The following is a 72,089-nucleotide window of genomic DNA, read 5'->3' as shown; positions in this document are numbered from 1 at the left end:
TCCTTTCACACGCCTGATGTAGAGGTCCTGGATGGCAGGGAGCTCGGCCCCAGTGATGTATTGGGCTGTCCACACCACCCTCTGTAGCGCCATGTGATCGAGGGCAGTGCTGTTGCCATACCAAGCTGTGACGCAACCAGTCAAGATGCTCTCAATGGTGCAGCTGTAGAACTTTTGGGGGATTTGAGGGCCCTTTCCAAACCTTTTCAACTTCCTGAGGGGGAAGAGGAACTGTCAAACCTTCTTTATCACTGTGCGCATGTGAGTGGACCATTTTAAATCCTTAGTGATTTAGAGACCAAGAAACTTGAAGCTCTTGACCTGCTCGACTGCAGCTCTGTTGATGTGGATGGGGGCGTGCTCAGACCCCGTTTCCTGTAGTCCACGATCAGCTCCTTGGTCTTACTGACATTGAGGGAGAGGTTGTTGTCCCGGCACCACACTGCCAGGTCTCTGACCTTCTCCCTATAGTCTGTCTCATCGTTGCCAGTGATCAGGCCTACCACTGTCGTGTCATCAGCAAACTTAATGATGGTGTTGGAGTCGTGCGTGGCAACGCATTCGTGGTTGAACAGGGAACACAGGGGGGACTAAGCACATACCCCTGTGGGGCTCGCGTGTTGAGGGTCAGCGTGGCGGAGGTGATGTTGCCTACCCTCACCAACTGGGGTCGACCCGTTAGGAAGTCCAGGATGCAGTTGCAGAGGGAGGTGTTCAGTCCAAGGGTCCTAAGACTGGTGCAGAGTTTAGAGGGGACAATGGTGTTGAACGCTGAGCTGTAGTCAATGAACAGCATTCTCATATAGGTATTCCTCTTATCTAGGTGGGTGAGGGCAGTGTGGAGTTCAATTGAGATTGCGTCGTCTATGGATTTATTGGGGCGGTATGCAAATTAGAGTGGGTCTAGGGTGTCTCGGATGATGGAGTTGATGTGTGCCATAATCCCGTGGTCCTCTGTAGCTCAATTGGTAGAGCACGGCGCTTGTAATGCCAGGGTAGTGGGTTCGATCCCTGGGACCACCCATACAGTGGGGGAAAAAAGTATTTAGTCAGCCACCAATTGTGCAAATTCTCCCACTTAAAAAGATGAGAGAGGCCTGTAATTTTCATCATAGGTACACGTCAACTATGACAGACAAATTGAGAAGAAAAAAAATCCAGAAAATCACATTGTAGGATTTTTTATGATTTTATTTGCTAATTATGGTGGAAAATAAGTATTTGGTCACCTACAAACAAGCAAGATTTCTGGCTCTCACAGACCTGTAACTTCTTCTTTAAGAGGCTCCTCTGTCCTCCACTCGTTACCTGTATTAATGGCACCTGTTTGAACTTGTTATCAGTATAAAAGACACCTGTCCACAACCTCAAACAGTCACACTCCAAACTCCACTATGGCCAAGACCAAAGAGCTGTCAAAGGACACCAGAAACAAAATTGTAGACCTGCACCAGGCTGGGAAGACTGAATCTGCAATAGGTAAGCAGCTTGGTTTGAAGAAATCAACTGTGGGAGCAATTATTAGGAAATGGAAGACATACAAGACCACTGATAATCTCCCTCGATCTGGGGTTCCACGCAAGATCTCACCCCGTGGGGTCAAAATGATCACAAGAACGGTGAGCAAAAATCCCAGAACCACACGGGGGGACCTAGTGAATGACCTGCAGAGAGCTGGGACCAAAGTAACAAAGCCTACCATCAGTAACACACTACACCGCCAGGGACTCAAATCCTGCAGTGCCAGACGTGTCCCCCTCCTTAAGCCAGTACATGTCCAGGCCCGTCTGAAGTTTGCTAGAGTGCATTTGGATGATCCAGAAGAGGATTGGGAGAATGTCATATGGTCAGATGAAACCAAAATAGAACGTTTTGGTAAAAACTCAACTCGTCGTGTTTGGAGGACAAAGAATGCTGAGTTGCATCCAAAGAACACCATACCTACTGTGAAGCATGGGGGTGGAAACATCATGCTTTGGGGCTGTTTTTCTGCAAAGGGACCAGGACGACTGATCCGTGTAAAGGAAAGAATGAATGGGGCCATGTATTGTGAGATTTTGAGTGAAAACCTCCTTCCATCAGCAAGGGCATTGAAGATGAAACGTGGCTGGGTCTTTCAGCATGACAATGATCCCAAACTCACCGCCCGGGCAACGAAGGAGTGGCTTCGTAAGAAGCATTTCAAGGTCCTGGAGTGGCCTAGCCAGTCTCCAGATCTCAACCCCATAGAAAATCTATGGAGGGAGTTGAAAGTCTGTGTTGCCCAGCGACAGCCCCAAAACATCACTGCTCTAGAGGAGATCTGCATGGAGGAATGGGCCAAAATATCAGCAACAGTGTGTGAAAACCTTGTGAAGACTTACAGAAAACGTTTGACCTGTGTCATTGCCAACAAAGGGTATATAACAAAGTATTGAGAAACCCGCATTTTGTCTGTCATAGTTGACGTGTACCTATGATAAAAATTACAGGCCTCTCTCATCATTTTAAGTGGGAGAACTTGCACAATTGGTGGCTGACTAAATACTTGTTTTCCCCACTGTATGTAAAAATGTATGCGCACATGACTGTAAGTCGCTTTGGATAAAAGCGTCTGCTAAATGGCATATTATTATTAATATTATTATCAGCCTTTCAAAATACTTCATGATTACTGTCACGACTTCCTCCGACGCTGCCTCCTCTCCTTGTTCGGGCAGGCTTCGGCGTTCGTCGTAACCGGCCTTCTAGCCACTGCCGCTCCTCATCTCATCATTCCATTTGTTTTGTCTTGTTTTTACAGGAATTATGGTAGTCATTTTAAAAGGATTACAGAATGGGACAAGGAGAGGTTGAACATTATGTGAATATGCCTGCCAGCTGATCTGCGCATGTTCTGAGAACGCACCCTGGAATATCTCTCAAGGGCACAGGCTAGCAGCTTCTCTCTGAGTGATTCTCCGCATGATCCTAAAGCCAGCCGATCAATACGCTAAACAGCCGTTGCATTTTAATCCGGACTGGAATTATTGTTTTGTTAGACACAAACAATATAGCTTCACGTGATATTTAACAAGTCATGTTTATCTCAAGGAATGTAATTAATTGACCACTAAATATATTATCTTACATTAAAGGGTTATTTGTATATGCAGATCTTATAGACTACACCCTGAAATATTGTTCCATTGTTTTTGAGCCAATTCTGACAAAAAACATTATATTTCATAGTTCATATTTTCAATTAACAATAAAGCTACTGTATGTGCACTGGGTAGATTTTTTAAATCATTGTACATTTAATCTTATTACAGTCATGTTGTATGGCTTAATCTTCAGAAAGATGTTTGTATAGATGGAATCAACAACAAAAAAGGTGTGCCGTTTTGTGGGGTAAATGACTGGCTTGATAAAATGGCTCATGCAATGTTTATTATGCAACAGATCCAACTTCACATTCTTCCAAATGTTGTCACAGGTATGTAGCTATGCCTTCTTGCCTTTTACCAGCTAATCTGATCTGTCAGATGATTGGGTAAGTAGATTTAATCACATATGTGATTATTACCTAATGTAAGGGTATAAAATACCATCCCTTGTCTGAGGAGACAACATTCCCAGCAGAGGGCCAAACATGGAGAATCCCTTCATCATGCTTCACCTCTCTCTGCTTTTCATCCTTATGACAGGTAAGACCAGTCATCTCGATCCAACTGATACCATTTACTGTAGTGTATGGATAACATTGCCAATGGTTACGTTCCGATGTCCATACTAGCATACCACTTAGAATGAACTAATGAATTTGGCATGCATTCTAAGTAGTATGATGGTGTGGATATTGGAACAGAGCTCTGGTGCCAACAAATTGGTCTTTCTCAGCAGGAAATAGAGTTGCAGGGTGGGATAATGACTTTGATGCACCATTTATGTCCTGTCAAATATATGTAGTTATCAAGCTAAGAGGGGTGACTGGTAGGAAATATTTGTCTTTCATGTGTAATGGAAAACATATTATTTTGCACCAATTGTAACTGTTGTGCTGAATTGATGCTTAATCAATATCGGCCATACCTTTTGTTTTATAGGTGAGGCATTCACCTACAAAACCACCGGTGCCAACTATCTCATTATTCCACATTTTGTTGTGTTACAGCCAATTCAAAATTGATTAAATTGAATTTTTTTCTCTCACCAATCTACACACAATATCCCATAATGACAAAGTGGAATTATGTTTTAAAAAGTACAAAAATGTATAAAAAATGAAAAACAGAAATATCTCATTTACATAAGTATTCACATCCCTGAGTCAATACTTTGTAGATTTGAATATACCATTGAGCATGATGAAGTTATTAATTACATTTTGGATGGTGTATCAATACACCAAGTCACTACAAAGATACAGGTGTCCTTCCTAACTCAGTTGCCGGAGAGGAAGGAAACCGCTCAGGGATTTCACCATGAGGCCAATGGTGACTTTAAAGCAGTTACAGAGTTTAGTGGCTGTGATAGGAAAAAATTAAGGATGGATCAACAACATTATAGTTACTCCACAAAACTAACCTAATTGACAGAGTGAAAAGAAGGAAGCCTGTACAGAATACAAATATTCCAAAACATGCATCCTGTTTGCAGCAAGGCACTAAAGTAAAACTGCAATAAATGTGGCAGAGCAATTAACTTTTTGTCCTGAATACAAAGTGTTATGGTTGGGACAAATCTGAGTACAACTGGTACCACTGAGTACCACTGGTGGCTGCATCATGTTATAGGTACAGTGAGGGAAAAAAGTATTTGATCCCCTGCTGATTTTGTACGTTTGCCCACTGACAAAGAAATGATCCGTCTATAATTTTAATGGTAGGTTTATTTGAACAGTGAGAGACAGAATAACAACAAAGAAATCTAGAATGTTATAAATTGATTTGCATTTTAATGAGAGAAATAAGTATTTGACCCCCTCTCAATCAGAAAGATTTCTGGCTCCCAGGTGTCTTTCATACAAGTAACGAGCTGAGATTAGGAGCACACTCTTAAAGGGAGTGCTCCTAATCTCAGCTTGTTACCTGTATAAAAGACACCTGTCCACAGAAGCAGTCAGTCAATCAGATTCCAAACTCTTCACCATGGCCAAGACCAAAGAGCTCTCCAAGGATGTCAGTGACAAGATTGTAAACCTACACAAGGCTGGAATGGGCTACAAGACCATCGGCAAGCAGCTTGGTGAGAAGGTGACAGTTGGTGCGATTATTCGCAAATGGAAGAAACACAAAATAACTGTCAATCTTCCTTGGCCTGGGGCTCTATGCAAGATCTCACCTTGTGGAGTTGCAATGATCATGAGAACGGTGAGGAATCAGCCCAGAACTACATGGGAGGATCTTGTCAATGATCTCAAAGCAGCTGGGACCATAGTCACCAAGAAAACAATTGGTAACACACGACGCTGTGAAGGACTGAAATCCTGCAGCGCCCGCAAGGTCCCCCTGCTCAAGAAAGCACATATACAGGGCCGTCTGAAGTTTGCCAATGAACATCTGAATAATTCAGAGGAGAACTGGGTGAAAGTGTTGTGGTCAGATGAGACCAAAATCGAGCTCTTTGGCATCAACTCAACTCGCCGTGTTTGGAGGAGGAGGAATGCTGCCTATGACCCCAAGAACACCATCCCCACCGTCAAACATGGAGGTGGAAACATTATGCTTTGGGGGTGTTTTTCTGCTAAGGGGACAGGATAAACTTCACCGCATCAAAGGGACGATGGACGGGGCCATGTACCATCAAATCTTGGGTGAGAACCTCCTTCCCTCAGCCAGGGCATTGAAAATGGGTTGTGGATGGGTATTCCAGCATGACAATGACCCAAAACACACGGCCAAGGCAACAAAGGAGTGGCTAAAAAAGAAGCACATTAAGGTCCTGGAGTGGCCTAGCCAGTCTCCAGACCTTAATCCCATAGAAAATCTGTGGAGGGAGCTGAAGGTTCGAGTTGCCAAACGTCAGCCTTGAAACCTTAATGACTTGGAGAAGATCTGCAAAGAGGAGTGGAACAAAATCCCTCCTGAGATGTGTGCAAACCTGGTGGCCAACTACAAGAAACGTCTGACTTCTGTGATTGCCAACAAGGGTTTTGCCACCAAGTACTAAGTAATATTTTGCAGAGGGGTCAAATACTTATTTCCCTCATTAAAATGCAAATGAATTTATAACATTTTTGACATGCGTTTTCTGGATTTTGTTGTTGTTATTCTGTCTCTCACTGTTCAAATAAACCTACCATTAAAATGATAGACTGATCATGTCTTTGTCAGTGGGCAAACGTACAAAATCAGTAGGGGATCAAATACTTTTTTCCTTCACTGTATGCTTGTTAACGTTAAGGACTGGGGAGTTTTTCAGGATAAAAAATAAACGGAATTGACCTAAGCACAGGCAAAATCCTAGAGGAAAATCTGGTTCAGTCTGCTTTCCTAAAGCTAAAGTATAAGCCTGTTTCATACACAACTTTTTAGGTCAAATGTAATTACATTAAAAGAACCAAAGGTATGACATCATTGCATTGTATTTGACTTTCGATAAGAGATTCTGGTAAAAGCCATGCCCTGAAACCACATTCTCGACACTCCTATATTTGTCATACACTCATGTATTACACAAATGGTCTCTAATCTTTCCCTCCAATTGGGTCTGTCTATTAAAAATAGTAAATTAATTGACTTCAGCTCCCCAGGACCAGAGATGGAGAGTTAGAGACCTTCTATTTTATACCTCAGTACACTGCCCTATACATGTTAGTTCACAGTAAAAGCTGCCAGTTCTGTTTCGTCCTATTTAATGGTCACTACAGAAGTAATGTATTTGAAATGCGCAGGTTTAAATGGGCAGGGCAGGTTTGCTCTCAGTCTGTTCCATCTGATAAGCTGTGTTTGTTTACCTTCTCACTCTACTACTTGACTCTGTAACAGTCCCATATTTCCTGGTTTCCATTCACCTCACTCCATCGCTGCGAGACAATGAAGAAAACACACACCCTGCTCAATCTGCTTCTGATGCTCGTGTACCTAGCAGGTAATATGATTTAAAAATATATGACAACATTGTTTTATGATAATATTTTGTGAACATTTATCTTTGAGGATGCCGAAGTCGGTTTGATATCAGTCAGTAGGTCTGGACACTTCCTGTTAAGCTCTATAACTACAGTGGGGAAAAAAAGTATTTAGTCAGCCACCAATTGTGCAAGTTCTCCCACTTAAAAAGATGAGAGAGGCCTGTAATTTTCATCATAGGTACATGTCAACTATGACAGACAAAATGAGAAAAAAAAATCCAGAAAATCACATTGTAGGATTTTTTATGAATTTATTTGCAAATTATGGTGGAAAATAAGTATTTGGTCAATAACTAAAGTTTCTCAATACTTTGTTATATACCCTTTGTTGGCAATGACACAGGCCAAACGTTTTCTGTAAGTCTTCACAAGGTTTTCACACACTGTTGCTGGTATTTTGGCCCATTCCTCAATGCAGATCTCCTCTAGAGCAGTGCTGTTTTGCGGCTGTCGCTGGGCAACACGGACTTTCAACTCCCTCCAAAGATTTTCTATGGGGTTGAGATCTGGAGACTGGCTAGGCCACTCCAGGACCTTGAAATGCTTCTTACGAAGCCACTCCTTCGTTGCCCGGCCGGTGTGTTTGGGATCATTGTCATGCTGAAAGACCCAGCCACGTTTCATCTTCAATGCCCTTGCTGATGGAAGGAGGTTTTCACTCAAAATCTCACAATACATGGCCCCATTCATTCTTTCCTTTACACGGATCAGTCGTCCTGGTCCCTTTGCAGAAAAACAGCCCCAAAGCATGATGTTTCCACCCCCATGCTTCACAGTAGGTATGGTGTTCTTTGGATGCAACTCAGCATTCTTTGTCCTCCAAACACGACGAGTTGAGTTTTTACCAAAAAGTTATATTTTGGTTTCATCTGACCATATGACATTCTCCCAATCCTCTTCTGGATCATCCAAATGCACTCTAGCAAACTTCAGACGGGCCTGGACATGTACTGGCTTAAGCAGGTGGACACGTCTGGCACTGCAGGATTTGAGTCCCTGGCGGCGTAGTGTGTTACTGATGGTAGGCTTTGTTACTTTGGTCCCAGCTCTCTGCAGGTCATTCACTAGGTCCCCCCGTGTGGTTCTGGGATGTTTGCTCACCGTTCTTGTGATCATTTTGACCCCACGGGGTGAGATCTTGCGTGGAGCCCCAGATTGAGGGAGATTATCAGTGGTCTTGTATGTCTTCCATTTCCTAATAATTGCTCCCACAGTTGATTTCTTCAAACCAAGCTGCTTACCTATTGCAGATTCAGTCTTCCCAGCCTGGTGCAGGTCTACAATTTTGTTTCTGGTGTCCTTTGACAGCTCTTTGGTCTTGGCCATAGTGGAGTTTGGAGTGTGACTATTTGAGGTTGTGGACAGGTGTCTTTTATACTGATAACAAGTTCAAACAGGTGCCATTAATACAGGTAACGAGTGGAGGACAGAGGAGCCTCTTAAAGAAGAAGTTACAGGTCTGTGAGAGCCAGAAATCTTGCTTGTTTGTAGGTGACCAAATACTTATTTTCCACCATAATTTGCAAATAAATTCATTAAAATTCCTACAATGTGATTTTCTTGATTTCTTTTTCTCAATTTGTCTGTCATAGTTGACGTGTACCTATGATGAAAATTACAGGCCTCTCTCATCTTTTTAAGTGGGAGAACTTGCACAATTGGTGGCTGACTAAATACTTTTTTTCCCCACTGTATGTATACTTTCAATGTCTACAGAGGTCCAGCTTTTGTTTGGGTGAAAATAGTGTTACATTATAATGTGTTGATGATAGACTGTGGATGTTTTGATGAACTTCCAGGATCGGCTTTGACCACTGATGGGAGGAATGGCAGTACCAGTAAGTAAACCACAGAACATACTAGTCAAGCCAAATGATTACATGATGGACCACATCTCTGCATTGTTGGGCGTGATGGGTACTCTGAATAATGACTGTGGTAGTAGGGTAGTGCTATCAGCTATCAGTTAACTACAGAAGTGAAGGCCTTTTATTGGATTATCGTTGTAGTCATTTATCACTGTTACAAGAATACATTTACACCCTGTATCCAAAGAAATCCTTCATTCTAAAACCAGTAGGCCTACATTGCCTGATTGTGCACTGTAATTTTCAGATGGTCCTTTGGAACTAAACATTGTGGGACCTGACTTTGTTAAAGTGGGCGTGCCACGCAGTTTTGACTGTGCTGCCCAGTGCTCACCCTCCTGTAGCTACAGAATGAGTATCGACGGGCAGATTTGGCAGGGCAACGAGCTGTTGTTCACAGCTCACCAATGGGAGGAGTCCCTAACCCTTACATGCACTGCAAGGAATGATGACTCTGGGAGGTCCTCAACAGTAACAAAGATACTGCAGGTTTTAGGTACGTGGATGGTTTGTTGGTTTTTATGCCAATTCACCTCAAATTAGAGGTGCATGGTCTTTATGATATTAGGAATGGAGTGATAATTCAATGTAATTTACTGACAAGATGTCTGGATTACTGGATTAGTGTTAGATGAAATAATTTTGTTCATGTTTTTCACATTTGTAATAGGATCTAGACCAGGGTTTCCCAAACTCGGTCCTGGGGACCCCAAGGGATGCACGTTTTGTTTTTTTCCCTAGCGCTACACAGCTGATTCAAATAATCAAAGCTTAATGATGAGTTGATTATTTGAATCAGCTGTGTTGTGCTAGGGCAGAAACCAAAACGTGCACCCCTTGGGGTCCCCAGGGCCGAGTTTGGGAAATACTGATCTAGACTATTGTCTAAATGTGTATGTGTTCCTCCTTTTAGCTGGACCAACCAACGTATCGATCACAGGCCCTGCCCTGATGATCCCAGGGGCCCCACAAAGCTTCAAGTGTTACGCCGACTGCCATCCCTCCTGTAACTACACCTGGAGGATAAAGGGCCGATGGCTCGGGGGACAGGGGAACGAGATTACCCTAACTCCCGAAGAGTTGGCCACCTCTGTTACCCTGAACTGCAAGGCCATCAACAGTGTGTCTGGGTTCTATGCCATGGCAACAAGGACAATACCTGTGACATGTAGGTTATTGGGAGATTTAACGCTTCCTCTAACAATTGTAGATTCCCCCTTGCTGTTAGTGTAATGCAATTGTCCATATCCACATCAATAGCTTCATCTATCAATATACATATGCTCCTTTATATAGTATATAGTCTATATTTGATGATTCAAGAGTGATGTTGGGGTTTTGGTTGAAGTGATACTTGAACCAGTTTCTTCCTTTACTTTTTGTCTCCTATCAGCTGGTCCATCAGAGGTCCACATCAAAGGCCCAGACTCTGTTGCAGTCGGTTTCAAGTCCATGTTTAAGTGCTCTGCCAAATGCACTCCCATATGTGACTACCGCTGGACCATTGATGGTCACACTGTCCATGGCAGTGAGATGGAGATGACGGTCGAGCAACATGTGAAGTCAGAGAAGATTATGTGCCACGCTCAGAATACTGTCTCAACTCATTTTGAGGTGGTCACCAAGACCGTATGGGTGGAAGGTACAGCAGAAATCTCATGATTATACATTTTAGCAACTACCTTAATTTGAGGAAAGACTACATCTTTACCTGACGTATATGGTCTTTATGATGCTGTCATAAACATTATCTGACCTAATATCTTGTTTTTCTTGTGTTCCTTTTGGAATGTTTTTGTGCGTGTTACAGACAATGACAAAAAAAAGATCCTCTCAAAAAAAGATGCTTGCCAAGCTGTGTCCAGTTTGTGTTTGTACAAACAAACCATCTCTGGGAGGAAGTGTCAGCATTGCACAGCAGCTGAAACCTGGTCCCGATTGAGTCCAAACACTCCTTGCTGACAACAACACCAGGCTCCAGAGCATTAAAGCTCTAAAACAGGAAAATAAACCGAAAGTAGACAATACATTAAAACCTTGCATACCAGCTACAGTGCCTTCAGAAAGTATTCACACCCCTTTACTTTTTACACATTTTGTTGTGTTACAGTCTGAATTGAAAATTGAATTTTTAAAAAATGTCACTGGCCTACACACAATACCCCATAATGTCAAAGTGGAATTATGTATTTTTTTACTTTTTTAAAAACTTTTTTAAACTAATTAATTAAGAATGAAAAGATGAAATGTCTTGAGTCAATAAGTATTTAAACCCTTTGTTATGGCAAGCCTAAATAAGTTCACGAGTAAAAATGTGCTTAACAAGTCACATAAGTTGCATGGACTCCCTCTGTGTGCAATAACAGTGTTTAACATAATTTTTGAATGACTACCTCATCTCTGTACCCCACAAATACAATTATATGTAAGGTCCATCAGTTGAGCAGTGAATTTCAAACACAGATTCAACCACAAAGACCAGGGAGGTTTTTCAATGCCACGCAAAGAAAGGCACCTATTGTTAGATTGGTAAAAATCAAATAAAAAGCATACATTGAATATCCCTTTGAGCATGGTAAAGTTATTAATTACACTTTGGATGGTGTATCAATACACTCAGTCACTACAAAGATACAGGCGTCCTTCCTAACTCAGTTGCTGGAGAGGAGTGAAACCACACAGAGATTTCAACACGAGGCCAATGGTGACTTTAAAACAATTACAGAGTTGAATGGCTGTGATAGGAGAAAACTGAGGATGGATCAACAACATTGTAATTAACAATACCAACCTAACTGAGAGAGTGAAAAGAAGGAAGCCTGTACAAAATAAAAATATTCCAAAACATGCATCCTGTTTGCAAAAGAAATTGGCAAAGCAATTCACTTTTTTGTCCTGAATACAACACATTACTGAGTAGCACTCTCCACATTTTCAAACATAGTGGTGGCTGCGTCATGTTATGGGTATGCATGTAATTGTTAAGGACTGTGGAGTTTTTCAAGATAAAAAATAAATGGAATGGAGCTAAGCACAGGCAAAATCCTAGAGGAAAACCTAGTTCTGTCTGCTTTCCACCAGACTGGGAGATGAATTCACCTTTCAGCAAGACAATAACCTTAAACACAAAGCCAAATCTAAACAGGAGTTGCTTACCAAGAAGACATTGAATGTTCCTGAGTGGCCAAGTTACAGTTATGACTTAAATCTGCTTGAAAATCAATGGCAAGACCTAAAAATGGTTGTCTAGCAATGATCAACAACAAATTTGACAGAGCTTGAAGAATTTTGAAAAGAATAATGAACTTAATCCCAAAAAAACATTTCCACTGCATTTCAGCCCTGCCACAAAAGGACCAGCTGACATCATGTCAGTGATTCTCTCGTTAACACAGGTGAGTGTTGACGAGGACAAGGCTGGAGATCACTCTGTCATGCTGATTGAGTCAGAATAACAGACTGAAAGCTTTAAAAGGAGGGTGGTGCTTGAAATCTTTGTTCTTCCTCTGTCAACCATGGTTACCTGCAAGGAAACACGTGCCATCATCATTGCTTTGCACAAAAAAGGGCTTCACAGGCAAGGATATTGCTGCTAGTAAGATTGCACCTAAATCAACCATTTATCGGATCATCAAGAACTTCAAGGAGAGAGGTTCAATTGTTGTGAAGAAGGCGTCAGGGCGCCCAAGAAAGTCCAGCAAGTGCCAGTGTCACAAGCTGATGTGGATGCGGTGTTGGAGTCAGGCGCAGGACACAGAAGCTTAGTCAAACGACTTTACTTGTCAACAAAGACAATACAAAATAACGGGCCTCAAACACAGGAGGCGAGCGATTACGCAAACAGTGCGTAAAAACACTAACAACTAGAGAACAATAATAATGCACCAACGGACAGGCGGACAACAACACACAACTGCAAACAAAACCAAAGGAAACTTATAGGTGACATAATCAATACATAAGACGAAACAGGTGCACCAACAAGACAAAACCAAACAAACATAGAGAACATCAAGCGGTAGTAGCTAGTACTCCGGGGACGACGAATGCCGAAGCCTGCCCGAACAAGGAGGAGGAGCAGTCTCGGCGGAATTCGTGACAGCCAGGACCGTCTCCTAAAGTTGATTCAGCTGCAGGATCGGGGCACCACCAGTGCAGAGCTTGCTCAGGAATGGCAGCAGGCAGGTGTGAGTGCATCTGCACGCACAGTGAGGCGAAGACTTTTGGAGGATGGCCTGGTGTCAAGAAGGGCAGCAAAGAAGCCACTTCTCTCCAGGAAAAACATCAGGGACAGACTGATATTCTGCAAAAGGTACAGGGATTGGACTGCTGAGGACTGGGGTAGAGTCATTTTCTCTGATGAATCCCCTTTCCGATTGTTTGGGCCATCCGGAAAACACCTTGTCCGGAGAAGACAAGGTGAGCGCTACCATCAGTCCTGCGTCATGCCAACAGTAAAGCATCCTGAGACCATTCATGTGTGGGGTTGCTTCTCAGCCAAGGGAGTGGGTTCACTCACAATTTTGCCTAAGATCACAGCCATGAATAAAGAATGGTACCAACACATCCTCAGAGAGCAACTTCTCCCAACCATCCAAGAACAGTTTGGTGACGACCAATGCCTTTTCCAGCATGATGGAGCACCTTGCCATAAGGCAAAAGTGATAACTAAGTGGCTCGGGGAACAAAACATCGACATTTTGGGTCCATGGCCAGGAAACTCCCCAGACCTTAATCCCATTGAGAACTTGTGGTCAATCCTCAAGAGGCGGGTGGACAAACAAAATCCCACAACTTCTGACAAACTCCAAGCATTGATTATGCAAGAATGGGCTGCCATCAGTCAGGATGTGGCCCAAAAGTTAATTGACAGCATGCCAGGGCGGATTGCAGAGGTCTTGAAAAAGAAGGGTCAACACTGCAAATATTGACTCTTTGCATAAACTGAATGTCATTGTCAATAAAAGCCTTTGACACTTATGGAATACTTGTAATTATACTTCAGTGTACCATAGTAACTACTGACATAAAGATCTAAGAACACTGAAGCAGCAAACTTTGTGGAGACCAATACTTGTGTCATTCTCAAAACGTTTGACCATGACTGTATATAAACCCTGGATTGCTGATGCTATGTATTGACCACTGACAGGCTATGAAGCCACTGAGAGGCCATATTGGCACTCCCCAGTAAGAGCAGTCCTCCATTTCAATTTATTGTTTCAAGGACAAAATTACATTTATTGAAGTATTTTTTTTGTAGTAGTGGGGACAGTAACATTAGTAGTCTCAAAAAATTATAGTTTAGGGACATTTTTAAAATATATTTTAAAATGTTCCATTTTTTATGTTTAGCTCTGCAATAGAAAAATGTGGCAAAAACGAATGTAGACATTAATAAATACATTTCTATAGCTTCCAAAAAATATTTTTTACAATGGTGAGGGAGTGCCAAGGTGGAGGCACGGTGGCTTCAACACAGCGCCCCCTATCAGTCATCTACTGTATATATAAATCATTAGTTGACCCCTGTCACAGTGCTGTCCTTCACCACACCAGCAATCTCTCACAAAGTGTTCACTCTGGTCTTTCTGCTGAAAGACAAATTCCAGACCAAAAAATCTTAGTAAAATATGAGGCTTACCCAGACACACATGGCTAAGTTGATGGGTCATGTAAACAAGTTAAATAGTATATAATGTAATATACAGTGAGGGAAAAAAGTATTTGATCCCCTGCTGATTTTGTACGTTTGCCCACTGACAAAGACATGATCAGTCTATAGTTTTAATGGTAGGTTTTTTTTGAACAGTGAGAGACAGAATAACAACAACAAAATCCAGAAAAACGCATGTCAAAAATGTTATAAATTCATTTGCATTTTAATGAGGGAAATAAGTATTTGACCCCTCTGCAAAACATGATTTAGTACTTGGTGGCAAAACCCTTGCTGGCAATCACAGAAGTCAGACGTTTCTTGTAGTTGGCCACCAGGTTTGCACACATCTCAGGAGGGATTTTGTTCCACTCCTCTTTGCAGATCTTCTCCAAGTCATTAAGGTTTCAAGGCTGACGTTTGGCAACTTGAACCTTCAGCTCCCTCCACAGATTTTCTATGGGATTAAGGTCTGGAGACTGGCTAGGCCACTCCAGGACCTTAATGTGCTTCTTCTTGAGCCACTCCTTTGTTGCCTTGGCCGTGTGTTTTGGGTCATTGTCATGCTGGAATACCCATCCACAACCCATTTTCAATGCCCTGGCTGAGGGAAGGAGGTTCTCACCCAAGATTTGATGGTACATGGCGCCGTCCATCGTCCCTTTGATGCGATGATGTTGTCCTGTCCCCTTAGCAGAAAAATACCCCCAAAGCATAATGTTTCCACCTCCATGTTTGACAGTGGAGATGGTGTTCTTGGGGTCATAGGCAGCATTCCTCCTCCTCCAAACACGGCGAGTTGAGTTGATGGCAAAGAGCTCGATTTTGGTCTCATCTGACCACAACACTTTCACCCAGTTCTCCTCTGAATCATTCAGATGTTCATTGGCAAACTTCAGACGGCCCTGTATATGTGTTTTCTTGAGCAGGGGGACCTTGCGGGCGCTCCAGGATTTCAGTCCTTCACGTCGTAGTGTGTTACCAATTGATTTCTTGGTGACTATGGTCCCAGCTGCCTTGAGATCATTGACAAGATCCTCCCGTGTAGTTCTGGGCTGATTCCTCACCATTCTCATGATCATTGAGGTGAGATCTTGCATGGAGCCCCAGGCCGAGGGAGATTGACAGGTATTTTGTGTTTCTTCCATTTGCGAATAATCGCACCAACTGTTGTCACCTTCTCACCAAGCTGCTTGGCGATGGTCTTGTAGCCCATTCCAGCCTTGTGTAGGTCTATAATCTTGTCCCTGAAATCCTTGGAGCGCTCTTTGGTCTAGGCCATGGTAGAGAGTTTGGAATCTGATTGATTGATTGCTTCTGTGGACAGGTGTCTTTTATACAGGTAACAAGCTGAGATTAGGAGCACTCCCTTTAAGAGTGTGCTCCTAATCTCAGCTCATTACCTGTATAAAAGACACCTGGGAGCCAGAAATCTTTCTGATTGAGAGGGGGTCAAATACTTATTTCCCTAATTAAAATGCACATCAATTTATAACATTTTTGACATGCATTTTTCTGGATTTTTTTGTTGTTATTCTGTCTCTCACTGTTCAAATAAACCTACCATTAAAATTATAGACTGATCATTTCTTTGTCAGTGGGCAAACGTACAAAATCAGCAGGGGATCAAATACTTTTTTCCCTCACTGTATATGGGGGATACAACCATCCCAGCTCTGCAGATTTTGCTGCGAAGAGACAGAATCATTAGATCATTTGTTTTGGTACTGTCCATCTGTACTGTAGCTTGTTTTTGGTTGCATGTTCAGGAATGGCTGAAGAACTGCAACATTTACCAGGAGATAACTCTGCAAATAGCACTGCTGGGTGATTAAAAAAGTCATAGTCAATCAATCAATAATATAATAATACTCTTATCTTTAATTTACAATCTGTAGAAACTGAGAATAGAAAGGTTCAGAACTTTTGTGAAACATCACAGCACAGTTGGAAAATATATGGCAAATAGAAACCAAACTGACAATGAAAGAAAGTTTAAATAAACCAATAGAACAGGAGAACGCATAATGAGTAAGTCTTTATAAAAAATAATTGCCTCCACGTTTCTATGGTGGGATTTTGGCTATAGGCTGCTTTGAAGCAAGCAAGATAAGACATAATATGAAGTAAAACATCCAGGTTTCAAAGAATTAAGGAACAGGAAAAATATAGCAATGCTAATGATAGGCCTAATCGTTTTCTGGTAGATGGAAAGGCTTTCCCAAAAACCTTCTCTATATAATGTTAATGTAGTGTATTAGGATTATGTCTTTGTTAATGTCTTTGTTAATGTTTTTCATGAAGAAATGGAATGTTGTTTATGTTAGGTCAAAAGTAGCCAGTTGTAGGGTGACGCCCCAGGGGAGACAGGTGATTGGATCGCAGAGGGAGCAACCCATATTTTTACATTGTTTATAAGTATATGCTGGAGGCACAGGAAAGCAGAGCAGCCATTACAATTCGAGGACACTGCTCTCCGGGGGATCTTGACTCCTGTAACTCATGCTGAAAGCTTGTGATATGAATAAAACTTATGATCAAAGGTTCAGTATGAGCGGACTCTTTGTTTGACAGCAATAACCACCAGCATCCCACTTCGGACACGAGAGACGACATTAACTCGCTACAAAGTAGCCTATGCCTACCTGTCAGAATGATATCATATAATTTGCGGTCAATCCAGTGGCCATTTTTTTGCTAACTCCATCTCATGTGCTACAGAAACACTGCTAACCAAACAATAGTGCTAGGTGCCTGCACACTTGAATTAAAGGGTTACTACTCAAAAACAAAGAAAACGTAGATTTTACCCAGACCGCAAGAGTCTCCTGATGTGGTTTAAGCATGGTTATGGACTTAGAACATACAATTTTGTTGTTTTTCAACAAAGAAACTAAAAGTGTGATTGAGAACGAAAACAAAATCTGAAACCTGTGAATTTATGACTCATTTTATTTGTTTCAATAGTAGGCCTACTATTAGCCTACTGCACAGTACTGCTTGGATCGGCCTGACTATGAAAGACCAATATGGGATTTATCCATTTAGATCATTCAGAGTATGTCACTGTTTCTCATAGAAGTTTTCACATAGGGCTCCTTTCCTTCGCCAGGTGGGCCATTTTCATTTTTTTATTGGAGTATACCCACTTCTCCAGGCACCACTACACCACTGATCAGAGGGAACTTACTTGGAGTGAGGAAAACGAATGAGAATAGCCTAGGGGTGGGAGTTAGTCCTGAGGAGAATTAGAGTGTGTGAGGCAGAGACTAACACCAACTTTTGTACATAGGTAGCTATGTTTTAAAATGATCTACAATTGTTTTATTTTCCAACCTTCTCAGCCAGAGTTGGTTAGTTGTGTGCACTGTTTGGAGAGAGCAAGTTGTTACCTATCTCATGGTTTGAGTTGCTAGTTAGCCTGTCAGTGATCTAGCTAGCTAAGTGGATGTCACGATCGTCATACATAGAGGAGGACCAAGGCGCAGCGTGTTGAGCGAACATACTTTAATTAGTTAAAGTGCACACACGATACAAAACAACAAAACGACTCGTAACGTCCTAGGTAACAATGACCAACTGGAACAAAAACCCACAAACACCAAGGGAAAACAGACAGTTTAAATATGGCTCCCAATCAGAGACAACCAGCCACAGCTGACACTCGTTGCCTCTGATTGGGAGTCACTCAGGCCAACAAAGAAACAGAAGAACTAGAACCCCCAACATAGAAATATAACACATAGAATGAACACACCCTGGCTCAACATATAGAGTCCCAGAGCCAGGGTGTGACAGTGGATGGCTAGCTATCACGAGCGGAATGTTTCAATTGAGGACTGCATGCACTAAGCCATCTATCCAGTAGTCTGTGTGTTTCTATATTATCAGGATCAGTAACCCACTGACCCAGGTGGGAATCGTATTCTTCAATCAACTCTAAGTTACCAAAGGAGACTAGATAGCACCTACAGCTCTGCACGCTGCTGGGTTTAGGTGCTTACAGATGGGCCGCAGTAAACAGCAATTGAACTGTGGAAAAATCAGCCTACCATGTGTAGAGACCAGAGGTCCCGGTTTTTGTCAGCTCGAATGTTGTCATTAAAAAAACATTGTTTGATTGGTTGACAAGATTCATTCTGCTCATTGGTCAATCATGTGCTGCGGCCGCTCAAGACTTCAGCTAGTTTAATCTTTTGGCGGCTCGAGCACCACGAACCGAGAGGTTCTTGCCATTCTTACCGGGAGGTCTTGCCAGGTTTAAAGAAAGGTTCTTGGCATTCTTACAGTTTTGGTTATTGGTTGAGTGAATCATTTTATTGCAAGTGACTACATCTTCTTCATTTTATTGGTCAATAAACTTTGTGTCCTTCTATGAAGACCAGCTGGTACAAGAGGTGTTGTTTATCCTATTTATGCATATGATTTATTATTAATACAAATTCTCAACTGAGACATTGCTCAGTGTACATTTTATAGCAGTGGTCAGATAATGTGTCAGGTTATACTAAGGGTATTTGAATAGGGAATGAGAACACACATGGAATAATTTCATGTTACACTGAACAAAAATATAAACTCAAAATGTAAAGTGTTGGTCCCATTTTTCATGAGCTGAAATAAAAGATTCCAGAAATGTTCCATATGCACAAAAAGATTATTTCTCTCAAATTTTGAGCACAAATGTGTTTATATCCCTGTTAGTGAGCATTTCTCATTTTCTAAGATAATCCATCCACCTGACAGGTGTGGCATATCAAGAAGCTGATTAAACAGCATGATCATTACACAGGTGCACCTTGTGCTGGAGACAATGAAAAGGCCACTCTAAAATGTGCAGTTTTGTCACACAATACAATGCCACAGAAGTCTCAAGTTTTGAGGTTGCGTGCAATTGGCATGCTGACTGCAGGAATGTCCAACAGCGCTGTTGCCAGATAATTTAATATTCATTTCTCTACCATAAGCCGCCTCCAACGTCGTTTTAGAGAATTTAGTAGTACATCCAACTGGCCTCACAACCGCAGACCACGTGTAACCACACGCTCTGCTAAATGACTAAAATGTAAAAAAAATAAAAAATGTAGAAGCTGTGTGAATATAAGAATGAACCATGGACGTACATGTTATTTTTACATTTCAAAATGGAGGAAAATCTTTCCTGACGGACCTTATGGATCCTTGAGGTAAATTTGTTCAGCATGAGGAAAGACAAAGTTTCAAGTCTCTAGGACAAATGGAGCAGTGGATTTGAGGGTTTAACCTCTCGATCATACCTACAGCATTATTGCATTTTGGTACACCAGAAGTACATTTATTTCCAATGGAACGCTGCGTTTGCCTTGCAGCATTGCAGAGGCAGTTGCAGTGCGTTCTGTGTGGTCCATATCTAGAATTTTTGTTTAATACATATCCAGATGAAGATGTGTACCATTTTGCGCAATTACAATTTTGCGCAACTGCCTCTGCAATGTAAAAGCTGCCAGTTCTGTTTCGCCCTATTTAATGGTCACTACAGAAGTAATGTATTTTAAATGGCTTGTTGAGGTGGACAGGCTCAATGCAGGGCAGGTTTGCTCAGGCTGTTCTCACTGATAAGGTGTGTACCTTCTCACTCTACTACTTGACTATGTAACAGTCCCATATTTCCTGGTTTCCATTCACCTCACTCCATTGCTGCGAGACAATGAAGGATACACACACCCTGCTCAATCTGCTTCTGCTGCTCGTGTACCTAGCAGGTAATATGATATGGAAAAAACAACAACATTGTTTTGAGATAATATTTTGTCAAAATGTATTTTTGAGGAATGCCGAACTCGGTTTGACATCAGTCAATAGGTGTATATGTTCTGGACACCTGTTAAGCTCTATAACCATGTATATGTTCAGTGTCTGCTGAGGTTAAACTTTTGTTCGGACAATAGGCTAAATATGTGTCTAAGCATAATTATAGTTTTAGTGTTACATATACATTATAATGTGTTGATGATAGACTGTGAGGCTGTTTTTATGAACTTCCAGGATCAGCTGTGACCAGCGATGGGGGGAAGGGCAGTACCAGTAAGTAAACCACAGACACATACTACTCAACGTATTACAGTATGGTAACATCATTATTCGGACTCTGGGTCCTCTGGATTGTACCTGTGGTAGGACGGTAGTGCTAACAGCTAGCAGCTAACTACTGTACAAAAGAGAGGGGTTTATTTAAAATGACTTTTAGTAGTAATTTATCACTGTTACAAGTTAATTTACACACTGTGTGCAGAAAATCCAGTAGGCCTACATTGCCTGATTGTGTACTGTAATTTTCAGATGGTCCCTTGGAACTAAACATTGTGGGACCTGACTTTGTGACTGTCGGCGTGCCATGCAGTTTTGACTGTGCTGCCCAGTGCTCTCCCTCCTGTAGCTACAACATGAGTATCGACGGGCAGATTGAGCAAGGCAACGAGCTGTTCTTCACAGCTCGCCAATGGGAGGAGTCCCTAAACCTCACATGCACTGCAAGGAATGATGACTCTGGGAGGTCCTCTACAGTAACAAAGATACTGCAGGTTTTAGGTGCGTGGGTGTTTAAAAATTATAATAATATGACACTTCACCTGAAATTAGAGGTGCATGGTCTTTATGATATTAGGAATGGAGTGATAATTCAATGCCTTGTAATTTACGGACAAGATGTCTGGATTACTGGATTAGTGTTAGATTAAATTATTTTGCTCATGTTTTTCACATTGGTTGTAGGATCTAGACTATTGTCTAAATGTGTATGTGTTCCTCCTTTTAGCTGGACCAACCAACGTATCGATCACAGGCCCTGCCCTGATGATCCCAGGGGCCCCACAAAGCTTCAAGTGTTACGCCGACTGCCGTCCCTCCTGTAACTACACCTGGGGGATAAAGGGCCGATGGCTCGGGGGACAGGGGAACGAGATTACCGTAACTCCCGAAGAGTTGGCCACCTCTGTTACCCTGAACTGCAAGACCATCAACAGTGTGTCTGGGCTCTATGACATGGCAACAAGGACAATACCTGTGATATGTAGGTTATTGGGAGATTTAGAGCCAGATTGTTCTTCAAGATACCAGTATGAAAATGTATGCACTCACTTAACTGTAAGTCGCTCTGGATAAGAGCGTCTGCTAAATGACTAAAATGTAAATGTAAATGTAAGATGTTCAAACATTCATAGATCACCAGCAGGGTCAAATAATAATCACAGTGGTTGTAGAGGGTGCAGCAGCTCAGCACCTCAGGAGTAAATGTCAGTTGGCTTTTTGGTGTTCCTTTTGTAATCAGGCCTACATTGCCTGATTGTGTACTGTAATTTTCAGATGGTCCCTTGGAACTAAACATTGTGGGACCTGACTTTGTGACTGTCGGCGTGCCATGCAGTTTTGACTGTGCTGCCCAGTGCTCTCCCTCCTGTAGCTACAACATGAGTATCGACGGGCAGATTGAGCAAGGCAACGAGCTGTTCTTCACAGCTCGCCAATGGGAGGAGTCCCTAAACCTCACATGCACTGCAAGGAATGATGACTCTGGGAGGTCCTCTACAGTAACAAAGATACTGCAGGTTTTAGGTGCGTGGGTGTTTAAAAATTATAATAATATGACACTTCACCTGAAATTAGAGGTGCATGGTCTTTATGATATTAGGAATGGAGTGATAATTCAATGCCTTGTAATTTACGGACAAGATGTCTGGATTACTGGATTAGTGTTAGATTAAATTATTTTGCTCATGTTTTTCACATTGGTTGTAGGATCTAGACTATTGTCTAAATGTGTATGTGTTCCTCCTTTTAGCTGGACCAACCAACGTATCGATCACAGGCCCTGCCCTGATGATCCCAGGGGCCCCACAAAGCTTCAAGTGTTACGCCGACTGCCGTCCCTCCTGTAACTACACCTGGGGATAAAGGGCCGATGGCTCGGGGGACAGGGGAACGAGATTACCGTAACTCCCGAAGAGTTGGCCACCTCTGTTACCCTGAACTGCAAGGCCATCAACAGTGTGTCTGGGCTCTATGACATGGCAACAAGGACAATACCTGTGATATGTAGGTTATTGGGAGATTTAGAGCCAGATTGTTCTTCAAGATACCAGTATGAAAATGTATGCACTCACTTAACTGTAAGTCGCTCTGGATAAGAGCGTCTGCTAAATGACTAAAATGTAAATGTAAATGTAAGATGTTCAAACATTCATAGATCACCAGCAGGGTCAAATAATAATCACAGTGGTTGTAGAGGGTGTAGCAGCTCAGCACCTCAGGAGTAAATGTCAGTTTGCTTTTTGGTGTTCCTTTTGTAATCAGGCCTACATTGCCTGATTGTGTACTGTATTTTTCAGATGGTCCCTTGGAACTAAACATTGTGGGAGCTGACTTTGTGACTGTCGGCGTGCTATACGGTTTTGAATGTGCTGCCCAGTGCTCTCCCTCCTGTAGCTACAACATGAGTATCAACGGGCAGATTGAGCAAGGCAACGAGCTGTTCTTCACAGCTCGCCAATGGGAGGAGTCCCTAAACCTCACATGCACTGCAAGGAATGATGACTCTGGGAGGTCCTCTACAGTAACAAAGATACTGCAGGTTTTAGGTGCGTGGGTGTTTAAAAATTATAATAATATGACACTTCACCTGAAATTAGAGGTGCATGGTCTTTATGATATTAGGAATGGAGTGATAATTCAATGCCTTGTAATTTACGGACAAGATGTCTGGATTAGTGTTAGATTAAATTATGTTGCTCATGTTTTTCACATTGGTTGTAGGATCTAGACTATTATCTAAATGTGTATGTGTTCCTCCTTTTAGCTGGACCAACCAACGTATCGATCACAGGCCCTGCCCTGATGACCCCAGGGGCCCCGCACAAAGCTTCAAGTGGCTTTTTGGTGTTCCTTTTGTAATGTTTTTTTTTGTGTGTTACAGATGATGGCAAATCCATGGCCACACAGGCTGAACAGACTTTAGACCTGCTTCTGTTTGCCTTCACACTCTCACTCTACACCATCATATCACCATAATCCAGGAGAGGGCAGTTTGGTACAAGGAAGTGAGCGGTTTTCCACACACACATCTGAATAATTTGAAAACATCCATCATTATTACAGTGATGGAACATGTGGTTTATTGGTAAAGAACAAACAGTACCTCCCATATCAGGACGTTAACCATATTTGCTGATGATAAATTAAGTGGAAAGGCTTGGCTGAATCTTTCAATATCAAAGCACTACGTGAGTGTGCAAGCATCATCACGTGTATAGCCTATTTGGATTAAATATTTAATAAAGATACATTTACATTAATTTAGTAACATGTCTTTTTTGCAATGTGTAACTTTTTTCCAGACTTGAGATGGAATTGAAACCTGCAAGCATGCCATCTTCATGGAAGGCACAGACTTTGAAGTAATGTATTTTAAATGGCGTGTTGAGGTGGACAGGCTCAAGGCAGGGCAGGTCCAGCTCAACACGCCATTTAAAATACATTACTTCAGTCTGTGCCTTTGGATTAAATCAGTGTAATATAGATCTTGTTTGCGCAAGTAATTTACAGTCCCAACATTTGTCTACAAATTGCATAACTGCAATAAAATACATGATATTCTTAGTGTTTTCTCTCCAATAAATTCTGAAACAATTATCTAAATTCATTACCATCATAGTAAATTAAATATGTGAAATATGAAATAGTTCCCTATTGGTGGTTGAAGTGCTATGTTCACATACAGTGGGGAAAAAAAGTATTTAGTCAGCCACCAATTGTGCAAGTTCTCCCACTTAAAAAGATGAGAGAGGCCTGTAATTTTCATCATAGGTACACGTCAACTATGACAGACAAATTGAGAAAAAAAATCCGGGGGGACCTAGTGAATGACCTGCAGAGAGCTGGGACCAAAGTAACAAAGCCTACCATCAGTAACAGACTACGCCGCCAGGCACTCAAATCCTGCAGTGCCAGACGTGTCCCCCTGCTTAATACTTTTTTCCCCCACTGTATTGTCTGTCTGACGTGTAGCATTAACTTCACAACAGATGAGGGGCATCTACAGTGGGGGAAAAAAGTATTTAGTCAGCCACCAATTGTGCAAATTCTCCCACTTAAAAAGATGAGAGAGGCCTGTAATTTTCATCATAGGTACACGTCAACTATGACAGACAAATTGAGAAAAAAAATCCAGAAAATCACATTGTAGGATTTTTTATGAATTTGATTTGCAAATTATGGTGGAAAATAAGTATTTGGTCACCTACAAACAAGCAAGATTTCTGGCTCTCACAGACCTGTAACAACTTCTTTAAGAGGCTCCTCTGTCCTCCACTCGTTACCTGTATTAATGGCACCTGCTTGAACTTGTTATCAGTATAAAAGACACCTGTCCACAACCTCAAACAGTCACACTCCAAACTCCACTATGGCCAAGACCAAAGAGCTGTCAAAGGACACCAGAAACAAAATTGTAGACCTGCACCAGGGCGGGAAGACTGAATCTGCAATAGGTAAGCAGCTTGGTTTGAAGAAATCAACTGTGGGAGCAATTATTAGGAAATGGAAGACATACAAGACCACTGATAATCTCCCTCGATCTGGGGCTCCATGCAAGATCTCACCCAGTGTGGTCAAAATGATCACAAGAACGGTGAGCAAAAATCCCAGAACCACACGGGGGGACCTAGTGAATGACCTGCAGAGAGATGGGACCAAAGTAACAAAGCCTACCATCAGTAACACACTACGCCGCCAGGGACTCAAATCCTGCAGTGCCAGACGTGTCCCCCTGCTTAAGCCAGTACATGTCCAGGCCCGTCTGAAGTTTGCTAGAGTGCATTTGGATGATCCAGAAGAGGATTGGGAGAATGTCATATGGTCAGATGAAACCAAAATATAACTTTTGGTAAAAACTCAACTCGTCGTGTTTGGAGGACAAAGAATGCTGAGTTGCATCCAAAGAACACCATACCTTCTGTGAAGCATGGGGGTGGAAACATCATGCTTTGGGGCTGTTTTTCTGCAAAGGGACCAGGACGACTGATCCGTGTAAAGGAAAGAATGAATGGGACCATGTATCGTGAGATTTTGAGTGAAAACCTCCTTCCATCAGCAAGGGCATTGAAGATGAAACGTGGCTGGGTCTTTCAGCATGACAATGATCCCAAACACACCGCCCGGGCAACGAAGGAGTGGCTTCGTAAGAAGCATTTCAAGGTCCTGGAGTGGCCTAGCCAGTCTCCAGATCTCAACCCCCATAGAAAATCTTTGGAGGGAGTTGAAAGTCTGTGTTGCCCAGCGACAGCCCCAAAACATCACTGCTCTAGAGGAGATCTGCATGGAGGAATGGGCCAAAATACCAGCAACAGTGTGTGAAAACCTTGTGAAGACTTACAGAAAACGTTTGACCTGTGTCATTGCCAACAAAGGGTATATAACAAAGTATTGAGAAACTTTTGTAATTGACCAAATACTTATTTTCCACCATAATTTGCAAATAAATTCATTAAAAATCCTACAATGTGATTTTCTGGAGAAAAGAATTCTCATTTTGTCGGTCATAGTTGACGTGTACCTATGATGAAAATTACAGGCCTCTCTCATCTTTTTAAGTGGGAGAACTTGCACAATTGGTGGCTGACTAAATACTTTTTTCCCCCACTGTACATCTACTCTGCATCTACATTTTGATCTTGAATGTAATCAACATGAGTAAATATTAAAACACACTTGATCATGGAGTGCGATTAGTCCGTTTTTGATTATCACTGATTATAAATCAGGAGTTTCTTTTATGGTACATAAGAACAATCAATGTTCCAGAGAGGCAATGGTATCACCTACACACACCCTTTCTATCTTTTCAAGTTTTTTCATGTAATTTATAACCCTCTTATCATCTTGAATTATACTTACATTGGTGATGATCTAGGTCAAAGTGAATCAATGCATTTTAAATGGAAAAATAATAAGTATCCTTTAATATTATTATTATACCAACAACCTCTATCTACATAAGAGCTATTCTACATAATAGGATAAACAGATTAAAACATGTCTGTAACCTTCACCCGTCTGAATGGACAAGAAGCAAACCATGTGAATGCTCCCTAGCTCAGAGACATGTCACTTGGCAGTATCAAAAGGCTCAGCCGCAGTAAACGCCTGCGAACACAAGAAACTAGCACACACACCCTAACCAGAACACAATGACGTGAAGCTGATAACCCACATAAAGGTCCAAACACTAGTAACATAATCATTTTGTTTTTGAATTGGTTCCTGATAAGATTGTCAGCCACTTTTCTGAGGTATAAATGTATGCCAAATAACGAAATGCATTAATCACCCATTGTTTATCCAAATGCTAACATTATAGTGAACAAGAAAAAATATTTAAAAAATCCACTTCATCCTCATTTTTTCACATTATGTGTATGACTCAGTGGCTTGTTTTCCATTCTGTCAGATGGGCCGTCCTCTGTGGAGATCAGTGGGGTGAACACAGTGACGGTGGAGGTTCCCTATGGCTTCCAGTACTCAGCCAATTGCTTCCAAGCCTGCACCTTCACCTGGACCAGAGGAGGGCTCACCACCCAGGGCCCAGAGCTCAACCTCCAGCTGAAGGAGCAGGTTCCTCCACAGGTCCTGATCTGTTTGGCGATAAACCCCACCACCGGGAAGTCAGTGACAGTCAGCAAAACAGACAACGTGACATTTAGGCTACTTATAATCAGTTTAAATAAATTTTTATCAATCTAAATTAATATTTAGAAATCATACTATGCCAAAAGATGTAATGCTTTTGTGCCTCTGTACTGCACATCCAGAGTTTATGGAGCTCTGTTCCAACCTAATTCAACCCATGACAATTATATATTTTCTAGCTGGACCGTCCAATATAAAAATCACAGGTCCTGATGCACTGTCCAGTGGAGTGACGTCCAACTTTTCCTGTTCTGCTGATTGCTACCCGTCCTGCTCTTACACCTGGACGATTAGTTCTGAAGGACAAAGCACAGTGACCACCAAATACGGCCAAACCATCTAAGTCACACCTGCCTCCTGGGAGTTTGCAGAGGAACTGATCTGCGAGGCTCAGGACACCGTCTCACTCCTCTACATCTCAACCTGTTACACCTTATGTGGCCCGTGAGTGGAATTTGTAATTTTTTAAAACTTGAGTGGTCCATTGAAGTCGCTTTGGATAAAAACATCTGCTAAGTGGCATATAGTATTATTTTTACTATATTATGTTAGTCATATATTCTAGAAGGTTCTAAGAGTTTACAATCAATTAAACATAGTCATGTGTTTACTTCCACCTCATCCCAGGCGGACCGGGGGCCATTTTGATCATGGGTGACAGCTCAGTGAGAGTAGGAGACACTTACAACTTTGTGTGCTTTGTTGACTGCACCCCCTCCTGTAACTTTATCTGGACATTCAATGGAAAGATCTTCAATGGCGACAATATCCAGTTGCCCGTCTTCCATAAGGGCGATAAGCCCATGGTTGCCAGTAAACTGGTAGTTACTGTTGATGAGTACAGGCACAATGAGGCACTGACGTGTGAGGCCAAGAATGTTGCCTCAGGGGTCACTGCTGTTAGCACCAAGATCCTGACCGTCATTGGTAAGTCAGAGTTTGTGACAAATAATTTCACACAAGTAAATATTTAGAATCAGATGTTTGAAGGTGAAAGCCCACCATTTTGTAAAAGTCAACTCAAAGTATTTAACTTTGTATCTCTCTGAAAATAAAATGTTGCTTGTTCTTTCTGTCCTCTTCACCTCTTTTCCACTCCCCTGTCTTCCAGAACCTATCTCTGTACAGCCGGTGTCCCAGGACAAGCCCTTGGCACACCAGCCCTTCTCACTGCAGTGTGTGGGCTCTCAGAATCCAGCCTCCATTTTGTGGTTAAAAAATGGCCTCCCTGTAGCTGTGTCCGGCAGGGTCAGTCTCTCTCCCAACAACATCACTCTGTCTTTCAGTCCTCTGCTCCAGTCTGATGATGGGCTGTACCAATGCATAGTTTCTCAGGGGGGAGCGCCCATCAAAGGGGTCGGGTACAAACTGAATGTAAATTGTGAGTATGCAGAAATAAATTACATTTAAACAGCCATTTTTGCTAACCATATACCAGTTTTTCAAGAAAGATCATAAAAAAGATCCAGTTATATTTACATTTGAGTCATTTAGCAGACTCTCTTATCCAAAGCAATTTACTGGAGCAATTAGGGTTAAGAGCCTTGACCAAAGGGCACATCAACAGATTTTTCACCAAGTCGGCTCGGGGATTCGAACCAGCGACCTTTCGGTTACTGGCCCAATGCTCTTAACCGCTAGGCTACCTGCACACACACACACTTTACTAGTCAAAAGTTTGGACACACCTACTCATTCAAGGGTTTTTCTTTTTTTACTATTTTCTACATTGGGGCGGCAGGTAGCTTAGTGGTTAAGAGCGTTGTGCCAGTAACGGAAAGGTCACTGGTTCTAATCCCCGAGCCGACTAGGTGAAAAATCTGTCGATGTGCCCTTGAGCAAGGCACTTAACCCTAATTGCTCCTGTAAGTCGCTCTGGATAAGAGCGTCTGCTAAATGACAAAAAAATAAATAATAAAAATAAATTGTAGAATAATAGTAAAGACATCAAAACTATGAAATAACATATGGAATCATGTAGTAACCAAAAAAAGTGTTAAACAAATCTAAATCTATTTTATAATGAGATTCTGCAAATAGCCACCCTTTGCCTTGATGACAGCTTTGCACACTCTTGGCATTCTCTCAACCAGCTTCACCTGGAATGCTTTTCCAACAGTCTTGAAGGAGTTCCCACATATGCTGAGCACTTGTTGGCTGCTTTTCCTTCACTCTGCCGTCCGACTCATCCCAAACCATCTCAATTGGGTTGAGGTCGGGTGATTGTGGAGGCCAGGTCATCTGATGCAGCACTCCATCACTCTCCTTCTTGGTAAAATAGCCCTTACACAGCCTGGAGGTGTGTTGGGTCATTGTACTGTTGAAAAACAAATGATAGTCCCACTAAGCGCAAACCAGATGGGATGGCGTGTCGCTGCAGAATGCTGTGGTAGCCATGCTGGTTAAGTGTGCCTTGAATTCTAAATAAATTACAGACAGTGTCACCAGCAAAGCACCCCAACACCATAACACCTCTTCATCCATGCTTTGCGGTGGGAACTACACATGCAGAGATCATCCGTTCACCCACACCGCGTCTCACAAAGACATGGCGGTTGGAACAAAATCTCAAATTTGGACTCCAGACCAAAGGACAAATTTCCACCTGTCTAATGTCCATTGCTCATGTTTCTTGGCCCAAGCAGCTCTTCTTCTTATTGGTGTCCTTTAGTAGTGGTTTCTTTGCAGCAATTCGACCATGAAGGCCAGATTCACACAGTCCCCTCTGAACAGTTGATGTTGAGATGTGTCTGTGACTTCAACTCTGTGAAGCATTTATTTGGGCTGCAATTTGAGGCTGGTAACTCTAATGAACTTATCCTCTGCAGCAGAGGTAACTCTGGGAATTCCATTCCTGTGGCGGCCCTAATGAGAGCCAGTTTCATCATAGCGCTTCATCATAGCGCTTCATAGTACTCCTGAGTGGCGCAGTGGTCTAAGGCACTGCATCGCAGTGCTAACTGTGCCACTAGAGATCCTGGTTCGAATCCAGGCTCTGTCGCAGCCGGCCGCGACCGGGAGACTCATGGGCGGCGCACAATTGGCCCAGCGTCGTCGAGGGTAGGGGAGGGAATGGCCGGCAGGGATGTAGCTCAGTTGATAGAGCATGGCGTTTGCAACGCCAGGGTTGTGGGTTCGATTCCCACGGGGGGCCAGTATAAAAAAATATATATGTATTCACTAACTGTAAGTCGCTCTGGATAAGAGCGTCTGCTAAATGACTAAAATGTAAAATGTAATGGTTTTTGCAACTGCACTTGAAGAAACTTTAAAATGTTCTTGAAATATTCCATATTGACTGACCTTCATGTCTTAAAGTAATGATGGACTGTCGTTTCTCTTTGCTTATTTTAGCTGTTCTTGCCATAATATGCACTTGGTATTTTACCAAATAGCGGTATCATCTGTATACCCCCCGTACCTTGTCACAACACAAGTGATTGGCTCAAACGCATTAAGGAAATAAGTTCCACAAATTAACTTTTAAGAAGGCACACCTGTTAATTGAAATGCATTCCAGGTGACTACCTCATGAAGCTGGTTGAGAGAATGCCAAGTGTGCAAAGCTGTAATCAAGGCAAAGGGTGGCTATTTGAAGAATCTCAAATATATTTTAACACTTTTTTGGTTACAACATGATTCCATGTGTTATTTCATAGTTTTGAGATCTTCACTATTATTCTACAATGTAAAAAATAGTAAAAATAAAGAAAAACCCTTGAATGAGTCCAAACGTTTGACTGGTACTGTGTGTGTGTGATATATATATATATATACATACATACAGTGGGGGGGAAAAAGTATTTAGTCAGCCACCAATTGTGCAAGTTCTCCCACTTAAAAAGATGAGAGGCCTGTAATTTTCATCATAGGTACACGTCAACTATGACAGACAAATTGAGAAAAAGAAATCCAGAAAGTCACATTGTAGGATTTTTAATGAATTTATTTGCAAATTATGGTGGAAAATAAGTATTTGGTCACCTACAAACAAGCAAGATTTCTGGCTCTCACAGACCTGTAACTTCTCCTTTAAGAGGCTCCTCTGTCCTCCACTCGTTACCTGTATTAATGGCACCTGTTTGAACTTGTTATCAGTATAAAAGACACCTGTCCACAACCTCAAACAGTCACACTCCAAACTCCACTATCGCCAAGACCAAAGAGCTGTCAAAGGACACCAGAAACAAAATTGTAGACCTGCACCAGGGCGGGAAGACTGAATCTGCAATAGATAAGCAGCTTGGTTTGAAGAAATCAACTGTGGGAGCAATTATTAGGAAATGGAAGACATACAAGACCACTGATAATCTCCCTCGATCTGGGGCTCCATGCAAGATCTCACCCCGTGGGGTCAAAATGATCACAAGAACGGTGAGCAAAAATCCCAGAACCACACGGGGGGACCTAGTGAATGACCTGCAGAGAGCTGGGACCAAAGTAACAAAGCCTACCATCAGTAACACACTACGCCGCCAGGGACTCAAATCCTGCAGTGCCAGACGTGTCCCCCTGCTTAAGCCAGTACATGTCCAGGCCCGTCTGAAGTTTGCTAGAGTGCATTTGGATGATCCAGATGAGGATTGGGAGAATGTCATATGGTCAGATGAAACCAAATGCTGTTTTGGTAAAAACTCAGCATTCTTTTTCCTCCAAACACGACGAGTTGAGTTGCATCCAAAGAACACCATACCTACTGTGAAGCATGGGGGTGGAAACATCATGCTTTGGGGCTGTTTTTCTGCAAAGGGACCAGGACGACTGATCCGTGTAAAGGAAAGAATGAATGGGGCCATGTATCGTGAGATTTTGAGTGAAAACCTCCTTCCATCAGCAAGGGCATTGAAGATGAAACGTGGCTGGGTCTTTCAGCATGACAATGATCCCAAACACACCGCCCGGGCAACGAAGGAGTGGCTTCGTAAGAAGCATTTCAAGGTCCTGGAGTGGCCTAGCCAGTCTCCAGATCTCAACCCCATAGAAAATCTTTGGAGGGAGTTGAAAGTCTGTGTTGCCCAGCGACAGCCCCAAAACATCACTGCTCTAGAGGAGATCTGCATGGAGGAATGGGCCAAAATACCAGCAACAGTGTGTGAAAACCTTGTGAAGACTTACAGAAAACGTTTGACCTGTGTCATTGCCAACAAAGGGTATATAACAAAGTATTGAGAAACTTTTGTTATTGACCAAATACTTATTTTCCACCATAAATTTGCAAATAAATTCATTAAAAATCCTACAATGTGATTTTCTGGATTTTTTTTCTCATTTTGTCTGTCATAGTTGACATGTACCTATGATGAAAATTACAGGCCTCTCTCATCTTTTTAAGTGGGAGAACTTGCACAATTGGTGGCTGACTAAATACTTTTTCCTGTACCGCTGTCTGGAAAATGTGTGCTTTAATGCAGTTTGACAGACTTTCAGTAATTGGTTTGTTTTCCACACATTGTGTATTTTCTTGCCAACCTCTTAGTCCATGTTTATATCTCTGTAAAATATTGGTTTTGGTGTCAACATGTAAAAATGCTATTTGCTGAAAATGATCTTCTCCGTATCTGCACTTTCAGTAATCATCAATAAAGATTAAGCCAATTTATTTAGGTATTCACACTCATTCTCTGCAATTTATGTATTGAACATGAGATGTACAGTCTTGGACAGAAGAATTGAAAATAACTAAAAAGGTGCCTTTATTCATATTTCAGTTCTCCTGGCTTTCTGAGACTGGCAGATGCATATTTGAACTATTATCCATATGGGTGTGTTGGGCCGCAGTCAGATAGAACATTCTGTTTTTGGCCATGCATAGTAAGTACTGTTTTCTCATACAAGGATGAAACTTATACATGCTTTGAGCCATAGAAAAAAAACTATAGTATAACGTCAAATGTTACAGACCTTCCAATATGGCAGCCAAAATTAACTGATTCATTGTTGCGTACATACAGCACTGTTTGGATTAGTAACATGTAAGAGCATTGAAAAACACTACTTAAAATCGACTGCTTGCTTAGGGAAAAAGCTATTTTGCTCTCCGTGATGTCAATTTGTAGGGTTCTGCACTCACGTCACACTCCATACTTCTTTCGCAGGGCTCCAACTGAAGTGTCCTCAAGTCCAGCTTGAAGAAGAAAGTCAAACAGTTCTTGTAGAACTAGAAAAACAAACAAAAGTTAGCAGTTACCCATGCCGTATAATAATTTTGCATTTGGGTTAAATAATGTATCCGAAACTGTGCCAGATCAACAACCAATCGGTACCTTTCTTCTCAGGGCTGGACATGAACATGACAGCCATGTCGAATCGCCTCACACCGGCCAGACTCCTGAGGATCTCCAGTATGACAGGTGGCTCTTCGTTCCTCATAGAAGGACAATGTGATAACTCAGTCACATTTCTTGTATGAACCATAACATTCATAATAGCACAGTATTTGTACAGTACTTACTTGATGTAGAAGCTTTGTAACGTCCTTAGAATCTGATTGAGCATGTCTGGTTCAAGAGAGCTCTGGAAGATCTTGGCGTACGCCTGAGGTTCGATTTGCTAAAACAGAACACAGACACACAACAAATAAACATCAGTCCTTGGTGGCATCTACATGTTTTTCTCAGTAGAAAAGACTAATCTAGTTGTATGGTGATTTGCTTTTGTACAAATACAATCCCAAACAAGAGACCAGGTCTCTCTGAAGAAAAGATGATCACAAGAAGATAGGCTATATCTTATTAGTAAGTCACATGTCATTAGCAACCATTTTGTATAGGCTATAAATAAAAGGTTAAATAAAAAAAGGACAGTAATACAATCCATATTTAATGTTTATTTTCCCTTTTGTACTTTAACTATTTGCACATAATATATCATTTGTGAGTGTAATGTGTAATGTGTTTTTCGTCACGTTTTAATTCCACACCCACCTTCAAATACTTGTAGATGACTTCAGGGCCATTTCCAATCTTCCTGAGGTCTGCCTCTAGCTGGAAGCTGTTGGCGGGGGCAGGAGGTACGACCTCTGTCGAGGAGGAGGGTGTAGCAGGCGGTTCTGTTGGTTCACTGACGGTTGCCTCCCTGTGCTTCTGTGTCTGTGCTCTCACAGTATCCCCCTCAAGCCCTCTGAAATAAGGAAACAACCTCATCAGTGGTGCTATTGACAAAAGCCTAACTGTTGACAAAAGTTGTATTATAAACTAACTAAAAACATGTATCAACAAAATCCTCGAGCCAATCGGTTTGGGATTAAGCAATAAAACAGTATCTCTTACTTGACAGGGGAATGTGAGGAGACGTTTGATATCTCTTCAATCTTCAGGATCTTAGCGCTGGGGGAGGTAGAGGGAGGTGAGGCCTCACCCTGACCCTCTCTCACAGTGTCTGCGATGGAGGTGGTCTTCTGGGGCCTAACACGGGGGGCTGTGGTTGAGGTCAACACAGCCGAGGGCTCCTCCTGGACCAGGATCTTTCCACCAACCTCCTCAATGTCCACTCTCCTCAACGGCTTCTGAGATACAAGGAAATCCAATAGGAACATTGTTGTGTGAATCTCTCAAGCCAAGTTCAGAAACAGCCTAGCGAGAATATTTTTCCTGTTTTATCTGAGTGACTCACGGTTGACTGCAGGTGAGGTGGTTTGTTAATTGGCTGTACTGTTCTCCGCTGTGCGTGCTCCTCTGTTGCCAGCAGACCACTGGTGCCCATGTCCTACACAGGAGCAGAGAGATGCTATGTCAATGATTTGTCAACAAAGACAACAGGTGTAAGAACATTAACACTAAAAGCCTTAGTGAGCATGGAACCACATACGTACAATGGCGATCTTCTTCATCTCATGAAATGCCTGCTTGTTTCCCGGTTCCTGCTTCAGGACCTCTTCAAAATCTACAATAAATAAATAAATAACCATGACAAACAGTTCCATGACTACTGCTACCATTCACACTAAAAGACTAACCTGCTCAAGGTAGTTACATAGAAACCTGCCTAGCCTATACAAAATGGTTGCTAATGTCATGTGATCTACTAATAAGATATAGCCTATCTTGGATGCCTGTCTACTGTACCTTCTTTAGCTTGTTTGAGCAGTCCCAGAGCAGCCCTGGCTGTCCCTCTGCGGGCAAAGGCCTTTGAGTAGGTGCCATCCAGGGCTATGGCTTTACTGCAGTCCTCCTCAGCCTCTACATATCTGAGGAGAGAATCAAGCTTAATCAATGCACAGTTTTGACAGAATTTACACTTATCCAATACTCACTTATCCTGCGTACCTCTGCAGCTTTAAGTAAGCCATGGCCCGGTTGGCAGGCAGGAGGACGTTGGTGCTGTCCGCTTCCATGCCCTTGGTGTAGTACTCTACTGCTGTCTCATACTTCCCCTCTTTGAAGTATGCGTTCCCCTGAAAGAGTCAAGGTTTAGTGCGGTGGTAACCATTTAGAAAACAATGCACTTAAAAACAGGCAAATAACATGCTGTAGTACAACTGTGGTATGTCTTCAGAGCTGCAGTGTCTCAGAGTCGCTGGGTAACTGGTACCAAATATGTAGTGGGCCTACACTAACATCAAAAGATAAGTGTAGCAGGTGGCTCTACCCTGTCTTTCTGCACCACCGCCTCTTGTCTTCTATGCTGTTCCTCCATGAGCTGCTGTTGCTTGACGTCCACAACAGGTGGCACCACCACTGCAGCCTCTGGGCTTTCTGCCTTCCCACCCAGTTTAGCAATGACCTACAGATAGAGGAGAGGTTAGAGGGGATCAGGGAGGGGGATACAGAGGTACAGTAATAGATCCAGCACCAGATAATGTCTCACCTCTTTACATTTCATCACTTCATTCTGTGCCTCCAGGTTCCCAGGATCTAGCTTGAGAACCATTACATAATCTAGTTATGTAGAGGAAGAAAGCAGAAATTGTTTTTAAGTGACCTATTATTATAAGATAATACGCCATATAAAAACTATACATCCTCTGCCGGCATTCTACCCATTTGAAAACATGTTTTGTTGTGTTACCATTACTCCTCACCTTCTAGGGCAGATTCATAATTTTGGAGGGCGAATCGAGCCGCTCCTCTTCGTGCAAATGCTTTGAAGTAGTTACTGTCCAGAGCGATGGACAAGTTGCAGTCAGACTCGGCAACAGCAAACCTGACAGACATACAGAAATATGAATTCTCACATTAATGTTGTCATTTAAAATATGACATATCATGAATATTCAAGAAATGGACTGATTGTTGCTTACTTTTTGAGTCTTAAAAAGCAGGTAGCTCGGTTTGTAGGCAGAATGGGGTTATAAGGGTCTGCGCCCATGCCTCTGGTGTAACACTCAATGGCATCATCATACTTCCCTTCTTTAAACAGCTGATTACCCTGAAAAACAACTGAAATTCAGTACAGCAAATATAAGACTTTGCAATCCATACATACAGTAAAGTAGTAACATCTACGGAGTACAGGTGACTACTGACTGAGTATTATTGACAAGGACCCGATATTGGTATATTGTATGGGTAATTGTCTAGGATTTCAGAGGCAACTTTCTAGTCCTACAGACATCTAAATCACAGCATACTACAAACAAATGCCCAGTTTGCAAGTATGTTCCTTGAATTCACCTTCAATGGTGGTCATTGTGTCATCATAATAATGAGTAATATTTTAAATGACAACATTTACGTGATAATTAATATTTCTGTATGTCTGTGTTAGGTTTGCTGTTTCTGAGTCTGACTGCAATACTATAAGTGTGAAGACGTACTTTCTCCTTCTCAGCAAGAGCTTTGTCTTGGTCAGTAGCAGGAACCCCAGAATCCTCAGATTCAGAGTCATTGGACTCAGCAGCGCTGTCCTCTTTATCCATGGACTCCAAAACCTTGTCCTACCAGAAGACAAAAAACATCCCAAAATGTTTTAGTGTAACAGCAAGCAGTACATACTGTTTAACAGGGTGCACTGCTGCCATTCAGTTTAAAACCAGACTTAGTTTAAAACTCACTATTGAAATCAAACGAGAAACAGGCAAGATCCACCTAATCCATTACCACATCAAATTTGTCCCATGACTGATAGTCATAAGACTTTATCCTGGGTGCTTGTTTTGGTTCAGTCTTTGCATTGTTGTCTGATGCCTTCTTCTTCTCCTTCTTCTTTTTGAAGTCCTTGTTTCGCACTGGTGGGAGGATTTTCTAAGGCAGGAATACATAGGTCAGGATGTTTCTAACATAGCACAATCTCAACTGTATAGCTAAACATAAAATATACACATTTTCAAGTGTAACATACTTGAGACTCGCCAATGCTCCCAGTTCTTAGTTGCTCATCCTTCTTCTTTATGTCGGTTTCCCAGCTGTCAAGATCTTTCATGAAGTTATGCAGGTCCTCTGCATTTTGTCGCATTTGCAGTTGGAGTTCAATGGATTTGTTTTCAGACATGCCTACCTGTCAAATACATCGAATATACTAGGTTGACAAAACAGGAGATAGGATCACTTTAATTTAAGATGTTAGTCAGCTAGCTAGCTAGTCAACGGAGACAGATATTCAATAAAAACACTAACTTAGTTAGCTAACAGTCAGTTCTTTATTGACGTTACTCAAAAACTGTGTGGCTAGTACGCTACTGTTGACTAGCTACTATAACACCAAGTAGCTAGCTACAATTGAGAACTTAGCTAGTTAGCTAGTCACGGCTGTCTCGCAAAAGCAGCAATTTATAGCTGGTAGCAAGCTAAGCTAACGCAACGCTTTCAACGAGCTTCGACCTGCCAATAAGAGCAGATTATTTTTTATTTTTTTTACAGGGACAGTGAATATTATAATATTTGAGTACCTGTCCCTTGCGTCCCAAAATGATTATAACTTATCCGTTTAAACGAGGCTTATTAGCATTTTATATTAGCTACAAACTATCACCATACTGTCGTTCTCTGTTTGTGTTCGGCGCCATGACAGCATTTCTTCTTCGATGGGGTTAAACGGCGTTCGGCATCCAATAAATGTTATTTACCGCCACCTACTAGACTGGAGTATAACTCCCTTATACTTTGCTTGAAAAATAAATAAATAAAAAATACCCTACCATCTAACACTCACAAAATAACAACAACAAATAAACACCACCCTACTCTATTTCTCTATTGAAATATATTTAGTCCTACTTCAGGCCAACAGCCTCAAAGGACAGGACACCACCACTTAACACACTAACTCTTCTGATGTCAAGTCTCACACACTCAAATACCTCCCTGCAGCTGCCACCACAACCTCAATTTTCTGCGACTTGCATTCCATCAGTACAGTTGATAACCATTGCTATAAATGTTAAAAACCAAATCTTACTTAAACATATCACTTGTTGGCTTATCCCTCTGTATTGGTACAGATCTACTACTCACACCACTCCTCTCAGTATCCCTCACCCATCTTCCTCTACTTTCTTCACTGCCTCAGCATACGTCACCTTCTGCACTACTCTAACCCTGGAAACCTCAACCTGCCTCTCTCGCACCGGACATTTCTGATCCCCAGCCCCATGAGCACCCCTACAATTAACACTACATTCCCCAATGTTACACATTCCTTTGACTCATGCCCTTCTGCACACTTCTCACACCTAGGAACCTCCCTCCTACACACTGCTGCCACATGCCCATAAGCTTGACACCTGTAACAATGTAATGTATTCGGCACAAATGCTTGTACAGGATAATTTATATATCCTAATATCACTCTGTTGGGCAAAGACTCAACATCCAAACTCAAAAGAACAGACATCGACTGTTCTGTTTCACCACTACCGCCACCCTGTCTGCGTCGCACCAAACGACGATCATCACAAACACCGGGAATCTTCTCCTTCAGTTGGTCAACTTTCACATTTACTGCTACACTAGTAATCACTCCTTTCAATGGCACCCTTTTCTTGAGAGCAAAACAATTCACATTTCTTGCCCCCATTCTGACCAGCAGAAACAAACAATTATCAAAAGACCACTTCTGGTTACTCTCACCGAATCCACAGCACCAAATCTGTTTTCACCCACCCTGAAACCACAAATGGATCAGCTAAAAAGCAAGGGTCCACTTTTTCCCCAAAACTTCACTTCTACTGTCACAGACTCATCTTCATCCTGACCCTCGGTGAAAGCCCCAGGCTCCGAGAACTTCACCACACCTACCACCTCCGATACTTCGCCTTCATTCACTTCCATTTCTCAGCTCACTCTGCTTACACTTCCTACCATTCTTTAACAAACATCTCCCTTTCCTCCCCCATTTTTAACCGACTCAAGCTCACCCTCTTCCTCCCTCTCTCTCAGACCTCCTCTGCCTCTCTTTTCCCCTCCATTCCTCCTCCGTATTCCAGGTATGTCTCCTTATGATAATACTGCACTTCTCCTGACATACATCTAGTTCTTGCCTTCTCAAGGGACGCCATTTAACCGGCTGCCACAATCTCCGTACAATCAGCACGAACCCCTCGGGATGTAGAGCTCAACAGTGCATCCCACTTGTAAAGCAACTGCTTCGTCTTGATGTTGTTCTTTATCAATAGCTACCGCGACGCTTTTCCATTTCAAACAAGAGCGCTGTTCCAGCCACCATCCACCGTTTGGCCATGACAGCATGTCCCAGCAGCCTTTGCGTTTTCTTCTATACCGAACGTGCACGCAGTCAGTCACTTGCCAATGCATGGAGTAATGTTTTTCAATAAACCTTGTTTGTAATTATATTAGAAAAAGCTCATGTATTTTCTGTTAACTAGCTAGCAACAATGTTGTTGCAGACATTAATTTATTGAATCTTTAACATTTGGTTAACTAGGTAAAATTAGTTTTATGTTGGATATTCTGTTTTCTCTTGTCAATAGCTATTGATCCAAGCATGCCATGACTATGAAAATGGTACATTCTGAATCAGGGGTGGATGGAGAAAAATCCACACCTTTTTTTCTATATATATATTTTATAATATAATTTTGTATTTCAATCTTCAATAGCTCTTACACAAAGCGTGCCATGACTATGATTTTATCAGCAGTTCATTTAAGCTTGGCTCTTCAACACCATTGCTCCTTAATCTAATAACAATCTCTTCCTCCCATAATTCTGGCACTGAAATAGAACGTGTTCCACTGTATGATTTATATATACACAAAAAAAAAGTTGTGGATTTTTGTTAATCCGCCCCTGATTAAGAATTTTCATTGTCTTGGCATGCTATTGAGGATTGAAAACAGGAAAAATACATTTTAAAAATCCATCCATCCTGCCCTGATTCAAAATACAGTATATCATTATCAAAGTCATGGCACACTGTGTAAGAGCTATTGAAGATTGAAATCCGAATATCCACCGAATATCCAATATACAACTAATTTTACCTCGGTCTGGCTTACCACGTGGTTTGAAAACAGAGAATGACCTCTCGTAGCTAGGCTGTGTATGTTCCTAGAAGCACAAGTGGCTATTTTAGAGACAATTTCCATGCAATGGATCAAACTAAACAGCAAGAAGAGGACTACGGATATAACCTATTTCCGGAGAGGAATTCGGGAAAGTTCCAAAAGGGATCGATAGCAGAAAGCTTGTTCACTTTCAATCACAAATGTCAGGTCATGCTACAATTTGCAATGGAAACAAGTAAGCTAACAGGCTAGCTAGCAAGCTGATCTGTCGGTCATCCTCCAAAAAATATCGCATTGCAATAGTTAGCTAGATGACCGTGTAAGCATTGATGCCATGTTTACATTTGTTATAGACGTCATGGCCATGTTTCTAGCAAGCTTAGCTAGCTAGCTATCGTTGAATAGTAAAGAGACTGTCATGAGTAAGCCAGTCAGCTATAACGTTAGCTGTTGAATGAGTGTTACCTGATTGCTGCCATGATGCATGACCGGTTAGGCCTAATCTCAGTCTGTCTCCATTTCAGGTCCATATGCAAAGCTTCTCCTTGGAGCCATGAAAAGCTCAGGATGGTAAGTGTCAGACAGCCACTATCTTTATCAATCACAAAACACAGCTGTCAGCTGCCATAATTCATCTTCTTCCTATCAGTTTCTGGCAGACTAGACCCTGTAATGCGTATTGCTGCCTTTCTCAGGCTGGAGAGTGAGATCCACACATAATTATCTAAATAGCCTAGGTGCAAGCCGGAGGAATAAAGAAACCACAACAGCTTCCTTGCTATTTCGCTCTGCCTGTCATTTGAGGCCAAAATAGTTACAAGCGAAACTGTGGTTACTCCCAACTCAGTCAGCTCACAAAGAAATACCCTCCTATCCTCATCATACTGTCTGCAATATAACAGAACATGCTTCACAGTAGTACAGTCTCTACCTCCCCACGTTCCTCACACTTCCCATCTGGGTGTTTCCCTACTAACAATAACCCGTTTTCCAATCCACAATGCCTCAACCTCAGCCTTGTCAACAGAACCCCATCGCTACTTTCCTTCTTAAGATATCTACTGCCCTTCCTTACAGAATTCTGGATAGAGAAAAACTGCCTACCCCGCTCTTCTCTCTCCCACTCACGTTGCCACTCCTGGGTCAACCCTTTTGCTATGATACTCCTACATTCCATCCCCCCCTAACGGGACCACCACATCTACCTCCTCCCTCCTCAAAGCGGCCTTCGCCACCATATCTGCTGCCTCATTTCCCCCTACCCCAACATGAGCTGGGACCCACAGAAAACCTACCTTACACCCTTTCTACCCCACCCTATAAAGAGACTTCAACAGCTCTATTATCAGGTCTGGGTGTGCCTTTGACTTCCCTTCTCTCTGCGCAACCAGGCTAGCAGCAGTCTGACCACAAAATTACCCTTTTAGGCCCCACTTCTTCCACCCATCCCAATGCCCACACTAGTGCTAGCATTTCAGCAGAGAAGACTGAAACTCCATCAGACAGCCGCCTCCCCGGTGTATCTGAAACCGGGGAACATGTATCCCAAACCCTGCTCTCCCACTGCCTGGATCCTTTGATCCATCTGTGAAGATGCGAAAGTAGGGACCCTAGTCCTGCCGCAGATGGGCCTCAACCACCAGAGAAGGCTCTCCAAAGTCCTTAGCCCTTATTGCATCAATAATGGTCATGTCAACATCAGGCTCTGGCAACAGCCACTGAGGAACTCCCATTCCCGACTCTTCCCCCCCATTCCTGCACTTGGTCACATAGCTTGGCCTACCTCTTCTCAATCTAGTTCCTTCTCCCAACAGACACCTTGCAGGGTGAGATGATACATGCCCCCGCACTTTTATCCCATAGCGCATGGCCATTTCAACCAACAACGCAGGGTTAGGGGTCGTTTGAAATGCCCCACAGCACAACCTCAGCGCCCTTGCCTGTACCACATCCGAAATCTGCAGTGTTGTAGCCGCCGCCAAACCAAATGCCATGCTCCCATAGTCCAGCACTGAGCGGATCATTGCTTGGTAAATAATTTGCATGGCGCTTCCCAGACAGGTACCGCATTATATTAATTACTTTACCGCATCTTAAAATATTTTTTCCCACATGGGTCTTCCAGGACATTCTCTCCTCCAACCAAACCCCCAGGAATTTGAATGCCTTGACCCGTTCCAGCGGTGAACCATACTTCACCATATTCTTACTTTTATATACAACATTTTTTAACTTGGTCTTTGCTGCTGAAATTCGAAATCCTTTTCCAATGCCTCTTGCACCTTCCGGACCACAAATGGAATATTCCTTCCTCTTTTCCAGAGCGCCTCATCATCAGCAAACAGGGAAAAGCCAAAACCAGGCCCAACATCCTGGAACATGTCATTCACCATTATGTTAAACAAAACTGGCCTAATTACACTTCCCTGCGGTGTCCCATTCTCTATCCCCACTAACTCAGAATAAGCCCCACCAACTCTGACCTGGATGGTCTGGGTCTTCAAGAAATCTTGGATTAAATTAAACAGCCGACCCCTCACCCCAGGATAATACAGCTCCAGCAGCGGTTCCCCTTTCTAGAGCATGTCATATGCCTTTTCAATGTCCAGAAACACCGCCACCATTCCCTCCTTGTTGGCCAGCGCCGCCTTTATATCATAGTCCAGTGCTAGCACTGAGTCCATAGTACACCATCCTAACCTAAATCCGCTCTGGTACGAGGAAAAAATACCTTTACTCTCAAACATATGTACTAATCTGTCTGTGACCATTCTTTCCATTACTTTACACAGTACAGAGGTCAACGCTACGGGTCTGTATGAACCCGGGTGTAATGCTTATTTTCCTGGTTTCACAATTGGCACCACTATGGCATGTTTCCTCACTGCTGGTAACGCCCCCTCTTCCCATACTATATTAATTAACGCCAATACCTCCTCCAGTACCAAATCATCTAGGTGTTTAAGTTGTTCATAGCATAGCCCATCCATTCCCGGGGCCGGGTTTCCTCCTCCTTGTATCGCCCGCGCAGCTCATTCATTGTAAAAAACACGTTGCTCGGGTCTAGCTGCCATAATGCTCTCATAACACTGATTTATTGTACACTGAACGAAAATATAAACGCAACAAGTTCATATAAGGAAGTCAGTCAATTGAAATGCATTCATTAGGCCCTAATCTATGGATTTCACATGATTGGGAATACAGATATGCATGCATCTGAATACAGATATGCATGCATCATGCACTGATACCTTAAAAAAAAGGTAGGGGTGTGGATCAGAAAACTAGTCAGTATCTGGTATGACCACCATTTACCTCATGCAGCGCAACACGTCTCCTTTGCATAGAGTTGATCAGGCTGTAGATTGTGGCCTCTGGAATGTTGTCCCACTTCAATGGCTGTGCGAAGTTGCTGGATATTGGCGGGAACTGGAACACGCTGTTGTACACGTCGATCCAGAGCATCCCAAACATGCTCAATGGGTGACATGGAAGAACTGGGACATTTTCAGCTTCCAGGAATTGTGTACAGATCCTTGTGACATGGGGCCATGCATTATCATGCTGAAACATGAGGTGATGGCAGCGGATGAATGGCATGACAATGGGCCTCAGGATCTCGTCACGGTATCTCTGTTCATTCAAATTGCCATTGATATAATGCAATTGTGTTCGTTGTCCGTAGTTTATGGCTGCCCATACCATAACTCCACCGGCACCATCAAATCAAATGTTATTTGTCACGTGCCGAATACAACAGGTGTAGACCTTACAGTGAAATGCTTACTTACAAGCCCTTAACCAACAATGCAGTTTTAAGAAAGAATACCTAAAAAAATAAAAATAAAGAGCAGCAGTAAAATAACAATAGCGAGGCTATATACAGGGGGTACCTGTACCGAGTCAATGTGCGGGGGAACCGGTTAGTCGAGGTAATATGTACATGTAGGTAGAGTTATTAAAGTGACAATGCATAGATAATAAACAGAGAGTAGCAGCAGCGTAAAGGGGGGGCAATGCAGATAGTCTGGGTAGCCATTTGATTAGATGTTCAGGAGTCTTATGGCTTGGGGGTAGAAGCTGTTTAGAAGCCTCTTGGGCATACACTTGGCGCTCCGGTACCGCTTGCCGTGCGGTAGCAGAGAGAACAGTCTATGACTAGGGTGGCTGGAGTATTTGACAATTTTGAGGGCCTTCCTCTGACACTGCCTGGTATAGAGGTCTTGGATGGCAGGAAGCTTGGCCCCAGTGATGTACTGGGCCGTACGCACTACCCACTGTAGTACCTTGCGGTCGGAGGCCGAGCAGTTGCCATACCAGGCAGTGATGCAACCAGTCAGGATGCTCTCGATGGTGCCGCTGTAGAACCTTTTTGAGGATCTGAGGACCCATGCCAAATCTTTTCAGTCTCCTGATGGGGAATAGGTTTTGTTGTGCCCTTTTTACGACTGTCTTGGTGTGCTTGGACCATGATAGTTTGTTGGTGATGTGGACACCAAGGAACTTGAAGCTCTCAACCTGCTCCACTACAGCCCCGTCGATGAGAATGGGGGCGTGCTCGGCCCTCCTTTTCCTGTAGTCCACAATCATCTCCTTTGTCTTGATCACATTGAGGGAGAGGTTGTTGGCCTGGCACAACAAAGCCAGGTCTCTGACCTCCTCCCTATAGGCTGTCTCATCGTTGTCGGTGATCAGGCCTACCACTGTTGTGTGATCGGCAAACTTAATGATGATGTTGGAGTTGTGCCTTGCCATGCAGTAATGAGTGAACAGGGAGTACAGGAGGGTACTGAGCACGCACCCCCGAGGGGCCCCCGTGTTGAGGATCAGCGTGGTGGATGTGTTGTTACCTACCCTTACCACCTGGGGGAGGCCCGTCAGGAAGTCCAGGATACAGTTGCAGAGGGAGGTTTTTAGTCCCAGGGTCCTTAGTTTAGTGATGAGCTTTGAGGGCACTATGGTGTTGAACACTGAGCTGTAGTCAATGAATAGCATTCCCACATAGGTGTTCCTTTTGTCCAGGTGTGAAAGGGCAGTGTGGAGCGCAATAGAGATTGCATCATCTGTGGCTCTGTTGGGGCGGTATGCAAATTGGAGTGGGTCTAGGGTTTCTGGGATAATGGTGTTGATGTGAGCCATGACCAGCCTTTCAAAGCACTTCATGGCTACAGAAGTGAGTGCTACGGGTCGGTAGTCATTTAGGCAGGTTACCTTAGTGTTCTTGGGCACAGGGACTATGGGGATCTGCTTGAAACATGTTGGTATTACAGACTCAGACAGGCAGAGGTTGAAAATGTCAGTGAAGACTCTTGCCAGTTGGTCATCGCATGCTCGGAGTACACGTCCTGGTAATCCGTCTGGCTCTGCGGCCTTGTGAATGTTGACCTGTTTAAAGGTCTTACTCACATCAGCTACGGAGAGCGTGATCACACAGTCGTCCGGAATAGTTGATGCTCTCATGCATGTTTCAGTGTTACTTGCCTTGATGCGAACATATAAGTAATTTAGCTCATCTGGTAGACTTGTGTCACTGGGCAGCTCGTGGCTGTGCTTCCCTTTGTAGTCTGTAATAGTTTGCAAGCCCTGCCACGCCCGACGAGCGTCGGAGTCGGTGTTGTACGATTCGATTTTAGTCCTGTATTGACGCTTTGCCTGTTTGATGGTTTGTCGGAGGGCATAGCGGGATTTCTTATAAGCTTCTGGGTTAGAGTCCCGCTCCTTGAAAGCGGCTGCTCTACCCTTTAGCTCAGTGCGGATGTTGCCTGTAAACCATGGCTTCTGGTTGGGGTATGTACGTACAGTCACTGTGGGGACGTCATCGATGCACTTATTGATGAAGCCAGTGACTGATGTGGTGTACTCCTCAATGCCATCAGAAGAATCCTGGGAACATATTCGAGTCTGTGCTAGCAAAACAGTCCTGTAGCTTAGCATCTGCTTCATCTGACCACTTTTTTATTGACCGGGTCACTGGTGCTTCTTGCTTTAGTTTTTGTTTGGAAGCAGGAATCAGGAGGATATAATTATGGTCAGATTTGCGAAATGGAGGACGAGGGAGAGCTTTGTACGCATCTCTGTGTGTGGAGTAAAGGTGGTCTAGAGTTTTTTTCCCTCTGGTTGCACATTTAACATGCTTGTAGAAATTAGGTAAAACTGATTTAAGTTTCCCTGCATTAAAGTCCCCGGCCACTAGGAGTGCCACCTCTGGATGAGTGTTTTCCTGTTTGCTTATGGCGTAGACAGTTCATTGAGTGCGGTCTTTGTGCCAGCATCAGTTTGTGGTGGTAAATAGACAGCTACGAAGAATATAGATAAACTCTCTTGGTAGATAGTGTGGTCTACAGCTTATCATGAGATACTCTACCTCAAGCAATCAAAACCTGGAGACTTCCTTAGATATCGTGCACCAGCTGTTGTTTACAAATATATATAGACCGCCACCCCTTGTCTTACCAGAGGCTGCTGTTCTATCCTGCCGATACAGTGTATAACCCGCCAGCTGTATGTTATTCATGTCGTCGTTCAGCCACGAGTCGGTGAAACATAAGATATTACAGTTTTTAATGTCCCGTTGGTAGGATATACGTGCTTGTAGTTCGTCCACTTTATTATCAAGTGATTGTGCGTTGGCCAATAGTACCGATGGCAAAGGCAGATTAGCCACTCGTCGCCGGCTCCTTACCAGCCACCCCGATCTCCTTCCATGATATCTCAGTTTCTTTCTAATGCAAATGACGGGGATCAGGGCCCTGTCCGGTGTCTGGAGCAAATCCCTCTCGCCCGACTCATTAAATAAAAATTATTTGTCCAGTTCAAGTTGAGGAATCGCTGTTCTGATGTCCAGAAGCTATTTTCGGTCATAAGAGACGGTAGCAGCAACATTATGTACAAAATAAGTTACAAACAATGCGAAAAAACAAACAAAATAGCACGGTTGGTTAAGAGCCCATAAAACGGCAGCCATCCCCTCCGGCGCCATTTGCTGATGTTCACAACGTTGACATCAGCAAACCGCTCGCCCACACGGCACTATATAGTCTGCCATCTACCCGATACAGTTGAAACCGGGATTCGTCCGTGAAGAGCACACTTCTCCAGCGTGCCAGTGGCCATCGAAAGGGAGCATTTTCCCATTGAAGTCGGTTATGGCACCGAACTGCAGTCAGGTCAAAACCCTGGTGTGGTCCTCTGTAGCTCAGCTGGTAGAGCACGGCGCTTGTAACGCCAAGGTAGTGGGTTCGATCCCCGGGACCACCCATACACAAAAATGTATGCACGCATGACTGTAAGTCGCTTTGGATAAAAGCGTCTGCTAAATGGCATATTATTATTATTATTATTTATTATTATTATTATGACGAGCACGCAGATGAGCTTCCCTGAGATGGTTTCTGACAGTTTGTGCAGAAATTCTTCGGTTGTGCAAAAGCACAGTTTCGTCAGCTGTCCAGGTGGCTGGTCTCCGGCTATCCCGCAGGTGAAGAAGCCGGATGTGGAGGTCCTGGGCTGGCGTGGTTACACATGGTCATCTATGATGAAACTGGCTCTCATGAGGATCGTCACAGGAATGGAAGACCCAGAGTTACCTCTGCTGCAGAGGATAAGTTCATTAGAGTTACCAGCCTCAGAAATTGCAGCCCAAATAAATGCTTTACAGAGTTGAAGTAACAGACACATCTCAACATCAACTGTTCAGAGGAGACTATGTGAATCAGGCCTTCATGGTCGAATTGCTGCAAAGAAACCACTACCTAAGGACACAAATAATAAGAAGAGACTTGCTTGGGCCAAGAAACACGAGCAATGGACATTAGGCCGGTGGAAATTTGTCCTTTGGTCTGGAGTCCAAATGTGAGATTTTTGGTTCCAACCGCCGTGTCTTTGTGTGACGCGGTGTGGGTGAACGGATGATGATGATTTCCCACCGTAAAGCAAGGAGGAGGAGGTGTTATGGTGTGGGGGTGCTTTGCTGCTGACACTGTCTGTGATTTATTTAGAATTCAAGGCACACTTAACCAGCATGGCTACCACAGAATTCTGCAGCGATACACCATCCCATCTGGTTTGGGCTTAGTGGGACTGTCATTTGTTTTTCAACAGTACAATGACCCAACACACTTCCAGGCTGTGTAAGGGCTATTTTACCAAGAAGGAGCGTGATGGAGTGCTGCATCAGATAACCTGGCCTCCACAATCCCCCGACCTAAACCAAATTGAGATGGTTTGGGATGAGTCAGACCGCAGAGTGAAGGAAAAGCAGCCAACAAGTGCTCAGCATATGTGGGAACTCCTTCAAGACTGTTGGAAAAGCATTCCAGGTGAAGCTGGTTGAGAGAATGCCAAGAGTGTGCAAAGCTGTCATCAAGGCAAAGAGTGGCTATTTGAAGAATCTCAAATATAAAATATATTTTGATTTGTTTAACACTTTATTTTTTTTGGTTACTACATGATTCCATATGTGTTATTACATAGTTTTGATGTCTTCACTATTATTCTACAATGTAGAAAATAGTAAAAATAAAGAAAAACCCTTGAATGAGTAGGTGTTCTAAAATATTTGACCGGTAGTGTATTTGTTCAGTGTGTGTGTATATAAATATGACAGACATTACACTTACAATAAGACATATTGTAAGGCATTTAGTTACATGAACAGAAGTCAAGCATAATAATATGTCAGAACATATTGTTTTGGTACAGTATCTATTATATTATACACAGTGTACAAAACATTAGGATCACCTTCTTAATATTGAGTTGCACCCCCTTTTACCCTCAGAACAGCCTCAATTTGTCGGGTCATGGACTACAAGGTGTCAAGCGTTCCACAGGGATGCTGGCCCATGTTGACTCCAATGCTTCCCACAGTTTTCAAGTTGGGTGGATGTCCTTTGAGTGGTGGACCATTGTTGAGACACATAGAAACTGTTGAGCTTGAAAAACCCAGCAACGTAGCAGTCCTTGACCCAATCAAACCGATGCGCCTGGCACGTACTACCAAAGGCACTTAATCATTCACCCTCTGAATGGCACACATACACAATCCATGTCTCCTCCCATTCATCTACACCAGTGGTATTCAAACTTCTTCAGCGGGGACCACATTTATTTTTGCCAGAATTTCTGAGGACCCCATTTTTTCCCCAAGAATTTATTGCGCTCCCACCCCAAATCTAATGACACAAACTTTAAAATCAGTACATTTTAGATTTTTTACATCAACAAATAACCTTTAATTAATTGCATTTTCATCTCTTATCAAAATGAAAATAAGCCAATAAATATTTTTACTCAATAAAATTGTCTTTCAAATTATCTTTCTCAAAAACGTTTGTATAATGTTCCATACAATAATCTGTACTCTTAATTTTTTATTAATTTTTTATTTGCGACCCCACTGCAGTTCCCTAGTGGGGTTGCGACCCTGACTTTAAATACCACTGATTGACGTGGATTTAAATCAAAAAGGGATCATAGCTTTCACCCGGTCAGTCTATGTCATGGAAAGAGCAGGTGTTCATAATTTTGTTACACTCAGTCTATGTAATACAGGGGTGTGAAACTCATTCCACTGAGTTTTTTTTTCTCCTTTCGATTAAGACCTAGACAACCAGGTGAGGGAAGTTCCTTACTAATTACTGACCTTAATTCATCAGTCCGGTACAAGGGTGGAGCGAAAACCCGTAGACAATTGGCCCTCCGTGGAATGAGTTTGGCACGTGATGTAATAGATACAGTGGGGAAAAAAAGTATTTAGTCAGCCACCAATTGTGCAAGTTCTCCCACTTAAAAAGATGAGAGAGGCCTGTAATTTTCATCATAGGTACACGTCAACTATGACAGACATTGAGAGAAAGAAAATCCAGAAAATCACATTGTAGGATTTTTAATGAATTTATTTGCAAATTATGGTGGAAAATAAGTATTTGGTCACCTACAAACAAGCAAGATTTCTGGCTCTCACAGACCTGTAACTTCTTCTTTAAGAGGCTCCTCTGTCCTCCGCTCGTTACCTGTATCAATGGCACCTGTTTGAACTTGTTATCAGTATAAAATACACCTGTCCACAACCTCAAACAGTCACACTCCAAACTCCACTATGGCCAAGACCAAAGAGCTGTCAAAGGACACCAGAAACAAAATTGTAGACCTCCACCAGGCTGGGAAGACTGAATCTGCAATAGGTAAGCAGCTTGGTTTGAAGAAATCAACTGTGGGAGCAATTATTAGGAAATGGAAGACATACAAGACCACTGATAATCTCCCTCGATCTGGGGCTCCACGCAAGATCTCACCCCGTGGGGTCAAAATGATCACAAGAACGGTGAGCAAAAATCCCAGAACCACACGGGGGGACCTAGTGAATGACCTGCAGAGAGCTGGGACCAAAGTAACAAAGCCTACCATCAGTAACACACTACGCCGCCAGGGACTCAAATCCTGCAGTGACCAGACGTGTCCCCCTGCTTAAGCCAGTACATGTCCAGGCCCGTCTGAAGTTTGCTAGAGTGCATTTGGATGATCCAGAAGAGGATTGGGAGAATGTCATTTGGTCAGATGAAACCAAAATATAACTTTTTGGTAAAAACTCAACTCGTCGTGTTTGGAGGACAAAGAATGCTGAGTTGCATCCAAAGAACACCATACCTACTGTGAAGCATGGGGGTGGAAACATCATGCTTTGGGGCTGTTTTTCTGCAAAGGGACCAGGACGACTGATCCGTTAAAGGAAAGAATGAATGGGGCCATGTATCGTGAGATTTTGAGTGAAAACCTCCTTCCATCAGCAAGGGCATTGAAGATGAAACGTGGCTGGGTCTTTCAGCATGACAATGATCCCAAACACACCGCCCGGGCAACGAAGGAGTGGCTTCGTAAGAAGCATTTCAAAGTCCTGGAGTGGCCTAGCCAGTCTCCAGATCTCAACCCCATAGAAAATCTTTGGAGGGAGTTGAAAGTCCGTGTTGCCCAGCGACAGCCCCAAAACATCACTGCTCTAGAGGAGATCTGCATGGAGGAATGGGCCAAAATATCAGCAACAGTGTGTGAAAACCTTGTGAAGACTTACAGAAAACGTTTGACCTGTGTCATTGCCAACAAAGGGTATATAACAAAGTATTGAGAAACTTTTGTTATTGACCAAATACTTATTTTCCACCATAATTTGCAAATAAATTCATTAAAAATCCTACAATGTGATTTTCTGGAAATTTTTTTCTCATTTTGTCTGTCATAGTTGACGTGTACCTATGATGAAAATTACAGGCCTCTCTCATATTTTTAAGTGGGAGAACTTGCACAATTGGTGGCTGACTAAATACTTGTTTTCCCCACTGTATATGATGCCGTTATATTGTTTTTTTCTTCATGCTTTGTCAAGTATTATTCTGTCTCTTCAGTGCAGTGTACAAAGACAGACATTTCTCCTGTGAAGACTGTGATGGGACTGTCAGTGGCGGTTTTGATGCTACATCATCACAAGTAAGAAAGCTAGAACCATTACCTTTGTGTACAGGTTCACATGCCATGCTGTGTACTTTGTATCACATCTGTAAGATACCAATTGTTTTTCCCCCCTCCCAATTCTAGATTGTTTTGTGTCAGAATAATATTCACCAGCAGTCCCACATGAACCGAGTGGTTACACATGAGCTCATCCATGCCTTTGACCACTGCCGGGCGCATGTGGATTGGTTTAACAACTTCAAGCACTTGGCCTGCTCAGAGGTGAGATCAAGAGATAAACGTGCATGTTATGGGGGAATGCATTATTTGTGCTCAGTTTTAATTGTGTTTTAAAGGAAGTCATGTTAATTGTTTGGCTCTTATTTTTCAGATTCGAGCAGCCAATCTCAGTGGGGATTGCTCCTTCCACAATGAAGTATCGAGGTTCAACTTTGGCCTCAAGAAGCACCATCAGGTAATATCAGGAGATAATGTGAATTCACTGCAAACAAAATTGCATTCTTATTTGTATGTATTTCAGTCAAAACTGGTATCCTTCATGGTGTAGCATAACATGATTTTTCCCATCCTGTGAATTGGTATGTTTGAATTGACAACCGGTTTAGTTGAAACTATAGTTGAAAGTATAGCACTGCCTTTTTCAGTGCTTAGCGATTAAAAAGAAGTGTTTATGATGGCCAATATTCACATGAAGAACTCCCTACCTAACCCATCCCACTACTACCTATCAGGAATGTGTTCGGGGACGTGCCTTGCGCTCCATCCTTGCTGTTAGGAAGGTGAGCCGAGAGGAGGCGGAGAAAGTAGTGGACGAGGTATTCGACACCTGCTTCAATGACCACGCCCCCTTCGGCCGCATCCCACATGACAAGAAGGACGCCAAGTTTGCCTACAGAGATTTTGAGAACCGAGATCGGTATTACGCAAACCTTTAATGTGTTATTACGTGCACAAATTAATTGTAATTTAATTTCCATGGGTGCTATTGTGAGGATCCTTGCAGAAAGCTGGGCAACTACCACTGCCCTCAGCAGAATGACTGTTTCAAAAATGGAATGAAATTACCTCCTGAGGGGAAATATTCAGAGTTATTTCTCTCTGTCATTTAAATAAATCGAAGGATATAATAAATTATATGTTTTTATGGCACACTTTTGTGGACTCTAATGCTATAACTAAAGAAAGTGATGGAGTGGTTTCCTTTTGGAAATTGATAAACGTGGCCGCAATATTTTTTTTGTCATCCTTTTAGATGTTTATGCAGGGTATATGATGCCTGTAAAACGTATTTCAAGACTGAAAGGTGGGGACGCCCCTCTACTCTTTGCCATGTGGACATACAATTACTAAGAACTGGGAGTTCACTGTAAATAGATGTTATTGTACTGTACTGAATGAGTCAACTTGTTGAAATAAATATTTGATTATTATGAATAATATGATATTGAGTCTTGATTATTATTGCATTAGCATTTATGAATTGACAAAGACATTTAAAAACGAATTCTACAAAGTGCTCAGTTAATACCCTAGTTACATTAAACAGACACAGCATTCCCCGAAGACAGTATGACATCTAAATAAGCATGTTTCATGTTGTCGAGAAGTATGCATTAATCCGTGTTAGCATAATTCCTCTATCGATCAGAAGAGCAAATAATTTCTTGAACAAATTGGACAAGTGATGTTACTTCTCAGGACCTTTAATATACAGTGCCTTCAGAAATTATTCACACACTTTGACTTTTTCCACATTTTGTTGTGTTACAAAGTGGGATTAAAATGGATTTAATTGTAATTTTTTTGGCAACGATCTACACAAAATATTGTCAGAAAGGAAGAAAAAATTGAATATTTGTAAAATAATTATGGTCAAACATGGTCAATCTGTTCTCTGCATTGGCCGTGCAGCATTTACGGTGATACGGCCTCTGCAGAAGTCAGGGCATTCATACTTCTTGCGCTTCGCAATGCAGCGCAGAGCTGTTGTGAAGGAAGTTGTCAAGGAAGTGAATTTATGTTTATACAGGACCTTCTGCCCTCACCGTCAACCAATAATGTCAATGCGGAGATATACGGAGCACTCACATTGTTATAACATTTGAGAGGCGCACAGCGATGCGGTATAGAGCTCAATTTGGCCTCTGCGTGGCTCCGCAATTGCGTCACACATCCATCCATACTGCCCTTCCGACCACATTTTGGGATCTAAATCTCTCAGAGTTTTGCATACCTGGATTATAAAATATTTGCATATCATTCTTTTTTAAATTCTTCAAGCTCTGTCAAGTTGGTTGTTGATCATTGCTAGACAGCCATTTTTAAGTCTTGCCATAGATTTTCAAGCCGATTTAAGTCAAAACTTGAACCCTGCCACTTAGTAACATTCAATGTAGTCTTGGTAAGCAACTCCATTGTGCTTAGCTTTATTCTGTTTCTTTTTATCCTAAACGAAACTCCCTAGTCCTTGCCGATGACAAGCATACCCATAACAGGATGCAGCCACCACCATGGTTGAAAATATGAAGAGTGGTACTCAGTGATGTGTTACAGTATGTTGGATTTGCCACAAACATAACGCTTTGTATTCAGGACATAAAGTTAATTTCTTGGACAATTTTTTTGCAGTTTTACTTTAGTGCCTTGTTGCAAACAGGATGCATGTTTTGGAATATTTTTATTCTGTACAGGCTTCTTTATTTTCACTCTGTCATTTAGGTTAATATTGTGGAGTAACTACAATGTTGTTGATCCATCCTCAGTTTTCTCCTATCACAGCCATTAAACTCTGTAAATGTTTTATAGTCACAATTAGCCTCATGGTAATTAATAACTTCACCATGCTCAAAGGGATATTAAATGTCTGCTTTTTTTATTTTACACATCTACCAATAGGTGCCCATCTTTGTGAGGCATTGGAAAACCTCCCTGGTCTTTGTGGTTGAACCTGTCTTTGAAATTCAGAGCTCGACTGAGGGACCTTACAGATAATTGTAATCGTGGGGTACAGAGATGAGGTAGTCATTCAAAAATCAGGTTAAACACTATTATTGCACACAGAGTGACTATGTGACTTGTTAAGCAAATGTTTACTCCTGAACTTATTTAGACTTACCATAACAAAGGCATATACTTACTGACTCAAGACATTTCAACTTTTAATTTTTAATTAATTTGTAAAAATGTCAACAACAAAAAAAATCAACTTTGACCTTATGGGGTATTGTGTGTAGGCCAGTGACACAAAATCTCAATTTCATACATTTTAAATTCAGGCTGTAACACAACAAATTGTGGAAAAAGGGATGTGAATACTTTCTGAAAGCACTGTAGAGACAAGTCTCACCTATATTTTAAAGTACACTGTTGCCCTCTGAACCTTAGTGCAGTTAAGGCCTCTTTTTCTCAGTGTGTGGGGAGCAAAGTTTAAAAAAAAACGTATTCCCCAGACAGATGATGGCAAACACTCTACATCTTATAAACTTCCTCTGTAAAATGTCATTGGGGACATTTTTATAGGACATTAGCATTTTGAGAATCCGTTATGCATCTTCTTTGGATTAATGAGGAACAGTTACGTGGGAATTAGCCTCCTAATCTTCCCACACCATTTGCTGCATATAGTAGCTTTCAGGCTATCGCAAAGAGTCCAGACATTGACATCTGAATTGTAATTAGAAATTGTGTGGTGAATGTTACACTGTACTTGTCTGTAATGTACACTCCACCAACAGGCGCTACAGAGGGCATACATCTTACATGGGCTCAAACAACAAGAGGAGTCGGTTGAATAGGACAAAGAAAATAAGATTAGGTTAATTTGAGAAGCTTACAGAAAATTGCACCCTCAAAGGCAAGCAGGGGATTAGTGTTAACTGCATAATAATTAGTAAACAACAGCAGTTAGAGGATATTAACCAAAGGACTATGGAAATGCCACACAAGAAAACTGCCAGTCAAATTAAACAATATAATTACTTGTAGAATTATTAATTTAACTCTGTTAATTGCCGTATTGAACGACTCACTATGCTTTGTGACATTCTCCTTGTTTTTTCCATACATGCACTTGAGTATGTGGATTTATGACTTTTATACTTGTTTGAATGGCTGGTGTAATTTGTACTCTAATTCAATTGGTCCTTACTTTAGGGTGTTTATTCCCAAATCTGCCTCATGTAAAACATCTTTAGCAACATGATTTTGGAATTGGAACTGACTGACTTGGTTCACACAGGACCAATCAGTTGATTCCTGTACATATTGGGTGATTGCACACAACTCAGTTGAAGTGCAGTACACTTCATCAATGTCGAAAATATAAATACTACTGCATGCTCAAGTTTGATCCTTGCATTCAAGACCTAAGACATATCTGGAGTCATCTCATCTGTAGTACCATCCATGTCCTTAAGATGGCAGTCTTGATGTATCAAACTTCAGGCTACAGTGGTCGATTAGACTCCATAAAGAAGAGCGAGAAAGAAGCGCAATCACAGTTTTAGTGATACAGATGATTGAATCCATTTCAATGAACCCTGGTTCAGGTGAATGCCAAGCCTTTATAGGGTAAAATAGAGCATGGTGATTAAGTTACCACTGAGAGAATGAGTTATCTCATTACTCCATCCATTTAAACAGGCAGCTCCCACTGAGTTCTAATTAGAATGTTCCAGCATCATTTAAGTCCCCTGCCTTCTCTAATCTACTCTAGGACAACACATTAACCCAGACCTCACTGATGAACTAATGTGTTTAATTTGAATAATTCCAGATTTAGTTGTGAGGGGTAATATCATCTTTAAACTTGAAGAACAGAAGGAACTATGACAAGAATCCGGTTTGTGCCAAAATTCCACAAATAGGTTCCCAGCATTTTGAAAGCATGGCTCATTAGTCATGTTGGCACTGGATTGTTCTTGACTTTTTTGGCGGGGACAGCCCTGGGTATATGCTTTGTGCCCCGGTACAGTTTTGAAGAGGCAGGTGTGAAACCAAGCTTATTATGCCAGGACTGGAGCAGGTACTCGTTCTATTTGGATGGCTCTTCCAGTCCAGAGAGTGAGCTAAGTAGCATGCTGAAGTGTAAAACACTACTTACCAGCAAACATGAAACATGGGTAAAAACCAGCTGGAGAGGGACTAGACCAGTAGAATTTACAGTATATTGATCTTGCCAATGTTATCTGTCTTTCAAAAAGACCCTGGCATGTGTCCACCATTATGTTAAAGGGGTATTTTAGCCAATTATTGCCTGTTTCTCCATATATGTTGTGTATGGAGATTACCATAACAATTAAAATGAAAGTACATTGTCACACTATTTTAGGATGTTTGATGAGGTTTCATTTAAGCCCAAATTAAGAGTTCTGAGGAGTGACATAAAAGGTTAGTTCACACTTTTTGCTAAGATGGTCATGCACTGCCCAATCTCCCTCACTCTTGGGTAATGCTATAACAAAATAGAAATATTGAGTCCATCAGTGCCTGTTCTTTAGCCTGAAGTGGACAATGACTTTTAGCTGATTGAGGACAAGGTTGTTTCTCTAAAGATGGATTCCTGAATCATTTAATGTCCTTGTAAATCACTCAATACATGAAAATATCATGATGTACTAAAACTAAATAAATATCAGCTGGTTTACTACAGCCTTTAAGAAGTGCACTCATTGTGGCATTATGGATAATAATATGATTAGGAAAACTGTAATCAGCTCACTCTGACAGTAATGAAATGACTAGCTATCATTATAATTCACAGCACAAAGTCACCTCAGGCTAAGCATCTAACCTGACGATTAACTTGCCCAGCAGGTAACTGCTGTAAGAGGTGCTCAGCATGGCGGTTGGAAATCAATTAATTATGTGTGTAGGGAATTTAATTAAGAAGGTGTTTATGGGTTGGCACAGACCCAATTGCCATCACCATCTTTTTTATATATATTTTAAAATGTAATGAAGGTTTGGTACTGAGTCTCGGGCTAGTTTTAAAGGCGAACTGCACATATTAGCAAATCAATTACCTGGCTAAACAGTTCTTATGTGAACACAGAGGTCACTCAAAAGACTGAGATCAATTTATAATTTAAAACACCTATATATTCAACCTCCCCCACAGAAAAATGAGTTCATTATCAAGCTTCTGCAATGAAAGATTCAATGAAACACTATAGGCTTAGTATTCTTGCGAAACAATTTTAATGAGTTAAAAATATAATTAGGCTTGTCCTCTCTCAATTTAGAGTCCCTACTTTGGCTTGATCATTATGAAGTCATCACTGTATCTACATCACCACAGTATAATAAACGTGTAACTGTGTAAAATAGTCAACAACAGTTGTTTTAATCTTTGCTCTCAGACATACATAGCATGTAAGGTCAGGGCAGAACAACAAGTGGTTTAGTGATAAGAAGCATCTTAACACTGCACCTCATTGTGTCTGCTAGATGACAGAGATGAAACGAATGTTCATAAATGACTCTTGGCAGATTGTTAGCATTCATGGCAGAAATGCTTGACAAGTTCTTCAGTGGTAATTAATGTCTGCTGGCATTTGAATCTTCATTTTGCACTAATGATATGTGTGGTATTAATTAAGTGATTAGCATAACAACCATTGGACAATGTCCTGGGGGAAGAGCAGGGGGCTGCTTTTTCTCTCTGTGAGCCATGTGCTCATTAATGAATCCTTTCAGCTAACTCCAATAACCTTAACAAACTTTCCTCCACAAACATAGTGTTTTTATCATTAATATTGGGTAATTCATGAATTTTCTCTTTCCATGAATTCGGAGGCAGATTTGAGATGCCTCACTCCAGCACATAATTGCAAAACAACACAGTTTGGCCTCAAATTACTGATGTTATTGATTTAAAATACATTTGAATGAAAGCAAGGTTTTTCAAGCATCAATGAAGATGGAATCTTGTTCATGTGTGCAGTGTCAAGAGGAAGAGGATGATTCAATTCATGTACGTTCAAGGCAAGGGGAAATTACTCAGTGCCAATTCATATTTAACAAATGTTCAAATATAGACATCAACAGCAGGAGCAAAAAGTAGGTAGAGTGACAGTGGGGGAAGGGTAGTGTAATCCATATTCACTATGTCGACTAATATGCCACAAGGATCAACATTCTGAGAGGACCAGGGCTATAGAATAGTATGACTCCTTTACAGGGAACTGAGAAAGAGATAATCGACGTTTGCTCCTGTAGAAGTGAGCCGCCCCTCTGCTGTGCACAGCAGGACTGTCCCAGAGCTCCACTGAGGAGGCATGGCACCTCAGTAACCACCACAGCCCACGGCTCTGCTTTGTCACTACTCTGAGAGGGAGGGAGGGATCCCCCCTGATACTGGGAGGCAATTAGCTTGAAGTTTGTGCAGCAGAGCCTTTGCATACACTTGACTTTGGAACAGTGAAGAAAACTTTCTCCCTGATCCCGCTGTGTACTGTCTGTGAGTGAGATGCAAGACAGGAAAGTGACTATGACCATGGCTTTGATTGCCTGAGGTCAGAGCTTACACTAGTGGCTATGACAGGAAAATGTCTTGAAACATACTGTCAATATGAAGGCCAAACCTACAACCATCAAACTTGATATAACATAACAGTATGGTGGTGTTAAACGCTCCCTGACCTTGAGCTCTTTATCAGTCTCTGCTCCAAGGACACAGACAAGAATCACTCCATTCTCCTAGCTATTGCCCCATTTGCAAGACAGTGGCCAGCCTTCTCTGTGCCGCAGAGTGGCCAGGGGAGTTACACATCATTGAAGGGAGGAGCAGGACTCAGATTGCCTTGAGGTGGTGGGCAGATCTCTCTCGTGAGCCAATTTAGAGTGACCTTGAGTTGTCCCCTGCGTTTGGAAGTCCTGATAAGTGTCCCCTCAATCTAGGGGCTTTGTCACACCCCTGTGCGTATGTTCCTGCAGCGATGAGAAAGAAGTGAACCCGAACAACTCTGACCAACAGGGATTTACCTTGACTTCACTGAGCCGCAGAGCCAGGGACACAGATAAGAAAAGATTTGATGCCTTTTCCTGAAAATGTTCAGTACTTTGTTGAGGGAAAATGGATTGTATAACCCATACTGTCGAGCACAGAGTTACAGTAGGAATGTGTTTTATTTTGAAGAAATGTCAAACATCAAACTTTATCATCTTAGGATCAGAAGTGTCATGTATGTCTACATTCATTAGCTACTATTAAGGCGATTAGAGAGACTAAGAGAAGTGGTGGATGAAAAACCCTCAGAATTATCATTGAGCAATCCATAGAATTTAACTCTCCTGTCTACGTCAATTTTATTGATTTTGAAAAGGTGCTTCACAGTATAGACCGAGAGATGCTGTGGAAACTTATGGCACCCTATGGAATCCCACCCAAATTCATGATATCATTAAGCACACCTACCAAGAAATGCAGTGTCAAGTCCTTCATGAGGGAAGTCCATCAGAAAAGTTCCAAGTCCTTACCGAGGTTCGGCAGGGCTGCCTGCTCTCTCCCTTCCTCTTCCTCCTTTGCGTCGACTGGATCATGAAACAAACAACCAACAATAACCGAACCCGTATTCAGTGGAGCCTGACCAAGCAGCTACAGGATCTCTGCTGATGATTGAGCACTAGTAGTACATGAGGATCATGAGGATCAACAGTAAAGACAACGCACCGATAACCATGGAAACAATCACCTAGAGGAGGTAGCCAGATTCACCCACCTAGGTTGTGTGATAACTGTGGATGGAGGAAGATGTGAAATAAATAATTGGTAAAGCAAGAATAGCATTCAACATCTCACTTAAAACAAAATGGAACATCAAAACTCAAATGTGAAATCCATTCTTCTGTACTGATCTGAAACATGGAGAACCACCACTAACATACTGAACAAATTACAACAACCACTGTCTCAGAGTCCACTGGCCAGATACATCAGCAACATCAAGCTGTAGGAAACTACTAAACAAGAACCAATAGAAGAACAACTCAAGAGGAGAGTGAAGTTGGATAGGTCACACACTCAGAAGAAACAATAATTCAATCACAAAACAGGCTCTGACATGGAACCCACAAGGCAAATGCATAAAAGGAAGACCTAGAACCACCCGGAGACAAAGCATGGAGCAGGAGATGAAGGCTGAGTGTCTGACATGACAAAGCCTGGAGAGGAGGGCAAAAGACCGAAAGGGATGGAGGCGATTCATCGATGTCCTATGTTCCGCAAGGAATACAAAGGCCTAAGTAAGGAGATCATAAAAAACACACAAAAACAATCACAACTCCCTCTCCCATCCAACCAAACCAAACAACCATCTAATGTTTTGATCCAACGTCAAAGCAGGAAGACTTCTCACCCACATCAATTCCTCATCGACCTCTTTAGGGTACCCCGGTCAAACTAGTCTCTAATTGCACTTTGCATGTTCGTTAACCTGCGCTGGCCCACAATCCACAGGGGGTTCATTATCCGGGAGGGTGGCACTTCACGGTACGTTTCTGACCCAGTCTTTGACCCGGCTCACGTCAACGTTGCATCTCACTCTAATTAATAACAGCTAGGCGAGCGAGGCAGCTGAGCCACGAGCCCAGTGCTACAATGCAACCCACTGTTATTGATCAGCCTTTGTATTAAATGTTGTGGTCGCCCCGAGGCAGTGAGCAATTAAAAAGCAAAAGCTGTGAAAGCATACACACTTAGCATGCCATAATGAATGCATACTAATTATTTCATTTGAGAGTATGAGAGAAACTCTGTGCACTCTCAGACAGTGGGGTTGAGGAGAAAGAGTGAAAACAAACAAAGTACAGATGTAGGATCTTAATTAGATCACTCTTTTGTTGCTGAGAATGTTCCTGCACTGCAGAAAATACAGATGAGCTTTGTGATTTACATTTTTTTTTAATTGCTGAAAACTTGCACTAACATATAACATTTCTACGATTTTACTGAGTTACAGTTTATTTACGGAATTGAAATAAATTCATTAGGCCCTAAACAATGGATTTTACATTACTGGGCAGGGGCCTATGCCCTCCCAGGCCCACCCACTTGGGAGCCAGGCCCACCCACTGGGGAGCCAGGCCCAGCCAATCAGAATGAGTTTTTCCACACAAAAGGGCTTTATTACAGACTGAAATACTCCTCAGTTTCATCAGCTGTCCAGGTGGCTGGTCTCAGACGATCCCGCAGGTAAAGATGCCGGATGTGGAGATCCTGGGCTGGCGTGGTTACACGTGGTCTGCGGTTGTGAGGCCGGTTGGACATACTGCCAAATTCTCTAAAATGACGTTGGAGGTGGCTTATGGTAGAGAAATTAACATTCAATTATCTGGCAACACCTCTGGTGGATATTCCTGCAGTCAGCATGCCAATTGCACACTCCCTCAAAACTTGAGACATCTGTGGCATTGTGTTGTGTGACAAAACTGCACATTTTAGAGTCACCTTTTATTGTCCCCAGCATAAGGTGCACCTGTGTAATGATCATGCTGTTTAATCAGCTTCTTGATATGCCACACCTGTCAGGTGGATGGATTATCTTGGCAAAGGACAAATACTCACTAACAGGGATGTAAACAAATTTGTGCACAGAATTTGAGAGAAATAAGCTTTTTGTGTGTATGGAACATTTCTGGGATCTTTTATTTCAGTTCATGAAACATGGGACTATCACTTTACATGTTGCGTTTATATTTTTATTCAGTATATATTAACAGTATTGCACTTTTAATGTAGCCTCCTTTTGTCCAGCTCACCACCGATCAAGCAACATTACGGACTAAACAGTCAAATCCTGGTGCTGCAGGATTATTTTTCTACGACAATACTGGTGAAATGAAGATTCTATATATGTAATCATCATAGTATGTCTTGAAGAAAGTGAATCAAATATTTCCAGTGTAAATGATAACCATGTTATGATAAGATCATACAGACATTCTCAAACCAAAGATGAGATGAGATTAATTTTGTCTTGAAAAAGGTGCTGGCAGTAGTTTTCTAAAAGCCACTAGATATTACTACGGCAACACTTTACCTGCAGTGGGAAAGCGTCCTCACATCTTGTCCTCAAAGCAACACAACCTTTCACAGTGTTCATGACTGTTCTCACCTTTACCTATAGTAATTGACTTTGTTCCTTAGTCAGAGAGAGAGCCTCAAAACCTCCTAAATGTCATTCCATTGTATTACCATGCACAGTAATTATACAATCATTATGGTCAACCGTACTGTCTATCAAAGAGGTTCTGAATGGCAAAGGCACTGAATAATTGTGAATATTTAGAGGTGATATGATGACATCCATGCTAAAGAGGAGACCATTCTCAACCTGCAAATGTCTTGTTTGACACTTCCCATTTTCTAGAAAGTTCACAGAATTTACAATGGCGATGCGTGTTTATTTTCTATCAGCCAATTAGCTTGGGAGAGAATTAGATGACCAGATTACTTGGGTGCTGTTGGGAATAGTCCACGGCACAAAACACACTGCATTAACAAGTAATACGTTAGTTTAAGAGAGTGGAGAAAGTCTTCCAGCTGTAAAATTAAAAACAGAGAGAATGTATGTATGAGCAAGTTATGGGAGGCCTTCCCCGGATACCTACCTACCTAGTACTGTACCTCTTTGCATACATTTGTGCCAGAGGATGCTGGTGGGAGGAGCTATAGGAGGACGGGCTCATTGTACAGACTGGAATGGAATAAATGGAACGGTATCAAACACATCAAACATATGGATTCCATTGATTCCATTAGTCTTTACAATGAGCCCGTCCTCCAATAGCTCCTCCCACCACTCTCCTCTGCTTCCTGCTTACCTATCTTCCTACCTACCTACCTACCTACCTACCTACCTACATACACTAGCGGTGATTCCAGGTGACTACCTCATGAAGCTGGTTGAGAGAATGCCAAGAGAGTGCAAAGCTGTCATCAAGGCAAAGGGTGGCTATTTGAAGAATCTCAAATATAAAATGTATTTTGATTTGTTTAACACTTTTTTGGTTCCATATGTGTTATTTCATAGTTTTGATGTCTTCACTATTATTCTACAATGTAGAAAATAGTAAAAATAAAGAAAAACCCTTGAATGAGTAGGTGTTCTAAAACATTTGACCGGTAGTGTACCTACCTACCTACCTACCTACCTACCAGTGGTGTAAAGTACTTAACCCTCCCGTTGTCCTAGGGTCAAAATGACCCGCCACTGTGTTGAACCAACTTTCTTTAATTTTTATATTTTTGGGATCATTTGTGAGAAGGAGGCAGTGAGACTTTAAAGAAAGTATCACTGCCTCCTTCTCACAAATAATCCAAAAAATATAAAAATTAAAGAAAGTTGGTTCAACACAGTGGCGGGTCATTTTGACCCTAGGACAACGGGAGGGTTAAGTAAAAATACTTGAAAGTACTACTTAAGTAGTTTTTTGGGGTATCTGTACTTTACTTTACTATTTATATTTTTGACTACTTTTACTTTTACTTCACTACATTCCTAAAGAAAATTATGTACTTTTTACTCCATACATTTTCCCTGACACCCAAAAGTACTCGTTACATTTTGAATGCTTAGCAGGACAGAAAATGGTCCAATTCACACACTTATCAAGAGAACATCCCTGGTCATCCCTACTGCATCTGATCTGGTGGACTCACTAAACACAAATGCTTTGTTTGTAAATGATGTCTGAGTGTTGGAGTGTGACCCTGGCTATAGGTAAATAAATAAAAAACAAGAAAATTGTGCCATCTGGTTTGCCTAATACAAGGAATTTTAAATTATTCGTACTTTTACTTTTACTTTTGATACTTAAGTATATTTTAGCAACTACATTTACTTTTGACCAAATACTTTTAGACATTTATTCGTAGTATTTTACTGGGTGACTTTCACTTTTACTTGAGTAATCTTCTAATAATTTATCTTTACTTTTACTCAAGTATGACAATTGGGTACTTTTTCCACCACTGCTACCTACCTACCTACCTACTTGTCTTTCCGCATGTCTGCCCATCCCTCCGTCCATCTGTGTCTGTCTGTCTGTCATAGAATTTGTATTCTAACATGTTTCACCAAGGCTGTGTTTTGCTGATGAAGGAAGGCAGGAACCATGCAGCTGAGCAACCGCCACATGTTTTCCCACTTAAACTCTCTAGACTTCTCTGGCTTTCATCTACACCCCTCCCACCCATTCTCCTTATTCCCTCGCTCCCCTACTCCCTCCGATAGAAAAAAATTACTTTCTAACCACTTCTAATGGAAAATGCAGCTGTTTGCAAGTTTTCTCTGTGAGAGAGCATGGAAATGGTTTCTGAGGCACGTACCAGGGGGGGGGGAACATACACAAGGGCACAGACCTGCGGTTGGGCATGGGGTTGTGAGTCATTGACCAGAAACATGACTCTTCTCACATAGAATGGTGAGGTGTATCAACCCAAAATATTGCTGGAGGTCAGAACACAAAATAATATGATCATGTTCAAGAGGTGTTTTGCTATCTAACCTAGTGTACATGAGAATTTCAATCAGACAATATAAAACACTCATTATCAGGATTTGAGTCAAAGTTAACACAATAGGAGTCAAGTTGCTTGAAGAAAAAGTGAATTGAGTGAAATTAATTTGCACTAAAAACTAGAGCTGCTAGTCTGGAAATGCATGCTCCCCCCGAGCAGTATTTGCCACAAAAAGTGAGAGAACATTTAGTTTTTGTTCTATGTTGAATAACAATAAGCTTTCATGTTGTTTATCCAAGGCCATACAAAAACATAACAACAAGACCACTGATCTGAAGAACTGTGAACTTGGTGGGTATGATCTGGTTACAGGGCCTACACTCAAATGGCCAGTGTCATCTTCTCTGGTTATAGATATAAAAACAACATTTTTCTTTCTTTCTTTCTTTCTTTCTTTCTTTCTTTCTTTCTTTCTTTCTTTCTTTCTTTCTTTCTTTCTTTCTTTCTTTCTTTCTTTCTTTCTTTCTTTCTTTCTTTCTTTCTTTCTTTCTTTCTTTCTTTCTATCTTTCTTTCTTTCTTTCTTTCTTTCTTTCTTTCTTTCTTTCTTTCTTTCTTTCTTTCTTTCTTTCTTTCTTTCTTTCTTTCTTTCCTCAAAAGATAAGTTTGTGGGTGTCAGAATGATCATTGCAAGGGATTAAACTCGGACGTTCGTCTTTGATTGATTGATGCAATATGGCCCACATATGTGCTCTTGCACTCTGGTAATTATAACACTTTAAAAGCCGTGGAATTCGCCTTTTGATGTGCGTCCGTCTGCGCCGACTTTGAAGAGTCCAACTAAAGGCCATCTGGGATTGAAAAGAAAGATATTCGTCAGAAAAAGAAAAGAAAAAAGCCACCCAGTGACATTCATATCTGAAAACGCAGTGCAACAAGTCGTTTGAACAGAGCCAGCTCTTGACTTTGGAGAGCGCTGTGACGTGTCCAGTATTTATATGACGTAGAGGACCATATGGTAGTTTTTAAGACTCATGGGTAGTTTGAGGCAGCTAGAGGGAGGTGTTCATATGAGTTACATGGAGCGTGGAGGGTTAAAGGGGTCAGTACATGCCGGTATAGTGCATGGTTGGAACATGAGTAGTATGTCTATGTGGAAATCAGTGGCGGCTGGTGAAAAATATTCTCGGTGGGGCTGTGCCATACTTTTTTTTTCCTGTAACCATCGCGATATATTTTAACACAAACTGCAGGACAGCAGTGCTCAGTGAAACATTCAGTAATTATTTAATGCCAATATTAAAAAAGTTGAGGCATTCTTACACAAAAACATATTACACAAACCCAAGCCTTTCATTTGCATTTAAAGTGAACTTTTTACCATTGGTAGTAAACAGGCAACGCAACAGGCATGCTGTCAGAACAGAGTGGAAAGTGGACAATAACATGAAATTATTATAAAGTTTATAGGAAATCTTACACTGTATAAAAGGATGTATAATATAGAAATGGATATCAAGTGGATGAACTCAAACCTTTGACTGGAAGAATAGCATACAGTATTTTATGATCATACTAAATGTGACTAATTGTTAATGTGCTCCAGAACTGCAACAATTAATTGATACAAAACAACATATATACATTAATATTAGCAAAGACACTATTAAGACTTTCTAGAGTACCATATATAACTGGATTTTTTTATGCTAAGGTCAACTATATACAAAGAAACATGCGGCCAGAGCTGCTCTGTGTGTGTGTCTGTCATCTTATTTGTACAGGAATTTTGCCCGTCTGTCCTTCTGAGTGGCAAACCTCTCAATGACCCTTTGATTAAAGTCAGGAATGTCCCTGACAAGTTTCTTCTCCATGGAGAGCATGGCCAGAGCGTTCAGGCGATCCTGTGTCATGCTGTTTCTCAGGAAGGTCTTGATCCTTTTCAGTGTAGAGAAGCACCTTTCTGACTCAGCAGTTGTCATGGGTGTGGTGATGAGGATCTTGAGGAGGCTGGCAGTCTCTGTGAAAGTGCTCTGAAGGTTGTTCTCCATGAAGAACTGGTACAGGGGCACTGCACCACTACAAGCCTTGAACTCACTGTTCTCATAGATGAGGGACAGTTCGGTTTTGAGCTTGGCCTTGTTCAACATGGGGTACGCCTCCACGGTTGTTTCAAAGCGCTGTATCGGGAACTTCACACTGTGTTGTGGGAACAACTCTCCGTGCAATAGTGTTGCGCTGATGAGGTGCTGGGTGAAGGAGAACCTCTCTTTGGCATGACTCAGGATGGTATCACATACCTGTAAAAGATACATCATCAGCTTTAATTTGCAATTAAGCTATTTTGATGCAAGTGATCCTGACTGACACATGCCTATGTCCAACTCAAGTATATGATTACCAAGGTGCTGATTGTTCAGGGTTTTGGCTACATACTACCAGGCCTGAAAAAAAAGTTCTATGGGGAAACACTGACAATTACATCACAACTTACCTCTATAGCCAACCTCTGTTGTTCTCCTGGTCCCAGCATCCTCCGTCGCTTGATGGGCTGTTGCTGCTCGTCAGATGCGCTGTCCCCACACAAAGAGGGAATTGAGGCCCTGGGTCCAAAAAATAAAGTTTAATTTGATAACTTGCAATCAGACTTCTTAGCTCACTGTAATTCCCCCTCAACACACAACCAGTGACTTATATATATATATATATATAGACAGACAGACAGACAGACAGACAGATAGTGTGTATATACACACAAACTATGTCTAGTAACTGCTTTTAACCTGTGATGTACATAATTAACTGATGTTATTACGTTTTAAAGCCTTTTTCTATTACATTTGTGAGAGGGATGCAACATAATTTTGTTCTGCTGTGCACTTAGCAATAAAGTTAATCTTCAATAACAACTAGGCCTCTTCTAGAAATTGACCTGGTGGACACCTGAATAATTATTACAAACTGTGTAGTACTTTCCTGCATTATTATCAACGTCTGATTGTGTCTTTTTGGACAAACACTTGTTCTCGTGGTCGAGTAACAACAACTGCGCTCCTTGAGTGACGGGGTGGTACTTGGTGAGAGAGGGAGAGAGACGACCCAAATTGCGGAGTAAACTAGAAAAACGGACGTTACACATGGCGGAGTGGCATTACCACATTTAACAAACCAAACATTGAAATACCGTTATAGAAGGTAAAGTAAAAACCCAAACTGGTCTGTGCATCAATACCGGTATATAGTAATATATAGGCAACATACCGTATATCTGTATCAATTATGTATCAGTTTTACATGTGACCCATATCAAATTTGCGCATTCACACTGAAGGAGCACACAAATGCAATGCTCATTTGGCGTGATTGTCGTGGTAACACAGGTGAAAAAAATCCTGAATGGTATCCTAATGGCAGCCATTTTGGTTAGGGAGAAATACAAACAACTCTACTGCCATACATTCCAATTAGACTGAAGGCATACAGTTGTGTCCAAATATATTGGCACCCTTGGGCTTTTCTTAAATAATTCCCTATTTCTTCTAAAATCAGTTGAAATTTGAGAGGAAAAAATGGGTCTCCACACCTTTAATTATATTTCTGTAAACTTAAGTTTACAATTGTAATTTAGAAAATATAGACAAATGTCATGGACTAAATTATTGGCACCCTGGAGCTAGTACTTGGTTGCACAGCTTTTGGCCAAGATAGCTGCCAACATATGCTTATTGTAGACATCAATGAGCTTGCTGCACCTTTTCTGCTGGCAATTTGGCCCATTCTTCAGCAGCAAACTGCTGTAATTCTTCAATGTTTGAGGGTTGCACTCCACCAACTTCTTTTTTCAGATCTTGCCAAAACTAATGTGGTCCCGTGTAGCTCAGTTGGTAGAGCATGGCGCTTGCAACGCCAGGGTTGTGGGTTCGTTTCCCACGGGGGCCAGTATGAAAAAATTTATGCACTCTTAACTGTAAGTCGCTCTGGATAAGAGCGTCTGCTAAATGACTAAAATGTAATGTAAATGTCTTCTCTTTCCTTTTAAAATACTAAAACAAATATAATTGTGACGGCTCTATGATAATCACTCACTTTGATGACCAGACACATTTAGGCTTTTAAACTGTTGTAAGTGAACTATTCATCTTTCTAACAGCATCTTTATCAGCCAATAGTAAATATAGTTATTTACCTGATTGTTAGCATGCTTTCTGTGAACCTCTGGACAAGTGCTTTAATGAAGACAGGGTCGATGTTCCTCTTCTGCAGCTGGCTGAAAAGCATGTCCACATTTGGCATGATCTTGTGGAACAGTGCCAGGAAAAAACAGAAAGCCTCGTCTTCGAGCATCCTCACAAAGCCCCCCGCCTCTCTGACAGTCGGGGCATCAAAGTTCCCAGAGTCTCTGATGGTCTGGAAACACGTTAGGAGGTCATCCCTGTACTCGTACACAGTGTTTACAGCGCGACTGTGGAAGTTCCACCGTGTTGTAGAGGCTCTGGGAGTCTATGCGCAACCACTTCGTCAAGCACGGTGGTTCGCTTGGGAGACCTGGAGAAGAAAGCAGAAAATCCTGCAAGGTCGGAAAAGAAAGTGCCGATCCTGGGGATGCGTGAAGTAGCCTGCTGCATGATGAGGTTCAGCTGATGTGCATAGCAGTGGACGTAGTGCGCATTTTCGTACACATCCACTATTTTACGCTGCACTCCGCCGGTGGCTCCCCCTCATCACACTTGCTCCGTCGTAAGCCTGGGCAATAAGTTTGGCCTTTTGTCCATGTGAGAGTATGGTGCTGAGCCTCTCCAGCAGCGCTGTAGCGATGGTGTCGGCGGTTGCGTTCTCGATCAAAATGAACTCGAAAAAACGCTCTTGGACGTTACTTTTAGCATCGATGTAGCGTATCACAAGCACCAACTGGCAGTGGGTGGAAACGTCAGTCGTCTCGTCAGCTTGAATGGCGATAAAATCAGCACTCTTTACTTCCTCCAGGATGTAATCCTTAAGCACTGACAACATACAGTCCAACAGCTCGTTCTGTATCGTCTTTGACGTGCCCTTAAAAACGGTAGCTGTCTTCAGGTGCTCCTCCAGCACACTGTCGAGGGAGGCAACAAAATCCACTAAGCCCCGGAAAATGCCGGGGTTGTCCGAGAGTCAGTCTCCTCGTGCCCACGCAAGGCCAACTCAAAAGCCCCACAGAACTTCACACAATCGATAATTTTGGATAGAATGTGCCTGTTTTTATCCACCTCCTCATTGTGTTTCCTCACCGCAATCCTGTGGCCGTCATCCAGCTGCGTAGCAATGTTCACCCTTCCTAATACAGCTAGCTTTACAGAGTTGTCCATGTGTGCCCTGGTGTTCTCATGTTTCTTTACCTTCTCTGACAGGTGCTTCATATCCCTCACTCCGGTACCTGTCCATGCTGAATCTGACCCCGTCGTTTTAAAAAGCAAGCACGGAAAGCAAAATAAAGCATTAGCATCAGTGCACCCAGCTAGCCAAGCCTTCCTGGTGTACCAGCTACGGGAGAAGCCGCGCATATACTGCTTCCCTTTCTCGCTAGCCTGCTGTCTGATTGAGAGGTCAGGTTGATCTGGGCCCAGCTCTTTCACCCGAACTTTCTCTGACAAAGTTCTCCTCTCAAACGGATCTTGGAGGAGAGATTTCACCGAGTTAGGGTTGGGTCTTGGAGGAGTAACGTTTGCGTTCGCCATTGTCGTCTAGTAAAAATGGCGCCACTGGAGCCCGGTCCTTATTTTATCAGGGGCGAGCTTGGGGCGATAAAATAATCGCCCTCCTTGGATTCGAATTAAAATCGCTGATTAGCTACATTTTATGTCATACATTCATATCTTAAATTAGCAATTGGCTTAACTGCTACGTAGACCCGCCTCCTCGGGGCACTTTCTGTATCGCCCAGAGCTGACGAGGCGTTTGACAGGCAGAGGAAAGGTTGCGAATATGATTTTCTATCATATCTTACACATATTACTGTGTGCATTCCATATTTCAAACACACAAATATTGACATACTGATGTTTTTATTATTATTATTATTATTATTATTATTTTTTTTTTATAATTTTATTTAAGGGGCGGCGCCCTAGCGCCCTCTATCGGCCAGCCGCCACTGGTGGAAATGCTAGGGCCGTTTCCCTATAACCACAAAAATGTGTGATGTAGTTGTAGTACACAGAAGTCTGGATGAAGCAGGACAGATGAGGGAAGTTGCTTTACGTCGCTTTACGGCAAGAGTGGCTGTCTTCCTACTTGATTTTAGTAGGGAGGACATTGATCAAAAGTCTATTATGAAAATGTATGCACTCACTAACTGTAAGTCGCTCTGGATAAGAGCGTCTGCTAAATGACTAAAATGTAAAAAAAATGTAAAATGTATTAGCAGTACTTTTCAGCCTTTATTGTA

The 72,089-nt window shown here is 42.1% G+C and overlaps 2 protein-coding genes across 10 annotated transcripts; one reads left to right on the top strand and one right to left on the bottom strand.

The window, feature by feature from the left end:
- Positions 1-26,366: 26,366 nt before the first annotated feature.
- On the bottom strand, positions 26,367-39,943 carry LOC121548728 (RNA polymerase II-associated protein 3). Of its 9 annotated transcripts, XM_041860280.2 has the most exons (18): positions 38,246-38,269; positions 37,616-37,771; positions 37,375-37,518; positions 37,092-37,211; positions 36,576-36,703; positions 36,357-36,478; positions 36,143-36,213; positions 35,924-36,058; positions 35,602-35,729; positions 35,401-35,522; positions 35,148-35,218; positions 34,949-35,041; positions 34,606-34,841; positions 34,261-34,456; positions 33,789-33,886; positions 33,601-33,701; positions 33,408-33,494; positions 26,367-27,282 (listed from the first exon to the last, which is right to left on the bottom strand). In XM_041860280.2, the coding sequence occupies exons 1-17, from the start codon at positions 38,246-38,248 to the stop codon at positions 33,409-33,411; spliced, it is 2,010 nt and encodes a 669-aa protein (XP_041716214.2). In that variant the 5' UTR covers positions 38,249-38,269; the 3' UTR covers positions 26,367-27,282; position 33,408. The 9 variants fall into 9 exon arrangements, with proteins under 9 accessions (XP_041716214.2, XP_041716223.2, XP_041716245.2 ...); XM_041860289.2 differs by lacking the exons at positions 26,367-27,282; positions 38,246-38,269 and adding an exon at positions 39,753-39,943 and having other exon boundaries at positions 32,918-33,494; XM_041860311.2 differs by lacking the exons at positions 26,367-27,282; positions 38,246-38,269 and adding an exon at positions 39,740-39,762 and having other exon boundaries at positions 32,918-33,494.
- A 786-nt stretch (positions 39,944-40,729) lies between these two features.
- Positions 40,730-53,645, top strand: LOC121548776 (mitochondrial inner membrane protease ATP23 homolog). Its single transcript, XM_041860342.2, has 6 exons — positions 40,730-40,974; positions 41,264-41,309; positions 52,142-52,223; positions 52,332-52,469; positions 52,579-52,662; positions 52,940-53,645. The coding sequence occupies exons 1-6, from the start codon at positions 40,824-40,826 to the stop codon at positions 53,141-53,143; spliced, it is 705 nt and encodes a 234-aa protein (XP_041716276.1). The 5' UTR covers positions 40,730-40,823; the 3' UTR covers positions 53,144-53,645.
- Positions 53,646-72,089: the final 18,444 nt, after the last annotated feature.

This window comes from Coregonus clupeaformis, unplaced genomic scaffold (assembly GCF_020615455.1).
Source record: "Coregonus clupeaformis isolate EN_2021a unplaced genomic scaffold, ASM2061545v1 scaf1021, whole genome shotgun sequence".
Lineage (NCBI taxonomy): Eukaryota > Metazoa > Chordata > Actinopteri > Salmoniformes > Salmonidae > Coregonus > Coregonus clupeaformis.
Note: the sequence above shows the minus strand (reverse complement) of the source record. Positions and strands in the feature narration are given on the sequence as shown.

What these genes read in the sequence shown, in the direction of transcription:
- LOC121548728 (XM_041860284.2), bottom strand. Translation starts at nt 38,287, where the DNA reads ATGCTGTCATGGCGCCGAACACAAACAGAGAAC. An exon ending in CATGGGACAAATTTGATGTG is followed by an intron (nt 37,212 to 37,374) that starts GTAATGGATTAG and finishes GTCTTCTGGTAG; the next exon opens with GACAAGGTTTTGGAGTCCAT. An exon ending in TCATCTACAAGTATTTGAAG is followed by an intron (nt 33,887 to 34,260) that starts GTGGGTGTGGAA and finishes GTTCTGTTTTAG; the next exon opens with CAAATCGAACCTCAGGCGTA.
- LOC121548776 (XM_041860342.2), top strand. Translation starts at nt 40,824, where the DNA reads ATGGATCAAACTAAACAGCAAGAAGAGGACTACGGATATAACCTATTT. An exon ending in GCCATGAAAAGCTCAGGATG is followed by an intron (nt 41,310 to 52,141) that starts GTAAGTGTCAGA and finishes CTGTCTCTTCAG; the next exon opens with TGCAGTGTACAAAGACAGAC. An exon ending in TTGATGCTACATCATCACAA is followed by an intron (nt 52,224 to 52,331) that starts GTAAGAAAGCTA and finishes TCCCAATTCTAG; the next exon opens with ATTGTTTTGTGTCAGAATAA.